General features: G+C 39.8%; 4 protein-coding genes and 1 long non-coding RNA gene across 6 annotated transcripts in view; 1 reads left to right on the forward strand and 4 right to left on the reverse strand.

Moving 5' to 3' along the window:
- Nucleotides 1–2,821: 2,821 nt before the first annotated feature.
- stap2a (signal transducing adaptor family member 2a) lies at nt 2,822–8,294 on the reverse strand. Its single transcript, XM_034703339.1, has 11 exons — nt 8,154–8,294; nt 7,279–7,350; nt 7,079–7,198; nt 6,938–6,994; nt 6,692–6,843; nt 6,471–6,602; nt 6,306–6,375; nt 5,744–5,846; nt 5,564–5,659; nt 5,343–5,471; nt 2,822–5,217 (listed from the first exon to the last, which is right to left on the reverse strand). The coding sequence occupies exons 1-11, from the start codon at nt 8,259–8,261 to the stop codon at nt 5,162–5,164; spliced, it is 1,095 nt and encodes a 364-aa protein (XP_034559230.1). The 5' UTR covers nt 8,262–8,294; the 3' UTR covers nt 2,822–5,161.
- Nucleotides 8,295–8,641: 347 nt separating this feature from the next.
- On the reverse strand, nt 8,642–22,627 carry LOC117827169 (endophilin-A2-like). Of its 2 annotated transcripts, XM_034703675.1 has the most exons (9): nt 22,125–22,393; nt 17,886–17,954; nt 17,487–17,703; nt 17,267–17,400; nt 16,952–17,110; nt 12,848–12,951; nt 12,323–12,456; nt 12,129–12,188; nt 8,642–11,409 (listed from the first exon to the last, which is right to left on the reverse strand). In XM_034703675.1, exons 1-9 carry the CDS (start codon nt 22,167–22,169, stop codon nt 11,225–11,227), a joined length of 1,107 nt encoding a protein of 368 aa, XP_034559566.1. In that variant the 5' UTR covers nt 22,170–22,393; the 3' UTR covers nt 8,642–11,224. The 2 variants fall into 2 exon arrangements, with proteins under 2 accessions (XP_034559566.1, XP_034559567.1); XM_034703676.1 differs by lacking the exon at nt 12,129–12,188 and having other exon boundaries at nt 22,125–22,627.
- Nucleotides 22,628–25,858: 3,231 nt separating this feature from the next.
- On the reverse strand, nt 25,859–39,890 carry LOC117827168 (nuclear receptor ROR-beta-like). Its single transcript, XM_034703673.1, has 10 exons — nt 39,441–39,890; nt 33,105–33,190; nt 32,849–32,990; nt 31,836–32,366; nt 31,118–31,239; nt 30,534–30,666; nt 29,891–29,998; nt 29,277–29,387; nt 28,563–28,675; nt 25,859–28,466 (listed from the first exon to the last, which is right to left on the reverse strand). Exons 1-10 carry the CDS (start codon nt 39,445–39,447, stop codon nt 28,305–28,307), a joined length of 1,515 nt encoding a protein of 504 aa, XP_034559564.1. The 5' UTR covers nt 39,448–39,890; the 3' UTR covers nt 25,859–28,304.
- A 14,855-nt stretch (nt 39,891–54,745) lies between these two features.
- On the forward strand, nt 54,746–57,638 carry LOC117827170. The gene is made up of 2 exons (XR_004634157.1): nt 54,746–55,208; nt 56,730–57,638. It is a non-coding gene; the product is annotated as an uncharacterized LOC117827170 (long non-coding RNA).
- Nucleotides 57,639–61,308: 3,670 nt separating this feature from the next.
- The window catches only part of LOC117826152 (semaphorin-6B-like), a 44,213-nt gene continuing 33,666 nt past the window's right edge, over nt 61,309–71,855 (reverse strand). The window contains exons 15-17 of the mRNA XM_034702023.1: nt 71,367–71,444; nt 67,668–67,729; nt 61,309–66,468 (exon numbers count right to left, since the gene is read on the reverse strand). Of these exons, the coding sequence (XP_034557914.1) occupies nt 65,489–66,468; nt 67,668–67,729; nt 71,367–71,444 (1,120 nt within the window). The 3' untranslated portion in view covers nt 61,309–65,488. The remainder of the gene's footprint in view (nt 66,469–67,667; nt 67,730–71,366; nt 71,445–71,855) is intronic.

Consider the following 71,855-nt stretch of genomic DNA (forward strand, 5'->3'; position numbering starts at 1 on the left):
TTTTTCTTTATAGTTTTGATGATATCCCTCATCGTTATGTTGCACCTGCTCAGCAAAATGTTTAAAACATAATGCCATTAGAAAAAAATTACATACATCCAGAAAGCCAAAAAAAAAGAAAAGTTAATTGATTATGTTAAAAAACAATCCAACACTGCAGTCCCAAAATCCATGTAGAAATGCAGATTCTTTCATTTTGTCTTAATATATGCCAACCTACCTTGATTTTATTTATTTCAAATTGAATAGCCTTGTTTGATTTAGAGCAGCTTTCATTATTATTATTATTATTATTATTATTATTATTATTATTACTATTTTTTTTAAATTATTTTATTTTTCTTTCATTTTTGTTTAGTTATTATTGTCTTGTTTGTCCATTTGTTAAACCTTGAGATACAGCCATGCAGCTTTGAAAGTGGAAAAAGATTAATGATAAAGCTGTATTTTTCTGGTTATAAACTTCAATAAAAACACTATGACAAAACAAAGATGTCAAAAGAGGAGAGACAGACTAACTTAACCTAGTGGTGTTTGGTGGGAGTTTCCTGTCCTGTCATATGAATGGACAGGGTGTTTTTTCTTTATAGTTTTGATGATATACCTCATCATTATGTTGCACCTGCTCAGCAAAATGTTTAAAACCCTAATGCCATTAGAAAAAATAACATATATCCAGAGAGCCAAAGAATATGTTTATGGAAAAAGTTAATTGATTATGTTAAAAAACAATCCAACACTGCAGTCCCAAAATCCATGTAGAAATGCAGATTCTTTCATTTTGTCTTAATATATGCCAACCTACCTTCATTTTATTTATTTCAAATTGAATAGCCTTGTTTGATTTAGAGCAGCTTTCATTATTCTATCTTTTATTATTATTATTATTATTATTATTATTATTATTATTATTATTATTATTATTATTATTACTATTTTTTTAATTATTTAAATTATTGTATTTTTCTTTCATTTTTGTTTAGTTATTATTGTCTTGTTTGTCCATTTGTTAAACCTTGAGATACAGCCATGCAGCTTTGAAAGTGGAAAAAGATTAATGATAAAGCTGTATTTTTCTGGTTATAAACTTCAATAAAAACATTATGGCAAAACAAAGATGTCAAAAGAGGAGAGACAGACTAACTTAACCTAGTGGTGTTCGGTGGGAGTTTCCTGTCCTGTCATATGAATGGACAGGGTGTTTTTTCTTTATAGTTTTGATGATATCCCTCATCGTTATGTTGCACCTGCTCAGCAAAATGTTTAAAACATAATGCCATTAGAAAAAATAACATACATCCAGAGAGCCAAAGAATATGTTTATGAAAAAGTTAATTGATTATGCTAAAAAACAATCCAACACTGCAGTCCCAAAATCCATGTAGAAATGCAGATTCTTTCATTTTGTCTTAATATATGCCAACCTACCTTGATTTTATTTATTTCAAATTGAATAGCCTTGTTTGATTTAGAGCAGCTTTCATTATTCTATCTTTTATTATTATTATTATTATTATTATTATTATTATTATTATTATTATTATTATTATTACTATTTTTTTAATTATTTAAATTATTGTATTTTTCTTTCATTTTTGTTTAGTTATTATTGTCTTGTTTGTCCATTTGTTAAACCTTGAGATACAGCCATGCAGCTGTGAAAGTGGAAAAAGATTAATGATAAAGCTGTATTTTTCTGGTTATAAACTTCAATAAAAACATTATGGCAAAACAAAGATGTCAAAAGAGGAGAGACAGACTAACTTAACCTAGTGGTGTTTGGTGGGAGTTTTCTGTCCTGTCATATGAATGGACAGGGTGTTTTTTCTTTATAGTTTTGATGATCCCTCATCATTCTATTGCACCTGCTCAGCAAAATATTTGAAACATATTGAAAAAAAAAACTAAAACAACTTCATTGTATCAAAATGATGATGAAAATATTCTCATGTATCCTCTTTACCAGGAACAAATTGTATTTTCAAAATGTGAGGTCGTGCATATTATTTAAAGCTCCTATATGGGAAGTTTTTGAGTGGTTGTCAATCGGATCCAAATTGATACTGATGTGTCTAAATGAATTTCAAGAGCAGCGACATGATGACAACTTCTATATGGTTATTTTTGATGCGTGAATCCACGGTTAGGGGGTAGGCATCAGTCTGCTGAAAAACAGCATCATATGACATTTTCAACAGTTACTATTCACAACGAGGGAAACATTTGACTGTTAAAAGAACGCAAGATGAGATTTTTGGTCAGAAAAATTATCTTAGTATGAACAAGACATGATCAGAAAAGCTACAAGATGTATAGGATTGCCCATAGGGGGCGATAAAGAAAATACATACTGAAAGTACATCACTGGAGCTTTAAACTGGTGCAAGAAAAAAAAAAAAAGTAGTTTTAAGATATTGACAATTTTCTCTTTTACACTATGTTTTTGTGGATGGCATTAACATCAAGACTTGATAATGGGTCTCCAAAAACTGGAAAAGATAGTCCATACTTCTTTCTAATCATTCACTCACTGTATTGATTTGATTCCAACATTGACCATGGGTTCAGAAACTTAAAGCCTGACACGTGACAAATAAACGTGTTGTTATTAGTGATGGACTGTGTTGAATAGCCTATATATTGTTTTAAATACTAGTATGTTTTTTATAATTTGTATTGTACATTCGTTTACATCTTCCAGCCCAGGGACCACAGATGAAAATTAGCTTATTGCTAACTCTGCCTTGACAGTTTTTTTATATAGACTAATAAATAAATGAAAAATAATTACGTTTTAAGAAATATTACAAGTACAAATTACACCCATGCAAAACCATTTAATGTCCCTGATATCTAACAAACACTGTTCTTTGTTTGTAATCAAGCACACGCTACCACACGACCTGTACAAACATAACAAAACTGTTCATTGTAAGAAGACATTTGATCAAAGATTGCCACAAGTACTCATATACTTTGCATGTGCAAAGACTGGCCAATTTACAGGGTGTAAAAAAAGCCACGTCGAAACATTGATTGATAATCAGATCTATGATGAATCAATAATTTTGTCATTAAAAGGTTGAGAGGTAGGGTTTGGTGTTATATTGTTATGAAGCCACAAGTCTTTGCCATGTTGTATGCAACATAAATGCCCTGTTCAAGGTGTTCTGTGTTTGTACTTGTCATAAAGTTTCTACCTCTTTAGTTGACCGCCATGCCACTAGAGGGCGCCCTTTCAATTTGATTTCAGTAGAATGATTTTGTTGAATAGAAACAGAAATCACCTGCAGCTTTCAGGCAAGTCTAATTATGGGTGAGCCATAGCAGCTTACAGTAGCACGTACACAGTTGCAGAGAATAAGAAACACTTACAAAATAAGCACCAACAGTACAGTCAAACGGTACAACTTCTTTGAATCAACAATACATTAATGGTTGCTTATTCATCACAGACAGCATGCCAGAGCAGCAGGTGGAGATTGTGCAGTTTACAGTTTCTGGCTAGTTCAACTGTTGTTATACACATTTCTTTTTTTCCCCCAGTCACAGTACATGAAATGATGTCAATGAAGAGGATTGCTGAGCCTAAACCTGATGAGGCTCATTTCAGGTTCAGAGCAGATAAAGTTTCTCAGGTGTCAGGTGTTGTTCTTGGCATCAGATATCAGGCTCAGTAGGTGGTGGTCAAGCATGTTTCAATGCTTCTCAGCTGCCAGTCATATTAATACAGTGTTTTTGTTGACTTTATTCTAAAGAAATATTAAAGGTGCAGTGTGTAGAATTGAGAGTATTTAGCCAAATCTGGTGGTCAGATTCTAGATTGAAGTGCTCCCTTGCTCACTCATCTCATTGGTAAAGTTCTAGTAGTGACAGTGGCCTTCAAGGACAACAAGCTTTTGTGATGCATGATGAGTACGATCCTTCATTTGTCAAGTTTTAACGATCGAAAACCTCTATCGACACAAAGACTGTTTTCGAAATGGCCTGCTACATACTACCTACTAATGTAGTAGACAGTAGGTACTGCCTACAACATACTGCATTTGAATTTAGTATGTAGTATGACTGTTCCTTTCGATCTGTGTTGCGGTGCGCTGGGACAGACGTCACTGAATTTCTGGTTTTGGAATGCGGAAGTAAACAACGGCCAAGCTGGAAGAGAAACTGCTTCTCTAGCATCACTTGTGATTTAAAAAGTTAGGAAGTGATTTATATGGAATTTAATCATTTTCACAGCATCTAAAAACTGAGATACCCCATCAAAAAAAGAAGAGAAAAGAAAAAGCGTAACGAGCACTGTGCATTGTGGGAAACAGTGCGTGAGGGAGACTGGTCCGATGCATACTGTGAAATTTTCCCGAATCAGAAGACCTCCAGGGAGTTTTGGCATACTGCAGAATTTGCTCTTGTTCGCATACTACTTACTGAATTTTGGCCAAATCAGTAGGTACTGCTAGTATAGTAGGCAGTTTCGAAAATAGCCAAATTCTTCACAATTCACAACCACTACTCTCTTCTTCTTGTCTTCTAACCAGTATATTACTAGTAAAGGCCACACAGAAAACGCGTATGGCCTGTACCAGTTTATCTGTGTTTCTATAAAAACATGGCTGCCTCCAAGTAAGGGGATTGTTCTGTAGTTTTAAAATGCTCATTCTAAGTTAAAAACAAAATATTTTTGTATTCAGTTGATTACAAAGTAATTTAGATTATATTATATTACATTTCTGCAGGTTGGTTCTGCTAAATGCCACCAAAAACTGCACACTGTACCTTTAATTTTTGTGGCACTCATTTTTCTTTTCCTAAGAGACAGTTTGTAAACACTGTAATGCATGAGGACAAAAGGCAAATGGATTGTTACTCCAACCAAGAGACAGGCAGCATTTTAAGAGGTTTTTCATGAACCTATCCAGTGTTTACCAGCCGGTCCTGCGATTAAAGAGCTCATCAAAGTCTGTTGAATCATCAAGTCCAAAAACCTTGTCTCAAGACCAGAAGGATGAAATCCAGAGCATTTTGCATCTCCCTTCAAGAAAGTGGTATTTATAGTCCTTTGTCTTCCACCTTGAAGGCACAGTATGAATACATAGCTGCGGTGAGAAGGTATTTGGCACTGAAGAGTGAAGATGTGGTGACAGGAGGATGATCCCTATGATCAGTCCTGACTGGCTCGTCTCTTCTCCAGCTTCATTTTGAGTTCTTCATTGAGTGCTGTGGAAAGATGCAAGAAACACACTTAGAAACCAGCACTGCAAATCTGAAAACATATATTTGACATGTAGCTGGTAATAAATTAGAATCTGCAGTCAAAGTTGAGCTCTGCCATGTCTACTCACTCTGTGCAAGAGGGGAAGGGGAGAGGATGAGGCGTCTCATGGGGTTGGTTGGCGAGGCTGGCACTGATGTAGTCAGGATTCGGCGGTCAGGGGCGGGGGACCTGGACAGTGGGCTGCTGCACCAACGATCTGCAGCAGAATACAGTAGTTATTATTATTATTATTATTATTATTGTCTGTGTAGGACTGTATACATATAGCTTATTATCACTGAGACAAGCCTTGTTTTGGAGGCAGGGCAGGAGCCTTTGGCAGAGGGCTGGTGGGAGCCGTATGGAGGATCTTCTCTCCATTCTCGTCATTGGCAGAAACGTACGCTAAAGACAAACAGATTTTCATTAAGTCTTATTGGTTTGTTATGATAAAGCTGCAGGAGGACAAATTAAAATCTTAAGTCTCACTGATATTCTCCTCATAAGGCTCCTCCAGTAAAAACGGCTGTAGAGTTCCTGCGGTCTTCTCTACTAGAGCGTCGATCACATCGTGAAGTGTAGCGCAGGGAATCTGGAGAAAAAAAAATGCTGGATCAACATGCAAAAAACTGCCGGTTCGTTGATAATGCTGTTAACATACAGTCCATAACATTGTTGACGCCAGCAGTCTCAAAGCATTACCCCTACTTGTTACTGTTGCCTTGTCATGCTTAGTTTCTTCATTATATATCATTTTGACTCTGCTGAGGTTCTGCCAAGTCACAAAAAATCCTGGCAGCACTTTTAGAATGGACAGGCTACGAATATATGTGAAAAGTAAAACAGTCTTTACTGCTGACTTCAGAAAGTGTGCAAAGACAAATTCTGTCTTTTTATATTATTAAATTCTGAACAGGGTGCAGCCTCTTAATGTGCCAGTGTTATATCAGTAAAACTTGGATTGACACAACCCTAACCTGAGCTGCTTTCAAAATAGAATCACAATTTCTCAAAATGTATAAGTCAAGTAAATGAAGACTTATGCACTTACAGGATTTTCTACATCAATAATATAACCGCCCTGGTCCCTCTGCGTCACACGGTAATGTCTGAACACTGACCTGGAGTGAAAGGAGAGATAAAAGGGTGTATGCAGTACGTAATGTCTGACTATCATTCTGTAGTTGTGGTGTACAGATGTTCAGCAGGTGTTTACCCGTTCAGGTCCTGACGTGTCGTGACAGCTAGCGAGCACCCATCTCTGCCTGGACGGAGCAGCATGTTTCCACAGTCTGGATGTCTCTCTAAGAGGACTTCAGCTTCTGTCCGAGACACTGGCCGAAAACACCTGCAGTCATACAAACAAACGTTATTTGTGACGATATTGTTATGCACACACTCTCACTGGAGGTTCTACAGGTACAGGAGAAAACTCACGGGGGAATTTCTCCCACTAAAGGCACAGAGAGGGGCGAGGGAGGAGCACGTGTTGGGGTGCGAGTTCTCCGTCTGGATCTTTCTTTGTCCACCACTTCCTTCAGCATTTGAAACTGGCCAGGCAGCAACGTGAGACAGGAGGGGACGTTCAGCTGTGATAGCACAAAAAGGAGAATATTGATAAGTCGACGCAAGAGCGAGTAAATGTAATAGAGATAATAGATGTGTGCAAAATGGAATACTTACGTCTATGACAGAGTACAGGAAACCTTTCCAAAGCTCTCTTGATTCCAAGTTAGGTGCCTGGGAAACACAAGAGCACTTTCACACCCCCATAAAAGGCTTGTATTTTAATGCACATGCATGTATGTGACAAATGGCATTTACTGTAAGCTTGGTCTCTCCATCCTTCATGCGCAGGATGAGTCTGGCTGCCTCCAGGTTCCTGTCTCGGCTGCAGTCGTCTCTCAGCGACACAAACCCACCGAGGTCCAGCTTCTCCACATACTTTAACACACACAACATAACTATATAGAAACTACAATGCACTAAAATATATAAATGTATATGTACAGTCTAAAACTTACATGAGCATCCTTGGCATTGTTGAAGAAATACAGAGAATTGCCGCACAGACAGGTCCACAGTCGCTTGGATGCCTGTCACACAGAGGAATAAGAAGACATGCAAATCAAGGGCTTTTACCCATGTGTGTAATGGATACTTCCTGTCCCAAGAGATGGAACCTCAGCTGCTGTCAATCTGTGGACATAGATCAGGGCAATTCCCTGCACCTGAGCCAGGCTCACATTACGTGTCTATAATGCATTAAAATGAGACTAATGAGAGAGGGTGGGTCCAGGGGGGAGGGTATACTATTCTATTACCTTATTTTTGTTTACTAAAATAAAAAGCACATTCAATGGAATTTTAAGTGGCATTGGCAGATTCACTTTATGTAACTTTGTATTTGAGATACAAATAGAAATGCAATCCAGGGACCAGGTCTGACAAAATATGACAACATGACTGTTAATATCTGAATAGGCAAAGAATTCAGCAATTTTCCTACATTTATTCTGCAGCAGAAAAATGTAATCAATGCATCGTTATTAATACAACAGATATAGCCACAACCGGTTCAGGTGATTTGATTTGACGTGCATGGTTTGACAGCAGTCGCGTTTCACACGTCGTAATTGTTGCATGCTCTCCCTGTCAGATTCTTGCAGAATCAAACTTTAAAGCACAAAAAAAATCTGTGATTTGCTATAAAGAAATCCCCAACAGCCCCAGGATTAAAGCTCGCCTCGCCCATTCTGCACAATAAGGAAGTTGACAGCTCATTGGTAATGGGGGATCAGCCGGTGTGGAGCATACTCTCTATGACACACTGACCACCGCTTTCCACAGCATACAACAGGAAACAACATGGCACTTGATCAACACCGGGCTAACCTACCTTTTCCTTCGGTCCTCGCTTCTCCAGGTAGCCTTCGTAGTAGCAAGGCGGGAGCTGCGCCCGGGGTCCCCCCGGCCCGGAGCGCTGCCTGACGGGTGCAGCCGCCATGAGTGTCGCTGGCTGGGCACCGACCGAGGACAAAGGGGGCGCAGAGTAATTCGGGGAGTGACACGCCTTCCCCGATGAGATAGTGCTGTGGCAGGATCCCAACAGCTGGCTGCTGGAGCCTGCTGTGTCTGGGGATCATGCAGATGGGTGGCAGTGCAGATTTAACATTTGATGGTTGGGGGATAAACATCCAGCACATAGAGATTTTTATTGACAGAACAAAATGTTAAATGGTAGATTTGGCAAAGATTCAGGTGAGCTGCATATCAAAGAGCTGTTTCTACACCTCTATATTTTGTGGCTCAATACTAAAACTTCATCCTATAAAATGTTCCTAATAAATCAGTTTCAGGGTTATGATTTAAAAGAGACACTAGGAGTCAAATTACGAAATATTTATTTGAAGAACAGCATCCAATTCCCTTTACACGGTAATAAAAAATATACAATATACTTAATACAAAGAAGAGTACATTTAGTGTAGAGGTAATCTATATATCCTAGTGATAATCCAGGATAATCCCACTTTTGGTCTGACCAACATATCACAGTTGCAAAAATATAGCATTGCTTAAGACACGAGAGGCTGTAATGAAGACACATGCAAAGCAAGTTACATTTTAACACAGACAATTTCATTAACATTAGGAATAATAAAATAAAGCTTTAAATTCTGATAATACTTCATTCATCAATATTGCAAAGTGGAGCCACTAGAAGGTGTACAAACAAAACGAGCCATCACAGAATGGAGTGCTGCTTTCAATGTCAGCCACAGCATTCAGACATCTATTCCACTGTGACAGCAGCACACAAAAATGTATCTTCGTTCTTTGTTTCACGCATTATTCATCGTCAATAACATACAGGCCACATAATAGCTCAACCTCAAACCCTACCCCCTCATCCTCCTTTCCCCTATCAAACTCTGTGCTTTTGGATTTGGTGTAATGAGGCATGTCAACGCACACCTGAACCACACCGTTATTACTCAGCACAGCTTCTGGCCATACACACAACATGAATAACATAGCAGGCATGCAAATATATCATTCAAGGGGCCCATACTATGACAACAATGAGGAGATTATTTCAGAGATGGACCAGGAGGCTGAGCTCCAGAGGCACCATGGGATTGGGATGGGGAGGATAATGAGAGAGGGGGCAGGGGTACAGGGGCAGGTGGTGAATAAAGACCAGTGGGGGGGAGGGAGGGTATAATCCACTGCTGTGTGCCCTTCCCAGCTGAAAAGACCTGTCTGTTCCGCTACGCGTTAAACCAGAGATGGGAGAGATGAGTGGGGCAGGGGGAGGTCCAACAAGGGGATCATGACAAGGGGAGAAAGTTGGCATTTTAGTGAACAGCACAAACATTCTCAGTCCACAGTCACCTTGTAATGGGCTTAATTGAAACTGAATCCACCTATTGTGTGCAGGCCTTCCTCATTATAAGTAAAATCTGTACACAATAGTTTGAAAATTGCATTTTCTGTCATATGTGGTCCACAGTTTCATCCTGAAAACTGAGACAGGTACAAAAACAGCCAAAGCACATCAGAGTAATTTCCATGCTCCAAATAAGAGGTTAGAGTAGAAAAGCCAAGCTTACCCCAGCACTGTGTGGAAAACAAATCACAGACTTCAAAGTCGATAACAAACAGTTGAGCACAAGCCCAAAAAGAATAGTGAATGACACCGCCAGCAGTATCGATAGAGACTGAGAAAACAGAGGAACTGTAGGATGTCTGCATATGGTTTTGTTGTGCTGGAAAATATTAGAGGAGGGGCTGAAACATGTTACATTGTTGAGTTTTGAGCAAAATGGGAACAAAGTCTGCTGTGCTTCCTTAAAATATGCATTAAATAAAAGGGAAATAATATTTTTTGCATTTACCACCATTGAATAAGCAGATTAACTTTGAACTTTAGCGGTGTAATCTTTGTTTCAGCCTCAGGGAACAGTGTAGTGAAAGAAGGAGCGATGTGTAAAATAAATGTGCATACTTGAGTTGGAGGCAGACTATAATAGTGATCTTTCCGGACGCCCATCCATATACACTATAAAACAACTTTTCTGTCATCAAGAAACTAAGCTAAGGTTTGTAAAACAGCCCTGGTTGTTTTGAACAGAACAAGTGTATGTTTAAAAAAGCACACCATACAGCGGTCTGTTGATATTACTTGCTGTCGTACTCTTGCTGTTTTTATATATCTTAAACATCAAGTTGAAAACAAAAGACAAGACCCCTAGTCTGGATTCATTAAGGGGTAATAGAGACCAGTACCCACCTTGAAGTCAAGTGGCTATGACTGATCTCTGGTGCCACTAGAGGGCAGTGGAGGACAATCAAAAACATTGAAAAAAGGCAGTTAGTCCTCCATGTTGACTCTAGCTGACTACAATGACAACAAGACACAAGCCTGAGCACACAAGTGAAAACTGGGAGTGTAGAAAACACTGCATGTAAATGCATGTGTGTAGTACCAATATGAAGCACTTCGATTCAAAAAACATCATCTTGTGTACACAATATAAAAGGCTAAGAGGATAAGGATAAAGCATTTGCACTTCTTAGTGTTAATGGATACTTCTGGACATGTTATTACTAATGTCATTCTCTCTTGATCTTTCTTCATCTGTCCCCATGATGGAGATGTAGTGTACAAAGTGCACAGGTGCATAAAGAATGAATGTCAAGAGTCATGTTATTGAAAATGCACCTTAACATTTAGCTGCTGTTTCTGATCAAACCGCACTTACAGCCTATAAAAAGTCCAATCATGCTTGATGTACTCTAACAGAATTTAAAAACTTTGCTTTACAGGTAGATTCTAAAATTAGGTCCCTATATGGAGATGTTTACCCCTTAACAAAAATAAAGAAAAGATATCTTTGGATTATTAATAATGCTTTGTCATTCCCCCCTTCATCCTGCTGTCCCCTTCTTGCCTGGCTGTTTTTATTAGGGCAGAGGCACCACAACTTCCACGTAGTTGTTTGGGAAGTATCCAGATTTGCCACGAATGCTTCCCTCGAACCAGTTCTCATCGATCCGGCTGACCAAGGTGATGATGTCGCCCTCATTGAAGCCAAGCTCACCCTCGTTCTCGGGATCAAAGTCGTACAGGGCTTTGCAGCACGGCTCAGCTGTACAAAGAGACACAGAGAGGGATGCAAGATTAAAGAAAGAAAACCTTTCATGACAGTTTCCCTTCAAGAAGATAAGGTAAATCGCCAGAAAAAAAATATCATTAGTGGTGACACCAGAACGTTTTGGAACAGGTCTCTGGAACAGATAACGAATCAAACTGTTAAAAAAAAGGACATGGTAAAGGTTAGTGGAATTCTTCTGAACCTCAAGATCAAAAACCATTCTTCTGACATGAAACAAAGAATATGAATAATATTAGAGTCAACCTCTGATCATATCTGTATGTTAATGATGTGGCATGTTGTGATTTCTCTTGAGCTTCAGAAGCTTCAGTTGATGAAAAGACTGTCAGATAAATAGAATTCAGCAGAGTAGCTTTTGATTTTTGGACCAAATGTAAGCTAAAGTTGAAAACCTTGATCAATTTAGCATGGTCAATGAGAATTGAAAACAAAGATGAAGCATGATTTGCTGATTCTACATATCTGCAGCCTTTAGTCAGACAGTCAGTTTTTACACTCTGACAAAGCCAGTCTTGTTTTGAGCTCTGACAGAGTGGGCACAGTTGAACCAACAAACACCATCCAGTAAGGTTAGTCAGATACTTAACCATCAGGGAGACATGCACACACCTCTGTCAGACAGAGGATGTGAACTCAGTGAAACACTCTTGTATTGTAGTAAGTGACGTGTTAACTTCATCCCTCTAACTCACGCGCTCTGTTCTTGATGGAGGTTCTTTGGAAGGATGGACCAGGAAATTGTGCTTGGGCTGCTTTTGGTCGCAAAAGGAAAGAAGCATCGTGCTTAAAAATGAGATTGGCTCACACATAGCCTTTCTTGGGAGTAGGCCTTTGAAAGACACAGACACTCACACAGCTGTGTAACTATAAATAAAAGGAAGCATACCTGAAGAGTAAGCTGGAGGGCTTGTTGCAGCTGGGGAGTATCCTCCGTTAGATTGTTCCACCTCTCCATAGTCATAGACTGGTCTTGGCTTGGGTGTGAATTGGCGCTTTGGCCGAGCCTGCGCATCACTCACCCTGTGACCAATCAGAATTTTAAAAATAAACATCATATCTATGAGCTGCCAAGTAGAAGATGCATGATTCCAGATACAGCCAGGGAAAACTTAAAGGTGTAAATACTTGTTTTGTAGGCTATAATCAACTTACAAGTAACATGTCAGAATAAACTGAATAAACTGACATTTTCTGTGCTTACAAACCAAATCTATCCGTCTTAATCTGTGTTGTTTAGTAAAAAAAGAAGAGATTTGTGCTTAGTATCAGACGCTCCTCGACATTCATCATTTTCAGTCAGATGGGTAAGAGGAAATATGGGCCTGCTGAATCATTCCTCGTCATAAGCCAGAGAGCACAGCCTCAATACTCAAAAGGAAAGCAATCTTCCACGAACAGTCATGGCACTGACCTTACTCTCAGTTTGTCTGAAAGATCTTGTAGGACCTCAGAGGCCTGTTGGTGGTAATGCAGCAGGGACTCCACTAAAGAAGACAGCTGACTCACCTGCTCCACCTACAAGTACATCAAACAAATATTTTAGAATGCAATGACACCGTTCAAAGTATTCTTCACAGGTTCACCGTCTGCATTCCTCCCATTTGTTTAAAGTGTGTCAGTGCTGCTGATTACATTGACTTCAGTCTAACAGGTCTAAACATCTCATGATGGCAGGTATGAGAACGGGAAACACACAAAAAAACAAAACAGGTTTGACAAGCTCACACTTATGACAATCACTGTGGAAAAAAACAAGACTTCAGCTCACACATTCTGTTCTTAACAGACGGAGTATCTTGCCAATTGACAAGAATTTTACTTTTTTTGTGGCAACCATTTTTCAGCAAGCTCTTATACAGTTTATCTAAGGCAAGAATTGTTCTCATTTCTCCCCTGTATTTAGTAAGACCACATATAACAGCAGTTATTTAATAATAATAATAATTGTTTTTACTATTATTATTATTACTATTATTATTATTATTATTATTATCATTATTATTATCATAATTATTATTATCATTACTATAATCATTATTATTATTATTATTATCTTGCTTGTTAGAACACTTGTTAAAACCAAGTTACATAGTGCTCATGTCAATGTAACCCTTTGATGAAACCCATTTGCATTAGACATAAAAACTATCATAACTGCATATGATTGCATTAAATATCTTCTCTGACATTGTACTGAAAATAAAAATTAGTTGACCTGCATCCCACTGCTCTGGCACAAAAGAGACGCCTTTGCAGCTCCAACTAAATCATTTTTGGCTCACCAGAGAAAGCTCGGCAGCATTTGTGAACTCTACTGATCTATCAACCGCTTGATAAACCGATTCCTTCTGGCACAGATGTGTATTCCTTGCAGCCTAATAGGAATGATTATGTTGTACATGTAAATGTTTTCCAACTTGAAATATGCTGACATCATTTTGCTTACTGTGCAAGCAACAGGGTTTGCTGGAAAAAAGGAGCCTACCAGATAAACTGGTTATTTAAAAAAAGCACTGCAGTTGTGACAACTTTAGGAGTGCTTTTGGAAGAAGCTTTGTTCATGGTAACAAAAACATGAGCATTCTGAATTAACAGTACATTTAGTCTCTTTAAGAATACGGCTCAATGTGTTCTCTGATGTTCTTTTTATACTTTGCCTTGTAGAGGAACAAGGACAGTCCTGGAAAATGGCACAAATCTACAATTCCAACAGTTTATGTGATAACACAGTTAAAGATGAATTTAAGAATTTTTAAAATCGTTGAAAATTAGGGATGCACCAGTGTATCAGTAGAACATCAGTATAAGACAATATTTGCACTATTGACAAACAATAACCATCTGCAACTAATATGCTATGAAGAAATGTTTAACTGTTGTGTTGCATCAATTTAATGCTGGAACACTAGTAAACTTAGCTGCTGACATGTTTTATAAATGGGCCATTCATTTTATATACATTTTCTGTTTGCTGTGTTCAACCAACAACCAAAAAAACAGTAATTACTTTACAATCAAATAAATTATTTAGGATATATGCACTGAATAAAAAAACTTCAGAAAAAGTCCTGACTGGCTTATATCCTTCAACATTATTTATCATGATGTGTCTATCACACATTTTTTGAAATTGTTTAAACAGCAGACTCGATAAGATCAGACATTCTCTGCGCGGATCCACAAATCAATTTTTTAAAGTATGGCGGCCTTTCTTTGACTTAGTAAAAACCCTGCAGTTCAAAGACACACCTAAATGAAGCTGGTTGTAGATTTTTTTTTTTTTTTTTTCCTTCTTCATAGACTGTTTCTTTATTTGATCCTTTGAGGCTTTCAGTCCCTTCGAGAGCATGACACATATATTCAATGAAGATCATGTTCTGTTGTTCTTGTTGTAGGTTTTCATATGTGGTGTTTTTTTTTTAATTTTACTTGTCAATGTGTTCTTGGTAATTTAATTCCTATTACTATTATTGTTTATCTATTTATTCATTTATTTCTTTTATTATTTTCATGTGTATGTATGTGCATGTATGTGCATGTATGTATGTATATGTATGTGAATACATGTATGGATATATATTTGTATTTTTATACTTATTGCTCTTTCACTTTTTCCATTTATTTATTTATTGATATTAACTTATTTATCGTATTATAGTTTCACTATTCTTTATTTTCCTGCTTAAGTATTTATCACACCCAACAGCACTGCCACACTCGTTCACACCCTGGTCACTTCACGCATTGATTACTGTAATTCCCTCCTCTTTGGTCTCCCTCTCAAATCCATCCATAAACTCCAACTGGTCCAGAACTCTGTTGGGCGTATTATCACCCGAACTCCGTCCATCAATCACATCACTCCCGTCCTTCAGCAGCTTCACTGGTTACCGGTCAAGACCAGCATCGATTACAAGATTCTGCTCCTCACCTTTAAGGCCCTCCATAACCTCGCTCCTCCATACCTCTCTGAACTTCTCCACATCAACCCACCCAGCCGCACTCTCAGGTCTTCTTCTTCCATTCACCTCACTACACCACCCGCCCGTTTAACCACCATGGGGTCCAGAGCCTTCAGCCGGTCTGCCCCCCGCCTCTGGAACTCCCTCCCACCAGACATCCGAAACATTGACTCTCTTTCCATTTTCAAATCACATCTCAAACACATCTTTTTAAACTGTCATATTCACTCTGATTACACCTCTTCACTGCACTGTATTTGATCATGTTCATTTTGTTTGTATTTTAATTGCACTGTATCATGCCTTGTTGATTTTATCAGCTTAATTTTTATGTTGTTTTTTTAAACTATTACTTATTACTTATTATTATTATCAATCTTTTATTTTAGATTATTATCACATATTATTATTGGCTTGTTTTTTCTTAAACAAAAACATCACTTATTTGAATTGTTTACATTGATCTTTTGTTTGTAATGTGTACAAATTTAAATAAAAAGATCTTTGAATTTGCCACCGGGCTTTAAGAGGCTATTTCTTAATCATGCACAGCTGCAAGCCATAAGATATTTTAACAAGTGAGGCATACTACCAGTGGACCGCCACAAGGTTGTTATGGATGTGAAAAGCTATAAAATGTCAAAACTATGTTTACTTGTAGGCTGTTCTCCTGTTTATTTCTGTGAAGTTGGGCTTTTTGATATGGGGCTCCTAAGTGAGGTACATAATGCAAGATAATCGAGCCAATTTTGGGCCTGATTCCCCCCTTTGAACAAAAGTCAGCAAAGGCTTTGTTTTCTGACGGTTATAAAGGTTATCAGATTTTCCTGTGGTGTAAGGTGTTCAAGGAATGATTTAACGCCTCCCATCTGCTAGGAAGAAGATTGAGGCTCCGCCGATTTGCAATTGTAAATATCAATCATGCATTCTGTGTTGTCACAAGCAACACAACGATAGCAAATCCGGAAGTAAGCTGACTGAAAAAGGAAGTAACACAAACACAGCAACAGTAACAATAGCATGAAGTTCAAACAATGGAGGATCAACTTGCTGTTTATCATCATTTATACAACTTATCGTTGATACAACTTATCGTTTCTATGTCTAAAATATACCACAATTGACCTCACAGGGAGAGGACTTAAACAGAAGTTGATATCGCAATGGATGTACCAGGTAGCAACACTTAGCTTTACAACTTTTCAGTTGTTTACCATGTTAATTGACTCTAAAGTCACATTTGACCTCATTGTTGCGTGCACTCCGCACACTGTAGGAAGAAAACTGTCATTATTTGTCGTCATGTGTGGGGGCTCAAACATTGGCTAAGATTCTAAAAATCTTTAAGTGTGTGCCTCACTTTTGGCAATTCAACCACTTTTTGAGCCAATCTCGAGTGGCCAACTAAGGAACTGCAGTTTTTGGCACAAGATGGGTACATTTTTCAGCCCTGGAGGTAGTTGCTTGCACTCAACACACTTTAAAGCAGAGGACTGACCAGGGTTGCCGTCTGCGATGCAAAACAAAGTAGGTTAAGTGTACAGCCTACTCACATCTGTTTCCAGCAGGTTGTGCATGGAGCATTCAGCCGCCTCTTTGGACTCGTGGAACTTCTCCAGGGCCTGCCTGAGCTCTTCATCTGGGATTTTGCCTTGGCGTTTCTTTTTATAATCGTAGTCCAGACGGCGTCCCTCCAGCTTCTTGAGGTGGTGCTGTTGGGAAATGTGCATAGTCAAAAATAGGCATCGGGATCAACTCTGATATATTATGCTATCACACGTATTTAGCTGGTAAGCTGAAGAACAGCAGATGAAATTAGTCACAGCCTTGCCTGTACGTGCAAAAGCACACTATCTCTTTGATTTTACCTGAATGTCCTTCACATCTTTCTCAGCGACTGCCTGCAGTGGGTCGATAAAGTTCTGCTTCACATCAATATCTAAGGAGTCCTTGACCTCTGCCAACCTCTTCATTGACTCCCCAATGTCTACTAAAGCTCCACCTGCAAACACACAAAGAAAATAGCATGAGGCATGTTTATAGTACTTTTTATATACCATCCTTTATATCTTCTGGAAACTGCCTTACCAAAGTTAGTATCCTTGCCCATATCCCATCCATACTTGGTCATGCACTCCCCCAGGAGGCCCTCAGGCTGAGGGTAGCCTGGACTATTCACCTGCCCGCGGATTTTGGAAACTGTGTTGAGCATGGAAAGCTTAGCTCTCGTGGCTGGGTTTGGCTGGAGGTACTCTGATGTTTTATTAATTACTTCCACCACTGCTCTGCTGGTCACATCTGCTTTCTGGTGGGAACAGAGAAAGAGAGACAATAATTACCAGTACTACCTGTAAGCAAGTGCTGGGTTGTTTGTCTCCTGAGATAATTACATGACTAAAGGAAACTTTGCTGTTATCACTTCTCTTTTAGAAAGAGAATAACATACTATTTTCTGAGTTATTTTTTTCTGTTCTGTAATAAGTTTACCCTCTCGAGGTCTTTGAAGTCGTCATCCAGTTTGGTTCCCTCTGCACCGCCAACCTTCTCACTGACCATCTATAAACACAGATAAATCAGAGCACATTCACTGGTCTCTCCTTAGTGATTACTGACATGATTACACATGTTTTTGTTGGAAATGTACCCAAACAATCAACACATACTCATAAGACAAAGTAAGATTGACCTTCACATTGATTATTATTGTGTATAGATAATGGGAATATATTGCTTCACTTTTCAGTCATGCACTTCTACTGTAGAAGGAAGTGAACTACAGGACATATTTTCTGAATCTGCATGTTCACCGTGATTCAGCAGGATGTTGTCAAAGGCGCTTAAACCTGAACTCCAAAACAACCCTGTTTATCTCTTTTAAATGTGAATGGACATGAAACATCTTCCACTGTTTTCTTTTATCCCTGGACAAATTTGAGATATGTCCTAGTTTACCACATAGACTGTATAAAATATGGACGTAGTATCCGTGACGTCCCCCATCTGTTCCTGAGCGCTGTTTTGAAGCCAATCGACGGCGGGAGCCATATTGGAAATGCGGAACTCAACCAGGCAGAGTGTGACGTAAAGAGGCGGGTTTTGAGCCTCCTAGCCAACAGCTATGTGTTCCCGTCCGGGAGTCAAGTCAGTCATGTCCTATTTGGGCAAAAACTCGTAATCTTAATATCTTCTGAACCGTCGCGTTAAAAAAAATTCACCCCCCGTACAGTGTGTGCCGATAGTTAAATTAGCTACGTAGAGCCAAACCATTTTTTGAACCAGGCAGTACACACGTTTATTAATGCTGCAAAGATCGTCTTTTTTGAATTGGTGTGTATGTGGTTTCTGGTGTTTCTGCAGCCAGCCTCAAGCGGATTCTCAATGAATTGCAGTTTATAACACTTCCGCATGGGCTTCATAGTTTGAGACCAGAGGTTGCTGCTTGGTTTTCCATCACAGGAGAAAACTCCTCAACTCTTCAATGGGAGGGAATTCTGAAAACATTTACTGTCCTCTGTACTGAGAGCTTTTGTTCCATAAAGACTTGCTCTGAAGGTTTCCCTTGTTTCTGTCAGGTCAGCAGCACACACACTGCAGTTTCCTACTCCAGAGTCATATCCATGGATACTTTTACTAAACACACATGATAACTCCGACTTTCTCTCCCTCAAGTATCCATACCCTCATTCACATATTGCACATACGTTTTTCAAGGCCTCTTTTGGAGTAACAAACTCCTGCGCAGTTGGCTGGCAGGCTGAACAGAGACTCATTGTGTGTGTGTGTGTGTATGTGTGTGTGTGTGTGTGTGTGTGTGTGTGTGTGTGTTTCTCATTTGGTTCAACTCAATGCAGCTGTCATATCCACTCCACACATGAAACTGCAATCCTCCATCTTGTACAATGCTAAGGCATATAATTAGGTAATATTAAAGATGGTATTTTAACCCAAGTAAATATATCTTCCAGATGTTGTTGCAGTTTTATGAAATCATAACACAAACACATTATCAATGCCCCATCTACCTTAATAACTGTGAACACAAGACCTTTGTCCTCTGTGACTAGAATAGGATGTAATAGGAAATTTATCTGGAGGACAGACACCTAATAATAACACCAAAGTGTCAAAACGAATAGTGTGTTGACTGAGTGCACAGTGTTTGCTCAACCTAGCTTATTATGACTCTGTTTATTCATTTAATCAAGTATATTTTTATGGCGTTCTGGACCTTGTTAGGTAACTTAGATAACTGGCTTACTGACTCCACCCTGTTCCGTCTTCTCAGAGCCTGACTGGCAACATAAACCATTTGTTAGCCAGGCGTGTTCTCTCATAAGGCCGGATGGTCAGTTTATGACCTTTATGTTCACATGCTGTATGTAGTTTTTTGCAGTGGTGACACCATTTGTGATTTGTTACAATGGTGTCAACTTAATGAATAAAGCTGCTGCTACTGCATTACTTAAGAACCAAAAGCTGGTTTGTTCAGAGTATTCACATAATTAGGATTCCAAGGCACACCCACTGAGCTAGGAGCCGTCATTAGCACAACACATTGTGTTAGGCCGATATGAAAGTGTGTGAAATGCAGGTGTCCCCAATCTTTGTTTCTGTTTCCATGTCTTCATAAGGTCCACACTTAGGGTTTGAGTTCAACACTAAACTGCATCAAAGGCCAGATCCATACTTTGGTTCTCAGAGTAAAGAGTGCTTCTTGAAAATTTGAAAGGAGGAGACTCAATAAATGCAATGGGCTGTGATATTGATTCAAAGATTACTGTGTGTGTGTGTAATTATTTGAATGACATGGGATCAAGTCACTCTATTTGCTCAAATATTTGATTTGCTTTCTTAGCTCCGGGATCCATCTGGTGTCAGCGAGAACTTGTGATATCTTATCTCTATAAGTCTAATAATAGATGTTGTCATAAATTCAACAATAAAAGTCAAAGTGAGTAAGCAACACAATGATATGACTTACATAACATGCCATATGTATGTCATCACACAACTAGAAAGGTGGAAATGCTTTGTTTGATTCGATAAATGTGAGAATTGAGAAGCTTTCTGTATATGACGGCTCCTTTACAGACTCACTTAAATAGAAACTTTAGGTATCTAAACTTTACTGGAGTAATTATTTTTCAGCCGACTTCTTACTTCTATTCCTTACATTTTCACACAATTATCTGTACTTTCTGCTCCTTACATTTTAAAAACAGACTCATTACTCCTGTTTCACTTCGGCTTGTTTTCATTCCGGCTTAATGTACGTTTACATTCCAATAAAGACTGTTGATAACATGCATGTGAAGTTTGACTTCTTGCACCATTACAATACTTATAGGCAACGAGTCATCATATCTTCTGCTCCATGAAACACGTTAATGCTCAGTAGTACACATATATGGTTCTTTAATGTTTTTGCATTGTACTAAAATGCGTTCATTTTCAATGGGAATGAACGCGGCTGAAACAGGTGCAACCCAAATATTTCAACATATTAATATAACATTGTAGTCATCATGACCTTTAGAAACATGTTTTTCTGGGAGGTGGGGTTGTGCACTATAGGCCCCTGTGGCGCAGCCTAAGCTTTTGTCCTTAATGGAATTTTGTTCCCCCTCACATTACTTTTACTTTTAATAATAATAATAACAATGAATTTTATTTATCACACACTTTACATTTGGAGCAAATCTCAAAGTGCTACAGGGCATCATAAAAGGGCAGTAAGAATAAAAACAGGGTTAAAAACAAACAGTAAAATGCAGACACTTGTTAAAAGCTGGTCAGATAAAAACTATGGATAAAAACTAGGGAAAAGCCCTCTGAAATAAGAGCATTTTTAGTCCCTTTTATACTTAAAGTAGTTTTTAAACCAGTACTTTTACACTTTTACTTGAGTAAAAACCTCGAGTTGATACTTCAACTTCTACAGAAGTCTTTTTAAACCCTAGTATCTATACTTCTACTTAAGTAATGAATACTTTTGACACCTCTGCTCCTTTATGTATCGCTCTAACACGTGTTGTACAGTATCACCAAAACACATTGCTCAATATGTAAGGAGCCCTTATTTAGTCGAGTATGTTAGAGGTAACAGAACAACATGGACACCAGTATTGCTCAAACCAGTTTACATACCAAACTGGAAGAAAAAAAAACGACAATACCAAACAACACCCTATCTAGAAATAGTATCTCAAAGCCTCACGGTCAGTCTACTTTCCCACATATAGGTGTTGAAATTGCCCTTTAATGTTAAATTAGGGTAAATTCAGGCACACCACTTTCGTTGCGAGATAAACAAAAACTTGGCTGGAAGTTTAACGACTAGCATACCGACGACTTTCTCAGTAAACCCAAATAAAAGTAAGTATTCCACTGCATGAAATCAGAACAAATACAAACAATCAAAGTAAAATGTGATAAAGGAAATTAAACTTGCTTTGCCTTTAGATTAGAGTAAGCTAGTTTGACATTACAGGCTAACGCTGACTTAGTGAGCTACATTTGACAGATGTTGAAGAGTTGATTAACAATCGAGCTAAGTGGTTCTTTATCCCACATGATGAAGAGTTAAATAGAGTAAAGCTTAAAGGTGTAACCTAAAGGTTTCTCACACCTGAAGTTAATGCAAACTCTCAGTAAAATAGCGACCATAGTGTTAGCTCGAGAGGCTAGCTAAGCTAAGGGTTGGTGTTTTTAGAGTCGCTCGTTTACCTGACTCGCTTTGTAAAACTGCTTCTTGAATCCTGCGACCGACATGTTGAACCGTCAGTGTTGCCACCTGGACCACGACGAGGAAAATGTGTGTTTTTTTTCTTCACAGGTTGAGTTTGGGATCTGGAGCAGAAGAAGACAGCAAGCCGAGGAGCAACACGTCTTCAAACTTTGCACCGTAGATGTGAAACTTGCTAGGCAACCACAATTTCCTGGCTCCAACTTCATGAGGGAGGAGGAGGAGGAACCATCCCGGTGGATAAAGTGGGTCAAACTCACACACACACACACACACACACTCGCATTTACACTCAGTTCATGCATCCAAACATCTTTCTTTCTCTGCAAAATATAAATATGGGTAAATAGCAAGCTTAAAGTTGTCTCATTGCTGCTGCAGTGTTAATTGATGCTTTTTCCAACTTCAGGTGTAAAGCCCTGCAAACCACTAGCCAAATGCCATTTAGGCAGCGGTAGACAAAATACACAGCTTCATTACTTAAGTCAAAGTATAGATACCACAGGTCAATTATTACTCCAATACAAGTGAAAGTTGTTCAGTCAGATTATTGCTTGAGTTAAAGTACTGGAGTACTTGCTTTTAAAAATACTTAAGTATTCAAAGTACTTCTTAAAATATCTCAAAATGTTGTATTTTTACCAAGCATTAGTGCAGTCAAGAATACAAAGGAGTACATTCAGTTACATTATGTTTATTTTGAAAACTTTACTTGAAATCTAAAAATTATACCATGGAGTAAAAACAGAAACTAAGTTACTCCAAGCACAGACAACTTAGTTTGAAATGTTCATCTGGAATGTAATAAATGTTACGTAGCTCAACACGCTTTCTCAGGTTGGACAGTACATTTGTGTATATTTGTGCAGAGTGAGAAACAGGGAGAACATTTCAAATGATACGTATCATTCTTCATTTCAAAAACCTCTAACACGGGCTGAAGATATGGACATGGGTGCTCAGGTGGAGAATTATAGCCATCATTACCACCTCTAAATGAACTGCCTGATCTGAGTGAAATGTTTTCTGTGTTTGCTCCACATTCAACCGTGGAGACGCATAATATACAGGTATGACTAAACCCCTGAGACAAACAGAACTACACAAACACATTTTACTGTCTTAGGGATCAGATTTCAGAAAAGAGAAGGAACTTCATGAACTGACTTCAAAGCAAAAGTAGTGAGTAACTAGAGCATTGATAGAAATGTAGTGGAGTAAGAAGTACAATAATTGTCTTCTGAATGTAGTGCAGTAAAAGTAACAAGTATCCCAAAAAATAATACTCAAGTAAATTACAGATACTCAAAAAAATTAACTTAAGTACAGTACTCAAGTAAATTTACTCTGTTACTGTCCACCACTGTAGCTAGTTTAAAGTTATGGGGCGTGGTTTGTAAAGTTGTGCACACTGAAAATAACAGCAACGATTCTCCACATTTAGCTCCAAAACGTCATAACAATGTAGAGTGAACTTTTAAAAGTCACTTTTTTTTTATCACATTTAGAGGAATATTTGTGATCTTCTTCACATTTAATTTTGTTGTGAAAAATATATGAAGTTAAAATTTTGTTAAATCCAAATGCTAAATATAAACCTAAATGTTAAATGTAAATCTAAATGATCCACGATAAATTTAAATGTTAAATCTAAATCTAAATGTTCAACGATAAATATAAATATTAAATATAAATATACAATGAAGAGCAAAAGTCTACACACCCCTGTTAAAATGCCAGGTTTTGTGATTTAAAAAAAGATAAATCATGACAGAACTTTTTCCACCTTTAATGTGACCTATAACATGAACAATTCAATTGAATTATTTTTATTAAATCTTTCAGGGGGAAGAAAAAAATAAAAAAAATAAATGATGTGGTTGCATAAGAGTACACACCCTTTAACTAATAATTATTTGAAGCACCTTGATTTTATTACAGCAATCTGTTTTTTTGTAGGAGTCTATTAGCATGGCACAGCTTGACGTGGTAATATTTGCCCATTCTTCTTTACAAAAAAGGTCAAAATCCATCAGATAGTGAGGGCATCTCCTGTGCACAGCCCTCTTCAGACCACCCCACAGATATTCAACTGGATTCAGGTCTGGACTCTGGCTGGGCCATTCCAAAACTTTAATCTTCTTCTGGTGAAGCCATGCTTTTGTTGATTTGGATGTATGCGTATTGAAAGGTGAAATTCCTCTTCATCTTCAGCTCTCTAATGGAGTCCTGGAGGTTTTGTGTTAAACTGACTGGTGTTTGTAACTGTTCATACTTCCCTCCACCTTGACTAAGGCCCTGGTTCCAGCTGAAGAAAAACAGGCCCAAATCATGATGCTGCCCCCACCATGCTTCTCTGTGGGTCTGGTGTTCTTTATGTGATGTGCGGTGTTGTTTTTATGACAAACATACCTTTTGGAGCTATGGCCAAAAAGTTCAACCTTGGTTTCATCAGACCATAAAACATTTGATGCTTTTGGGAGACTTCATGTATGTTTTTGAAACATTTTGCTGGGCTCGGATGTTTTTATTGATTAGAAATGGCTTCCGTCTTGCCACCCTACCCATAGCAGAAACGTATGAAGAATAAAAGAGATGTTGTCTCATGTAGTAAACAGCCAGTAATCCCTGCAGCTCCTTTAATGTTGCTGTAGGCCTCTTGGAAGCCTCCCTGAACAGTTTTCTTCTCGTCTTGTCATCAGTTTTGGAGGGATGTCCAGTTCTTGGTAATGTCACTGTTATACCATATTTTCTCCACTTGATGATGACTGTCTTCACTGTGGTCCATGGTATATGTAATGCCTTGGAACATTTTTTGTACCCTTCTCCTGACCATTCAACAATGAGATCCCTCTGCTGCTTTGGAAGCTCTCTGTGGACCATGGCTTTTGCTGTGAGATGTAACTGAGGAAATGTCAGGAAAATCCTTCTAGAACAGCTGATCTTTATTGGGATTAATCAGAGTCACTATGACAGGTGAACTGACTACTATTTGTCATGAGTTTGAATGTGATTGGTTAATTCTGAACACAACCACATCCCCAGTTATAAGAGAGTGTGTACACTTATGCAACCACATTATTTTAGATTTTTATTTTTTATTATTCCCCCTAAAATACTTTCATTTTTTAAATTGAATTCTGCACTTTATAGGTCACATTAAAGGTGGAAAAAGTTCTGACATGATTTATCTTGGTCTAATTTTTTTACATCACAAAACCTGGCATTTTAACAGGGGTGTGTAGACTTTTGCTATCCACTGTAGGTATGTTTTGTTTTTTTTAATCTTTTTGTGAGAATCAATAATATATCTTCTAGTATACTAAAAGTGTGTTTTTTATTGGGTTTTATCTTAGCCTTATTGCTATGTTTTCATCCATTTCACATTTATTTTTGTCTGTTTTCTTTATCAGTCATGAAATGTCAGAAACTTGTAAAACTCAAGGTACTCCATCTCAAAAAACGAATTGAGACTTGGGTGAAAGCTCAAAAATACTCTATCAGACTACGCTGCTTGTTGCAGTTCTTGTTTGCATTAGCAAGAAAGTCAGCATTCAGACAACACAAACGTGAGTCTGTGGTCAAACTTTAGAGTAAAGTTCATTTGTTGTCTAATCATGTCAGACTGGTGATTTAAAGGCTGATTTGATTTTGAACAATCAAAAACATGAAGAGACACGTGACACATGTACTTCAAGTTAAACGGGACTCAGGAAACATTTTAAAAGAAAAGGAAACCATTTATTACATTCTTAAAACCACATATAATGTATCCCATTGGACAACAATATATATCGCGCTGTGTGACTCAGTTACTCTTGGACTAGTAATATACCTCTTGTACATTTTGTCATACAGGGAAAGAGAAGGGAAACAAACTATCCTTTTTCGTTTGTACTTGTCCTAATCTTTCTGCACTTAAAAAAAATAGATCACTGACTTTACAAGACAAAAGTGGAGACACTTAAAGAAAAAGGTGGATAAAAGACTGACAAATAAATGTAAATCACAGCAAAAGAAACATTTAACCCGAATAATAAAGTTCATCTTTAATGCTAACTGATTTATTCATGGTCTTTTAAGTCCTATGTCTCAAAAAATGTAATGTTACAATATTAGGACCAACAGGAAGGGCTTTGACACTTTGTGAGTAACATTCACAAAAATAGAACTTACGTCCACAGTGATTATGGTTATGGGTCTCATCTTAGGTGCAAAGGTGTGAGGAGCACAAGGCTAAAAGACGACACTGGTAATAAAGGGACAAGAAGAGATCACAGCTAGCTCCCTGAGCGGCAGGCAGCAGGTCCGCAGACTCTGCTCAAGAACTTCACAGCACCCCGAGTAAGACATTATTACCATCATATTAATGTTAGAACGACCTGCAGGAAGTGTGTTTATTTATGAACATGATAAATGTATACAGTTATGGATGGTTTTGTGTGACAAATATGGAATTAAAAACAAATACAACAGAAAAGACTGACTAAAACCCATAAGTCTTACTGGCTTTGAGGCCCAACTCAGGGGGCAGCTGGTAGCTCTATCTGGCCTTAGACTGGTGTCCAGGGAGAAAGAGGAAAAGTATATGTGCTTGGTATTTGGATAGGCATTGGGTTTGGGACTAAAGGGAGGAACAGCAAATGTACAAAATAATACAGATGCTCCAACCAGTGAGGAGGGTTTATGATACATATGGACCATCATCATCCAAGTTTTTAACCAAAATGAACATTATGAATGAAAGACAAATATACTACACCTACGGTACTGATTAATGGTTAGAAACAGGTGGGGAAACCCTGTGTATCCCCGTTCATCATATAGTTCATGAAGTCATCTTCTGCAGTGCGTGCTCTCCTCCTTAGGGTCCTGTTTATCCTCTTGTCTCTTTAGGCAGGGGGGCGGGCAGCAATAGTGCAAACTGATATCTCTCAGTTGAAATGCACCAACAAAGGCTGTGTCATTTTGGCCTTCTTTTTTTTGAGTATGCTGCCTCCCCCTGCTGCGTCGCATTTGCAACAAATGTCCATCCCCTCGCTTGACCGCACTTTACCCAGATGGGGTTTTGCCGTCGTGGGCAAGAAGGGGGCTGTTGCCAAGGAAACCTGAGAGTACTGTTAAAAGAGGGAATAGTCCAGAGTCCAAAAAAAACAAAAACAAAAAAAACACTGCCTCCGTACGTCATCCATCTCCTCCTCCCTCTAACATCTCACCCTCCACTTTTCTTGCTGAAGTGAACTCACACATTCTAACACTCTCCATACACTTATATAGTCATCTATTTACATTCTTATTTAAAATATTTGTTTATAAATGTGTATATAAATTAAAGATAATTTCATCTTTTCCTGTCTCTAAGTGGCATTTACAAGGAAAGGGGTGTGTGGGACTGAGGTTTGTCATTGCATTACAAGAGCCTACAAAGAGGCAGCACCGAACACTGTCTAAATGTTTGTGAGACTGGTTCTATGCTTATTACGGAAGTAAGCCGAAGCTGTGAGTCATGTCATATCTGTGAGTTTTTATTTTTAGATTTGGGAAAATGACTCATGATCTTGGTCCCTAAGCAATGGTCGGTACAAGGATATTGTCTGTATGGATACACAAGTGTACCATACTGAGAAGTATTATTATAAAAAGATTTATTGACTGAGAGTTGCATCAATTGTGAGAACTTTTGATCAACATGACTTCATTCTGGTACTACGTGTGAAACTCTGTCTCAGAGTGGCAGGGTTGTACATTCACTGCAGATAGGTTCTTACTGGTGCACTGGTGCTGATCGATGAGGTACATTCATAAATGTTTGGGTGATCCACCGTGGATCTGATGTTCAAAAGTGTTTTAGCTTGGAGCTGTCTCATGCTAAGTGGGCTGCTGTGTTAATACTACAGTGCCCATTCTGCTTTTATTTAATGCTACAATACGCAGAGGACCATGAGCATGTGTGGTCTGTAGTGTAAGGTGCTTTAGCCTGCTGGGAAAGTGGAGGACTACTTTGGGATCATGGGAGACGGAGTATTTAAAGTCCTGGATTGTCTCGATACTGCTGGTTGTTGTTAGGCTTCAACATTTCTATCCTACTCTGTCTCTCCTTTTGCTTCCCTACCTCTGAAAATAAACTCTCTCCATCTTGTCTGGTTTGACTTTTTGTCTCTCTAGCTGTTGGTGGAGTCGGGCAGAGACATCTCGCTGCCAAACACTTCTCGGTACAGTGGTGGGAAACTGTAGGCGGTCTCCGGATGGACCAAACGGAAAAACTCCAGTTTGTCAATGTGGAGGTTGCAGATTGACTTCATTATGGGCAGCTTGGACACCATCTGTGGAGGAAGAGGATTCCAGAGGTAAGTTGATGTATGTGCTCCTTTATGTGAATACATTTGTTGTTGTATTTGTTCTTTATGAAGAGTGTTTACCTTGTCCAGTTTCTCATCAGAAGCTCCGCTCTTATGGAGACTGTGCTGCAGAGCCAGGTAGACTTTCTCCTGAAGTTTCTGAACTTTTTGGCCTTCTGTTAGCCAGGGTCGATCTATAGAAAAGAAAATATTAAAACCATTAATACAATGTCATCCTTCTTCTTTACAATGTCATGTGTCAATGTGTTGTTCCGATTTTCCAAAAGTCTGCTTAAAACATTTTGAAGTTGGAAAACTTTAGGAGCTCTGCTAAAATGTTCTCTTGAGTTCTGTAATGTGTTCTGTTTTAGATGTAAGGCTTATGTTTCAAAAGATGTTGAGCATCAACAAGGTGAGGAAGTTCTGCGCCAAGACCTTTCCTATGTCCAGTATTAAAACTGTTTTTAAAAGTTGATTTTCGAAAAAAAAAGGCGGAAAAATTATATATTTTATTTCTAAAAGTCTATGTGATAGAAGCTGTAATAATAAATTGAACACCTATATAAGTGAGACATCACTGACTAATGTTTACAGCGTCAAATGTTTGTGTTAGAGAGGAAACTCGAGTGTCACAGCTCTTGGGCAAGAGTGACCCCTTGCTCTTGAGTGTAAGTGTGGCATTCAACAACAACAAGGACAATCCATAAATACACTTCTGCAGTACAAAGTGTCTTCTACTTAACCATAATAATGTTTATGTGTGTGTGTGTGAGTGCAAAAGAAGAAAACAATTACCAGGAGACAAAAGGACGGCAGCACTGAAAAGAGCCATTTCCTCATCTGACAGCTGCAGACGGCAGAGTCCTTTCCCCAAGTCAAACACTGCGCTCACTAAGTCGTCACAACCTGCAGAACAAAAAGGAAACAGATATAGGTTATCTTAATTCATAAGAATGAGGAATAAGAGTTCAGCTTGACAAGTGACTCAGGAGTGATTGAGACCTATATGTTCTAACCCAGTTATTTTTAATTTGGTCGTATTCGCTATAATGGGAAACTCTGCTACTTAGCAATGAGGACATTTGCAATTTATAATGTACTGTGTTTACCATTATAACAAATAGCAACAATCAGCTGGAGGCTTTCAAATATTTCTGTGTAGAGCCATTTCTGGTTTAAAAGCATCCAAATGAAATCTTAAATTAGTTTCTAATAGCCATTTCCAGAACAATGAACGCATTGAGGTTGCTTAAAACAATGAATAGTGTCAGTCAATACAGAAGTTTCACTGTCAGTTGTCACTAATAGTAAGTGCAGAATTTTTTTCTGGGTATTTATGTCATTTTTTCTCAGTGCCTGTCATCAGGGTATTACATTTTCTAATAGCTTCTCCTTTATTGAAGACTTACCAAGTGCTTTGAAGAGGTGAGCCGGGGCAAACTTCCCATTAAAGAAAATGGTGCTGTTGGTGAAATTGAAAGCTCGGCACATACGTATCAGCAGGACCTCCAGACAGCCTGAAATAGTACCCAAAGACAGAGCCAAAGAGATGGAGAGATGGAGAGATGGATAGAGAAGAGGTAGGGGAAGGGGGACCAAGATACTCCAACATGCACAAAACAACACAACAAAATGTAAATAATTTTGATCCAAATTGGTGCGCAGCATATATATAAGACATTTTTGAACCATTTAAAACCAATAAAAGGTATCCAAAGAGATTTTTTTTAAAGAGTTCAAAAGATTCACAGAGGGTGAAAGGATGTTGAGTGAAATACATGCAATTTATTTTCAAAATATGTAGTTATATATGTGTTGAACAGATATGAAAAGTAATTGTAAATTTTGTTTCAAGAATATTGTTTCCCCAAAATATGGGAAATGTGTGAAATTTATTCAAGTAAAATAATAAATAAGGTGAAGGTAGAAGGTTGGAGACAAAAAAAACAGGAAGGAACTACAGTTAGCAAGTTTTAGACTCAGTTTACGTTGACAGGATTAACTTGTTCAATGAGAATACAGGAAGTGAAGCTTTTTAGGCAGTACACTGACCTGCTTTTAGCAAAATGATCTGATCGTTCTGGCACAGGTCCATGAAGCCGGCGATGCGTTTGGCAAACTCCACCACATACTGGATGGCATTGGTGATGTGGTGAGCACACTGCTGCCACATCCACTCAGCTGACTGAAGAGGTGACACAAACAGAGATGTGAGTGTTTCAGAAGTACATGACATTGACAGTGAGTCAGTACTTTAAAGCTCCTGTGTAGAGATTGTATCTGGTTATGAAAAAAGAGTGAATTTAATACTGATCCCCTCTTCATGAGCTACAAAAGCAAACAGGACCACCAGCAAGAATATTGACTCTTTCTATGTAGTCATTTTTAATGTCTGCAACCACTGTCGCAGGGTAGGTGTCAGACAAACATGATATCAAAACAGCCTTTTTAAAGATTTTCCATGGTAAAGATTCTTGCTGAGTGATACATTTGACTGTTTGAAGTCAGCAGGATGAGGTTTTTTGCTAAATGTGATAATGGGTACTAGAATCAGCACAAACCAAAAATCCCTTACAGGAGCTTTAAATGCATACACAAATACTCTTAACATGAGTCGCAGGTTTTAAATTATGTACCCTGTTTTGAAAAGCCCGTGTTTCCTCAGGTGTGTATTGTGCCCAGGTAAATCTCTTCATGTCTTCAGCGCTGTACTGACACGTCTCCAAGTGCGACTTAACGATACTCTGTGTGATACGCTCTGTGGAAGAAAAAAAAAAGAGGCATAAATGTTTGTGCTTTTTCATTCAGGTTGTTTGTGATTGTAGCAGGTTGGTGTTTTGAGGAGTGCAGCAGTGTAGAGAGTGCTTTTGTTTACACATATACATCTCAAGGCAGTGACCTTGAATAAGTAGATTCCTTTCACCGCTCTGCTGGAGTGTTTGCCATAGGAAAGAAGCTAACGGCTCATCTAATCATCTAATCTCTGCGACTTTTAGTATCTCCTTCACCTCCTGCACTAATAATACCCACCAGTCATAATATTTACTAATTGCTTCTTTTTATAGTCCCATGAGCTCCATACAAAGCCTCCCTGCAGTCTGTTGATGCCAGTAACCATAAAGATGTAAAAGAAAATTATGATTTATTCTTCCCCATGGTCTCCGGAGACACCTCTATAAAAATTGCCTTTGCTTCCTTACAGCTATAAATACCACGGCACCATCATCCTGTCATCTGTCCCCATTATTAAGTTCTGTTGTGTTTTCTAGCTTTGTAACATGTTTTTTCCTGCTTGTTTTGAAATAAGTACCCAAAAGAAGAAATCATTGGTTATTTATCACTAATAATACTCACCAAGGTCTGTTATTGAGCAGTCATCAGGCAGCTGGTCCAGCAGTGCATGTACGTGTCCCAGCAACTGGTGTGTATGAGTGTGTGAATGCAGGAGCTGGAGCTCATTGCTGTCCCCTCCATCCATCATAGTTTGCTGTGGAGAATTCTGATTGGACAAAGATGAGGAAGAAGAAGAGGACGATGAGTTGGAGGTGTTGCCTGTACTGGCTCCTCCGCCCAGCAGCTCCAGGCTGCAGTACTCGCTGGCCTCCTCGGGGGTCAGTGGCAGGTCAAACAGGTCAGGCAGCGCTGCAATGTCGTCCAGGTCGCTGAGAGTTGAGCTGGAGCCCCCGCTGCTGTAGGACCGACTCAGACCTTCTTCGCCTTCCTCCCCGCTGCCGCTGCCACTGCAGGCATTGTCGTCCTTGGGCAAGGACAGAGTAGTAGGTCCCCCGCCTCCAGAGCTCAAACACTCCTGGGACTTCTGGTGTTTTTGCACCTCAGCATAGAGGCTGTCGCGCTGCTTCTTGGACATACGACCAAATTTGACCGCTGCAGAAAGAAAATACATTTTTAGAGAGAAAAACAGATGAAACAATTCAAACACATCTTATAAATAACTGCAAATACTAAAATGTATATTTATAGCAACTAATTTAATAGTTCTACTTTTTTTATTTTACATTTTACTTAATTGTTTTCTTTCATTTGATGACATATTGAAACTTCCTGAAGTTGTATTTCCTCCTTCTTTCTCAGCATCTAATGGAGGAAGAAGGTAACAAGTGGCAATCCCTCTAACAACTGTGGTGTGAAACATTAACACTGAGGGCTCCTCCTGCATTTAACTTTAAAGATTCATGGACACTGGAATTCAACGGCCAAACACCTCCAGTAAACAACCCTGCTGTAAGTCAAGGTCCTAGTTTAATAAACTTGGCTGTGCTACATTTTTCTAGTTTACACTTAATGTAGTGTAACATTTCTGAGTATGATCAGAAGATACAGATTCCTCTTTGTGTTTGTATGTTTACCATCTCTGCTCATGCCCAAAGCCAGACACTTCTGAAGGCGGCAGTGCTGGCAGCGGTTACGATTAGTTCGGTCGATCAGGCAGTTCCTCTGACGGGAACAAGAGTACATGGCATTGTTCTGCTGGCTGCGGCGGAAGAATCCCTGAAAGAGACACAAATACAAACACCATTAACAATGACAGGCACATTTGGAACAGTTTGGTTGCAGTTTAAATCTGATAACCTGGTTTGCTCTGTGTTTGTGTTTCCTCCTCACCTTGCAGCCTTCGCAGGTGATGACTCCATAGTGGATTCCTGAGGACTTGTCCCCGCAGATCTTGCAGGGGATGACCTCGATTTGAGCTGCAGGAAAAAAAACAAGTAAGGTCAGAACACTGAAACCTTATGTGTCCTCAAGATCCATTTGTACAATACAACTCTTACATCTTTGTCCTTATTTGACACAATTGAGTCACACTATGGACTGCTGCCAAAAATAGTCTAAACACTGACGAGACCTTCATTTCTACATAAAACACACCCAGAGGTCCATGTGTGGCATAGATTCAACATCAGCCAGGGAAAAATGCTGTTTTGACAAAACTTGGCCACAATTCTGTAAATGATCCTCTGCCTTGATAATATCCAAAACATCTGTGCTCCACACAGCACCACATCTCTCTTCAGTAAGATCAGTGGGTTACTTATCATTAGAGAAGGAGATTTGTTCTCAGAGGTTAAAGCCGGTTAACGTCTTTAGGTTGTATTTGCAAGTTTCCCTTTCCTCTTGGCGGTGCTACCCAGTATATATTTGTGGCCTATTTAGCATATTGTTAATGATATACTATGCATTGCCAACAATATGCAAATAACACACAGCTGTTAAGTTACAGTAGATCCACTTAAAGCTGACAAGGAGGCAAATGTATCCCGTTTTCATGATTCTGCTCTTTTTAAGAGGAAAACCTGACAGATTTTTCCCCATGTGATTATACTGAATATGATAACCCTACATTTTAATTCCTTGAAGCATCTGTGTCACTGTAGTGTAGGCTGCCTGTTTTTCAGCCACTCTTTTTGTGCCACTCTTTTTGTGCACCTGTGATAATCCTTTCTGTGATGTAATCATGATTTCTCCAGCTATACACCTTGGCTATAATGAGCTCCTTTGTGTCTTTTGTTGGCCTGGAAAAGGTTGCCTGTCCTTTTTATCTTGTCACAGTAAGACTCCTGTCACTCTGTGTGCCCTATCAGAAGGCCATCTCCTTCCTCCTGCTGATACAAAAGGCACGGAGCAATTTTCATTTAATTGAGATATGACATCTGTCTTTGACTCCCTTTTTTGGGAGACCTTGGGTTTCACCTCACAACTTTGCTGTGGTGCAAGTTGTTCCACAAAATGCATTGAATAACACTAAAATTCTTATTATGAGGAAATCATTAACACATTTTAGGAACAAAGATAATCCAGTGCTCTACACCAGACTGAAGTAATCAAAGAAACCAGCCTGTTCTGGGTCAGAGGAATGAGCAACAACATAAAACCACAAACTATGAGTTAATTACTTTTTGTACATATGGCAACAACCCAACCAACACACTATTCCATTATGAGCGAATAGAGGAAAAGAGCAGATAACTAGCTGTGAACTTGGTTTCTCTGCTCCCTGCATGTGGCCCCCATGTGGAGACAGAGTACACAAACAGATATGGAATCACATGACTCCTGCACAGATGACACGCACACAAAGACTCCTTCTTTCTTCACCAAGGGCAAAAACAACAGCAGCTGTATCATTTAACAACTGTTGCTATGCTTTGGTGTTTGTGTAATCTCACAAAAAAAAATCCTGTTTGTCCCACTTTTTGTGGAAAACTACTTCAGTCTGTGTGATTGAGGAGGAATTGTTGCACTCTTAGGTACTGGAAAACACCAACTTTCCGCGTCTTTCCACATTTTAATGACACGGTCGTCCGTCTCTTTTCTTAAACTGTTGACTAAAATACTCCAACTGATCAGGGCAGCTGCAGGCATGCAATGGAAAAATATCTCCCCTCCTCCTCCCTCCCCTCCCTTCCTCTCTTTCTCTCAGGTTCCCCCTCCACCCCTCCCTGATCTCGCAGTTATATAACTCTCGTCTGCGAGCATTCCTCACAACACTCATTCAGCCAGGCTCACTCTAGCAACACCGACAAACCCGCCCTCTTCTGAGGATCTCTTTCCCACTGGCTGAGCACTGCTCACAGCCTTCTTGGTATAGGCTGAGTCATCCGTCAGTCAGGCGCTGTAGCCTGTCAGCCCATGTGGACACTCTGTCCTACTGACACACTTTCTCACTGCAGGGGGAGGAGGGAGGAGGGAGGCAGGCTCGCTCCCGCTGTACGTAGATCAGTTTTAAGGTGGAACTAAACAATGCTCAGACTTCCTCATTAGAAAAAGCATTTCCCTGAGGGCCCCTTGCTTGCATCAGAAAACTTGCTGGTTACATAACAGCAGACTCAACGAAGAGAAAAAGTGATAACAAGCCTCAAAAACTAAAATAATCAGCTTGTTTTTCACCAGGTATTGATCCTCACTGAATTCCCTCTAGCCTATCTCTGCTTGACCTTATTTTTTTTTCTCCAATTTGCTGTATCCTTGCCCAGAAACCACATTTGATTCGACTATAAAAGTGCATACTGTACCTGGCTGCCATCCACCCAAGGCAGACAAACTCTCAAATTGAATGTCAGCTATTCAGCCCCCACCCCTCTTTGACATTGAGCCTCTGCTTCAACCCGTTCTATTCTCGTCCTGCGCTGAGAGCCAGAATTACACAGATGCCCAGCCACCCACTCTTGCTGCTACAACCACATATACATGCTTTCACACTCCTCCCTGACTCTCTGTGGATACGCAGCCACAACATAATCCAAGCAAAATGTCTCCTTTATGTTCTGGTATGTAACCTGTCCTGTCCATAAGCTGGTATTTTAAAAGTAATCTTGTGATATCTCAATACAAAAAAATACAAGGGGCAGAAACTTTAGGAGGCCTTGATGATTTCAGGCACATACAACAAAAACTAGAGACTGTTATAATTTTGGATTACTCTATTTTTGAATAGTTTTATCCAATTATTTATTGATTAGTCATTTAAATATATTAAAACATTAGTGAAGAGTCAAGGCTTACACATGTTAAGTTTTGGAGCTGAACTTTTCCCATTATGAGGCGTACACCCTGTGAAAATAAACCAACCTGAAGGACTACATAAATTCAGTCAAGTAAAAATGCTGAAAGAGACACGCAACTTTATTAGTTCCACCTGTGTTAAAGCAACATGTATCTTCTACCCTGAATATCAATGTTGACCTATGCTACAGCACCAGTCTTTGGCATATGACCTTTAGCTCCCTGGAGAGAGTATGCATTCCAGGAAGATCGATACAAATCCTGCTTTTTCGCTAACATGATGCATGAATCTTGCATGCAGAGCTTCCATGTTTCGCCCACTGACACATTAACCAATTGTGAATACTGACGTTAAAATGCATTCATGGGGTGTGATTACGCAAACAGTAAACAAAGAGTGGCATTTGAGAGCGGCTGTTGTTTGATTAGTATAGCATCTAATTTACGAGGCACACCCAAAGCCTTCATGCATAACAAACTGGCAACTGATACTTTTAACAGTCCTGATACAAACAATGTTGGCCCCAAGAGTGTTTATCAGCCAGTTAAATGTGTAACTGTGTTATCTGCGCTGGAGGATAATTCAGTTGGGTGGGGTCGAGTGAGGCAGAGGAAAATCACTGACTTTGTGCAGCCAACTCTTCTTACTATCTAATGTGAAACAAACTGCCAGTAGTTGTCGAACAGATGCCCCTTGGAGCTTGTAGTCAGTGTGTCAGTGTGTCAGCATGACGGGAGATGAAGTTTGACCCTCCACGCGTTCAATGTTCAAACATGAACACTCAAATCCACTTATCTGTTTTATAATCACAGAGTCTGCTTTTTATAAGTACAGGTTCTTCGTGTTTACTTATTATGCAAGTCCCAACAATGGCCACGCAGCCAAATGGCCCCGAGCAACAGACTGACATAAGACTCAGTTCGCTGGTGATCTTCTTGGTTTTTTCATTACCTCGCTGATGAGATTCAAATGACTGACAGGAGGAGAAAACACATTTATCAGGAGGTGAGAGGCCTTGTGCTTGAGCTCTATACAAATAAGTCATGCTGAGGCACTTGTTGTGTCCTGCCTCACATTTGGGTGTAGTCTTACAGTGCAGCACAAAGCTGAATCATAATACAATCAAATAAGCTCATCCTCATTGCTTTTGTCTTCTTTTGAAATCATGTCAGAGTAAGGGAGTGTTTTCAGGATGGTTGTGTTTATGTAAGACGAGTAGCGCGCTAAGTCTTTCTGGAAAATGAGAGGATATATTCTCACATATGAAACTAAACCCTGTTTGTTTTCACACCTTCTGCTTGAAGTAGCCATTCTCATTTTCACTTGACGCCACTTGAGCGTCACTTGAGCACACACACCCAATCTTTTAACATACAGCACTGGTGCATTTTGTATTTTTACCCTCGCATGAAAAACAAGACAGATGAGAGTGAACTCAGTCACTCTGAATGCATAGAAACCATCTTGCTCTCTGCAGCCCGTGCATTCAAATCAAGGGGCTCTATTTTAAAAGATTCAAATACCAGAAGAGGCCAAGCTGAGGCCCACAGAGGGGGGGATTACAACAGAGCTAAGAATTCCATAGCCGTCCTCTACCGGCTGTTAGTGTGTGGAATGAGTCTCATGATCTCCCACCATATCTAGAACAAAACGCTAAGTCCTCACTTCTATCAAGTAAAGTCAAAAAAAGAGTAAGTGTTGGAGGACCATACATCACATTGAGCTTCTATACATCTGTCAGCATACCTAAGCTGCTAGAATGACTCATCAATTTGGACTTGGCAATCACTTATTTGCATTCAGAGTGGGATAAAAAAAAATGCTGACAGGCTTTTCTTACAGGGAAACGACAGGTTGAGCGAGTAACCTACATTTTGAATGCAGAGAGGAAGAACAGAATAGGCCTAGGTTTGTTTACATTTGGATATCCTGCCAGAAATGGAACCTCCCACCCCCAGAGGCCCCCTCTGCTTCTTCTTCCTCCCCCCTCCCTCCCTCTTCCCTTTTTAGTTCAAAAAATTCATCTCTTTCCTCTCCTGCTGAAAAAAAAACAAAGCCCTTGCATCTTATCTCCGGTCCTGTACGACAAAGGATTGTAACATTCAGCAAAGCTCAGAGGAGAAAAAACACAGAAATACAACATAAAAGGAACCAAATCATAGTCAACATTAAGTCAAGAGGGATTAAAAGTATATAACATATAAGTTGTCCTCTTGTTATCTACCAAAAATGGTGCCTAAGATGCGATTTGATGCAAATGTTGAGAGGTTATGTAATAAGCTTGTAACAGAAAATATAAATAAACATGACCTACATGCTGCAAACAATACATGTGGGGCCTATTTTCAATACTTAAAAAACACTTTTTGATCACTCCAATAAAGTTGTACCAAGACAAGCCTCTCTGTTAATCATTATTTGTTGCCTCTCTGCCCAAGTTCAAGTTCAGTCTGTGCCAGTGAGCGCGCATGAAACCGCACATGGTGCTGCACGTCCAGCGGCACGGCGCTTCCCTGAGCTGCTCTTCCTCCCTCCGCTGCATATGCTGCTGTATAATGTTTGGTGACATAACTAGGTCAGTGGAACAGCCAGATCCCTCTCCCTCCACGCACTCACATTGTCAGCCATGCTGGCACAGCCATCGCATCACAGCAACGTCACAACTACACACACACTGCCTGGATTTTATATTAGTAAAGAAAATGGTACAAAAGGAAAACGTTTGTGTCAAAAACACACGGATTGTTGCGTCAAAGGATATGACATATTTCAAACTTTGATGTTTTTTTATGAAATCATTTCTGTAAAAACAACTTAATGTTTAATTATGTTGAACTATCTTAGCAAATTTGAGCTATTTCAATTTCGAATTCACCTTATTCGAAACCAGGTTGCCTCAAATAACATGTTGGTTACATAATTCTAGTTTGGGTTAACAACAACCTCCTCATGCCCCTCCCTCTCCCCTATTGCATAACTCTTAACATGGATCCTCTGACAAATTTTATAGAGGAACTCACAGGTGAGATGTGACTCATATTTCACTTGAAACAAGATACATTTGGCAACACCATGAAACAGAAAACCAAATTACGCGTGTGCCTAACTGTAGTTTTTAGCTGGCTTCACCACAAACCTGAGAGATGGTTTTAGAAGCAACTTAATTGATCTGGTAGAGCGATTTGTAATGATTGAACAACATGCCTCCAGCTCTGGTATAACTGCAAGCTGAACTCCACCGTGGAGCATGCAGGCTCGGGCTCAGTGCAGCCATAATCCAGTCATGAGGGATTAATGCGCACTGGGAGGAAAACAGGCGCACTGAAGTCCTTGTGCGCACACATGTGGCAGCTGAAGCCCGTACAAAACCACGCCAAGATCTTTACCAAGTTCAACCAAACATGCACAGATTAAGTGTGGCATAGAAATGTTCTTACCTCTCATCTTTGACGTTTTCTTGTTTAGTTGAGGACGATAAAAACTCGGCTACATGTGGTTAATGTAGGTGACAGAAAAAAAGCAGGATAAAAAACACAGGTGCCAGGGTGATCTGGCTCTGTAAATATTAACTTCGTCCCGGCTGCAGACAGCTCTCGTATAGCACGACCCAAAAAAATGCAAAATAACTACCCGAAACTCCTCTATCGCTCCGTCAAGTCCGAGCGAAATAAAAGAGTGAAGAAAGTCGCTTTGGATCGCATCGTAATCGTCTCGGCGAACAGATTTGGCTGAACTTTTCTGACAGAATAGTCCCACACGGTTTGACGAGTTGTGATCGGCACCCCCCCCTCTGCGCTCTGACTCTTCGCTTGCTTTCCTCTCAGTCTACCCTGCTAACCTACTTTCTCCAAGCATGGACTCTCCCATGATCTCACTGCCGACAGCTTCTCTCGCAGCTCTCGCGGGGGCGCGCACACGAGAGCGAGTTTAAGGTGGCTAAGCAAATGATTGACTAGTGTTGAGCTTTTATGCTCTACATTGTCGTGAGGAATCACTATTATCATTGCCAGGAGATTAAAGGAAGATAATTAGACCCAAAGAACTTCTGCTTTAACAGACTTTGATGTTTGCTGTTCCACAAACTTCCCTGGTTTTATGTAATTTGAAGCAGTTATTGTAACAGTGCAAAATGTCGCCTGAATAGCCATACTATTGAGTATCTTATCAGTCAAATCAGGTGATGCAGAAGTTAAACACAAACAGGAAGAAGCTATCAAACAGGTTCTTTTTTGTTTACCTAAATACCGGCGTCCTATTCTCAGAGTTTTAACTATATTTGCCTTAGTGGTGTTGAACTTGGATGGCTTTCTTTAAACACTTGGCTTCAGAGAGCTTCCAACAAATGAAAGCTTAAAAAGTGACTGTGTTGTTGAATTTTAAGAAGAACAGATATATTAAAGCTGTTAATGAAGATACATTTTTCTCTCTTTTTTTCTTCTTTTCAAAAGCAGGCTTCAACAACCTCTAAATATTTAAGAGTCATTTTCAAAATATTTTTTGCACTTTTTTTCAAACAAGACATTTACACACTTCCCCTTACACTTTACAGTACAAATGATTAATCACAGTTACATAATAGTAAATCCATGACAAAAGTATTTTATGAAGCGTCAGCCTGAGCAGAATCTCCGCACCTTAAAACATTTCACAGTGGATGTAATTTCGGGTGGCTGTGGCTCAGTGGTACGATTGAAGTTAAATTTACATGGTGAGGTATCCTTAAGCAAGACTCTGAAACCCAAATTGCTCCTGAAAGAATGGGAATTTGTGTATATGTAAATAGTTCTGACAGGCAGTTGGACACTGTATTTTCCTCTGTCATTAGTGTGTGATTATGTGTGTGAAACAGTGGCGGTTTTAGACCAATTTTACTCGGGGGGGGGGGCAGGCTGGGGCCAAGGGTGTTGTCAGAGGGACACATTCAACCCTGACAAAAGACACTGAGAAGGGCGAGGACCGGCTGAGAACAAACTGGCAAAACATCAGTGCATCCCTATATACTAGACATAAACACTACTGTGTACTATATCAAAATGCAGACTGACAGCAGCTGTATGGCTGTTTACATTCAACATGAGTCCCTTAGCACTCTAAGGGACTGGAACCAAGTGCCACACGCATGTGTTCCGCCTGTAACATCAGCGTGATACCAAAGCTTTTTTTATTGTCTAACATTTGTTTGGTGTGGAGGGGGGGGGGGGGGGGGGGGGGGGGGGGGGGGGGGGGGGCACAGAGGGGTCCAGTTTCAGTTTTACAGGAGCACTGGCCCCTGTATGCCTCTCCCCAGAACCGCCACTGGTGTGAAAGGGGGAATGGGGCATATAGTGTTAAAGCATTTTGTGCAGTCAGAAGACTGCAAAAGCACTAGGTGTAGCATATTTACCATTTACCTATATACCTATCAACAAATATACAGAACAATATTTAAAAAAAAAAAACTCTTAGTTGAGGCTGCATGTTTTAACATTGCTACATGAACATATGACAGTAACCCCCCCTGCCTAGTAAAATAAAAATAAACAAAAGATTATAAAGAAATAAGAATTCAATGTAGAGTAGCTGCAGTAACTTAGAAACCCATTTTGTGCACTTGTAAAATATTTGATCAGTCTATTTAAATGGACTTTGTTCCTCTGAGGTGTCCTTAGTCAAGGAGCATTAGAAAATGTCCTTGGCTGCACTCCCAAAGATAGCTCACTAACATTCAAACCAGCTCAGAGTGGAGTCACAGAGTTTGATCACAGCAGTCTGGTTCCTATGTCAGGTTCAGATTTCTGCACTGGACATGCAAGAACATATCACACCATTACTACTGAGTCATTTGTATCTCATTTATGTAACACAGTCACATCTCAACCTAAGCCTTCTGTCTACAGTGGAAAGCAGTCTTGCAGCATATTTGTAATTTTCCGCTGGTATGAATGATCTCTTTCTTTAAACGGTTTCTGCTCTCTGAAATACAAATTTACATCTCATACTCTCTGGTTAAATGTATGCATTAACAGTATTCAGATTATGATGTAAGTGTGAGCTGGTGCCTATAAGGGGGTGTGTGGGTATGGTGGAGAGGGGAGGGTGTTGCTGTAGCGGGTGGATTTATGATGCAATGTTCTGGCAGTAGTGTTATGAAACAGCACGAAGGCAGAGATTACTCAAACTAGGTTAGTAGAGCAGCCGAGCGCAGAGCACCTACAGTCACGGATTCTTTTTCTTTTTCTGTAACACACACACACACACACACACACACACACACACACACACACACACACACACACACACACACACACACACACACACACACACACATTTACTCACGCAGTAAAAAACAGGGATTCACTTTCTTTGTTTTTGCCACCCTAAACCCCTTTCCTCTGCTGTGTCTTGTTTTCTCGTAATGCTTATCTTTTTTTGTATTTATACACTTCCTCTTCTCCCTTGACACAGCCCAAATCGAATCTACTCTACATTTTACTAATGCAAACATGTTCAAAACTTTATTATCTTTGTCTATTCTGCACATTTTTTCGATATGTGTGAGCTATTTTTCCTTGTAACCCCCCCCCACCCCCACCTTTTGCACATCTCCTCCAAAGCCCCTCTGTTCTATGTCTCCCTTGACAACAGCAGTGACACTTTGACCTTAGCTCTTATGTAACCGCTGCAGCTCGCTCAGACAGCAGAGGAAGGAGAGAGCGTGGGGGCGGGAGGAGGAGGAGGAGGAGCAAGGCCTCGGTGTAGCTCGTCTGTGGCAGACATTTTGTTGCCGAATGGTAAAGTAAGATGTAAAAAAAGGGAAAAGAAGGAGCGCTCAGAGGACTTTGGGAGGTTTCCAGCAGCACAACAGGATGAGGGAGCGGTACAGGGGAGTTTGACAGGCAGAGGTGATACATAAATGAAAGGATATTCACATTATGGTGTTTGAGAGTGTGTGTTAGCAAGCACTGTGCACACAAACATACACTCACAAAGGTGAAATAGCCCATTTTGCTGTCAGTCTTTTCATTCAGAGAAAACCGTTTCCAAAGCAACAAAGTCATTTTAAGTGGCAGCCCTGTGGAGCCAGCAATGGACAGAAAATGATCCCCCTGCAGAGAAGCTTGGAGATACTTTTCAAGCACCCACTCTAACATGGCCTATAAATAAATCCCATGTTATGAGGACTCCCTTTAGTTATGTAAGGAAGCATTAACTACATGTATTGACTTACTCGATCATTCTTGACAGCCATAGACATGCTATATCTAGTGATACACAAGGCCTGGTGTATATATGATATATAGGATTTTAGGACAGCACTGACCTTGATTTCAAATATTTAATATATTTTCCGCTCATGTTTTTTTCTGTTTTTTTTTTTTCTTTTGCTGTACCAGTTGTTGTTTCCTGCTTTTTGGGCTGTTTTTTTTTCAACTTCTGTCTTTGTTATATTGAATTCATATTTTTGACGTTACACCTTTTGTTATATCTTGTTGTGTTGTATGGCCGAGCAATGGTTATTCTGCTGTCTTGCAGAAAGAAAATTCCTGGTTCAAATCAATGGCTGTTTTTGAAACCGCCAACTTTACTAGTAGTACGTACTGATTTGGCCAAAATTCAGTATGTAGTAAGCAGTATGTGAACAAGAGTAAAATCTGCAGTATGCCAAAACTCCCCGGATGTTTACTGATTCCGGAAAATTTCTCAGTATGCATCTGACCAGTCTGCCTCGCGTACTGTTTCCCATAATGCACAGCGCTCTTTACGCTTTTTCTTTTCTCTTCTTTTTTTGACAACAATTTTTGACAGTCAAACAATGATCAAGACAAAAGATCCATTTCCAATCCCCAGCTCCCAAGATTGACGTAGTCTTCGCTCATTTAAAGCTCCTGTGAGGACCTTTAAATGCTATGTGTTGATTTTGGCGACCCCTGTGGACAAAGCAGTCATTGATAATCTTGTCCTCCTACATATGATAGTAATTTTTTTTTTTATATATATATAGTGCTTTTTTTTATTTTCTTACAGTCAAAGTACATAATTTGTGCTCAGTTATTATTATATATATATATATTTTACATTTTTTGCAAATAAAGGAAATAAAGACACAAAAAGTAATATAAATTATAATGGAATTGGAATTAACAGTTTGAAAATAAATAAGCCAAAAATCTAATAATAATAGTTATAATAAGAATATTAAATAAAGAGGATAAGAGCGAAAAAAAAAATGTGTAGTCTAACTTCACAGTGAAAATTAAAGAGAAAGCAAACAACTATAACAACAATAAAATACAAAACAAAAGAAAAATTAGAAAACAGAAACAACTACATATACCCCGTACCCTAACCCTTGGTTTGGTTTGGTTTTCATTACATACATTTCATACACAGTTCTTTTGTTGTCAAAAAGTACAATATGATTGACAGAACAGTATGATACAAAATAACATAATGTTCAAGTCCAGAATTTAAATTAGTAGTATTTCTAAGCAAAAAAATGTATTGGTCTGTTTCACAACCAGCAAAGACTCCTTGCAAGAGCTTTAAATGTACTCCAAAAGAGTATCATATTTATAAGACACTCACAGGGTTGATTGATAAAATCTCTCTGACTCTGCTCATAATAAAACACAGAATGATCAGTTCAGCTTTAGTACAGTAGCTCTGCTCCTTCTGGGACTAGTTGACATCTTCAGGATGTAGAGAACCAAAAAAGAACAGTATTTGTTTATTATGCTGATTTTCAGATTTTCCTCCCACCCATGAACACCTTGCCAGCTCTTCCAATGTCAGGCAGGCATTTTGTGGTTGTGCAGAAGGTCTTGTTGTCAGTAACGGCAGAAGGTTTTCTCCTGACTCAGATCAAAGTCAGCGCAGCCTTGTGACTCCCAGGGGTTGAATTTAAAGGCCTCGCTCACATCAAAGAGTCTTTGTAGGGATGAGGGACCAACTGTAACTGATTGGCTGCACATGGTTTCAGTGGGGCCCCATAGCAGATCTCTCCCTGAGCAGCATCGACTCCTCGCATTCCAGTCTATCTTTTCACATGCTGCAATGTAAATCGTTGTGTATGCATTCATATAAAAACATGGTTATTTTAAGCTGCATGTATAATTCACAGCTGCGAGTCCTCCATTTCCTAATTTGTCCTTGTTTGTACATCACAGCTTTGTAAACACACACATGCGCATACACAAGCACTGTACTGTGCTAGTTGGTTTGCTGGGATTACTTCAGGCTCTTGCCATCCACAGAGCTGTAATCCCTTTCCCCTCATTCGGTAATCTCCCTGTTTTCTCCTCTCTCCCTGCACTGTTAATCCCTCTCTTCCCTTCCTCCCTCCCTGCAGCTCTTTAATCTGAAGCTGTGAGCTTTGCTGCGTCACTAGGTCACTGTGTCAGATTGAGTGCAAGCACTGTTCCCTCTCATCCCAATCCACTCCTCGTCTTACCTCTGCTTTACATCCTCGTCCCGTCTCCATGTATTCGTTTTTGTCCTCCCAGCTCCGGTCTCTAAACCACACTCAAGCACATCTGTTTTGATTCTTTTTTGCTCTTGCTCTTCTTATCTGTTTCATATTTTACACACTGCACAACTGAAGAGTTTGACTGCAGAATACGCAACACAAGTTCAATCACAGGCCACTGTCAGGTCAGGTATAGATTCATCTTACTGAGTACTCATACTCCCACCACTTTCAGGCATTACCGTATGAAATTGAATGGAGAAAAGTATTAACACCTCATAAAACTGAACTTAAATGCAAATTATGAAGGAAGATATTCAGAAACAAAACCTAGGAATCTTCATTTTATAACACGATTATGATATCTTTATGTCTATTTTTAAACTCAGCTGCAACCTTAACCACTACAAGGCAATTAAAATAGGATTTTCTGAGCATTAAAGGGCCCCAAAACTGTTTTTGCTAATCAGATTTTCAATGAGTAATTGGATCCTACAAGAACACAGATGCAAATCCACTTATTAAATAGTCTGGTTTATGTGACTTCAGAAATGTCTCTGTCTTTTTTCTGGACTTGTAGAGTGTATAAAATATGGATGAACTATCCGTGACGTCACCCATCTGTTCCTGAGCGCTTTTTTGAAGCCAATCAACGGCGGCAGCCATATTGGAAATGCGGAACTCAACCAGGCAGAGTGTGACGTAAAGAGGCGGAGTTTGAGCCTCCTAGCCAACAGCTATGTGTTCTCGACCTGGAGTCAAGAAAGTCATGTCCTTATTTGGGCAAAAACTCGTAATCTTAATATCTTCTGAACGTTGCGTTAGAAAAAAATTCACCCCCCATACAGTGTGTGCTGATAGAGAGATTAGCTGCATAGAGCCGAGACGTTTTTTGAACCAGGCTCTAAACATGTTTATTAATGCTGCAAAGATCGTCTTTTTTGAATTAGTGTCTATGTGGTTTCCGGTGTTTCTGCAGCCAGCCTCAAGCAGATTCTCAATGAATTGCAGTTTATAACACTTCCGCATGGGCTTCATAGTTTGAGACTGGAGGTTGCAGCTTGACCCGTACCAAAAGAGAACAGTTATAGGTGTTCAGTTCATACGAAACAATGTGCATATGTGAATCAGTCCCTCCAGGATTTCGTGGGATTTTTTTGTGATTGTTGCGGCCCAAAAAGCCTGAATTTGCGACAGCTTTTTGAAAAAAATGCGGTGAAAGTTGCAATTTTTTTTTTTTGCTTTTTCCCCCAATAACATCTCAGGGGCAAGTAAATATGCTAAATTACAGTAGTTTTTAGAAAACATTCTTGATGTGACCACTGACTGTATTTTGATTCTCTTGAATCACAGTAAAATGCCATGGAAGGACTGTCTTTCACATTTACGACGGTCCCTGAATGCACCTCGCAGCGACAGAGGCACAGTCAGTTCACGGCACTCTGAAACGAATCTGCATCTTTGATCACTATGAGTTGATCAAAACTTACTGAATGTGTCTGATGTTTCACCAAACTGGATTAAATCAAGCTGTAGACGCGGAGCTTTTTACGGTAATGGCGGCAACAACGTCAAACCTCAAATAGTAAACAGACGTCCCCCGGTTGTGTCTGTGTCACTAACACACACCGGGGGTAAAAATCATCAATGAAGACGAGACAGATGCATGGAGGTGAGGAGAGCTGGTTCACAAAGCACACCTGCTGCAGGTAGGTGACCAAGCTAACACTGAGCCCCTCAATCTATAAAAAAACAATGTTGTCATCGTCACTTGTCCTGCCTGCTGTTCTCTCTTTTCACCCGTTCTCTGTGCGTATTTTGTTGTTGAAAAGTGCCGATGAAGTGAGGACTTACGTTTATGTTCCAAGGAAGTGAAATTGATGACAAATCCGATGACATGCAGGGGCTGAGGTTAAGGTAATTGGTCAAAGTTGCAGGAAAGTTGCGGTGATTGTATGAAACTGCAAGGCCGCGAAAAAATCGCGCTGATTGGTTGAATTTGCGTTGATAGTTGCGATGGCGAAATCGCAACTTCCTGGAGGGATTACAATTCTGAATTGTAATGATTTAGTTGTATTGTCTGTATGCACTCATAATGAAAGTTTTACATTCAATACCGATATTTGTCCTGGGGATGTTTTCAATTGATTAATTATTTTAAGTTTGTCTCTAAATTCAAATTCACACTGCAAGAAACATCAGCTTCACTTCAATGGATCTGTCTTTTAATCCAGAATATGCTGCTTAGTGCAAACACAACCATCGACATTGCCCCTTTGTATTTGCTTAGTGTAACCACAGCATTTTACTATCAGTGCACCTTGAACATTCAGTGCCTGTTCAAGGGCTCTCTACAGTGAGAGCTGAACAGAGGAAGATTGCTTCTTCTCTATTATTCTCTTCTCAAATAGTCACATGAATCAAACAAGCAAACCCTATTCATCCACCCACTTCCCTACATTTAAAAAACACACAAGCATGACATCTAGTCAGTACGGATCCTTATGACACGTTGCCAAACTCAGGCAGCATGCACGCACACACACACGCACACGCACACACACACACACACACACGCACACACACACACACACACACACACACGCAGAGTTAAACATATGATTGAGGTTTTACATTATGTCAAGGCTTGTCTTGACAAACAATTAGAAGCAAATCTCTGTCTCCTTTTCATTGCCCTTGGTCACCTCTCCATTTCTCTTCTCCTTTGTTCCTGGTAAAGCAGGTTCAACATCCACACCCACAGACGCTTGAATAGAGGGAGGACTTAGACGTGTTGACATAGTCACAATGCTGCACCTCTAATTTAGCCAATACATTCTGAAGACAGTCGAGATTTATTGAACCTGCGGTCATTATCCCAAATGATAACACTGGGCTTTAAATATATGTGTGGAAATACTCTCCCGCTTTTGTCAACTACAACTTTATCACATAATTCTGATGCAAATGCAAATATGGATGTGGTAACAGGACAAGGCGGTTTCCGTGGCAACTGGCCAGTGTTTATCTGTAGTGTGACTCAACGTGCTCTGCCATGTGAGTCTGACCCAGTTACACCCAGGCGAGTGTGATTGCACCCACACATGGATGCACATAGGCACCACATGGGACCACATATGTGATGCCACATAGACTCCGACAAGGTTGTGATTTGTTATTCTGTCTACAGTAAACAAAGCCAGTGAGCACAGCTGGGTGGAAAAAAAAAATTATTCCAATTTCCTGCACAATCGCCCCCACTGTGACTGTTCTCGCTTCCGCCTCATATCATCCCGCTTCCTCCATGTTTAGCCCAATGACATGCATCTGGTATGTACCATGCACAGGGCACTGCTGGAGACTCTTACACGCCTTATCTTGCTGCTTTTTCAACCCCTTTGTTTGCTTTTATCCTCCCATACTCCATTCCCTTTCATTTCTTATTTTTATGCTCAGTCCCCCGAAACTGCCTCAAATGATCTCATCAGGGGAGAGTGGAAAAAGTGCATAATTCATTGTAGATACATAAGCTTGTATTCATGTTTCTTCTCAAGCTTTTACTTTTTGTCTTGTTTCTAACCAGGTTTTTCATCATCACCCACCCACTGTAAAACCATCTCTTTAGCACATATAATACACCATGCATATACACCGTATATATCTCACCTCAGATGCTTTTTTTCTTACAGAGATAATCGCTGCATTTTTCAGATCAGGCATGAGTGAGATGTGATAATTCAGTTCATACACTGTAAAACCGCCCAGATGACTCATCGCACAGCAGTCAGCAGGAGCAGAGACATCTAGCGACGGGATTGTGGTACAACACGCTGGTCTTATGTAATACTTGGAGTTTGCTCTTTAGCATGCATATTTGATGATTTTCAGTCCATACTGTCAACAGAGCATGCAGACACATGATAAGTCACAAGTTGAGTATTGTATTGGATTCGAAAACAGTTGATGAATGCAGCGATTGTTGTCTATCATCTCTCACACAAACAAATAAGGAGGAGAGTTTATACGAGTGTGTGTCCTCCGATCAAATGCTTCGCAACAGCGACACATTTTCTGATGTGCTTGATCCCAGATTGACGAACACTTTGAACATTATGCAATGACACAGCCTTATGTAATCTGTCATCCCAACATAAAGTAGGGCCAAATCTTTGAGGCTCTGGCACACAAACGGTCTCATATGGTGTGGCTGATTCATCAAACTTGCCTAGCAGTTTGTCAAAAGTGCAAGATGTCTCTGTTTTTCGCTGATATGTGTTTGCTGGATGCTGATTTCGAAGGTGTCAACATGTCATCGGTGAAGTGGGAGACTGTGGTGTTTTGTGTAGTAGGAGAGAATCAGACAGACTATGCAGAAAGTCTGCATTGCGTCACAGTAGGGAGCAGAGGAAAAAGAAAGGAGATGGAGGGAGACAGGAGGAGGGGGGGCACGGCCAGGGGAGAGAGGGGTGTGTCTTCACTGACCTAGTTAGAGCGATGGAAACCCCCTCCTCCCCAACAACCATCCGCCACCCGCCTTACAACTGATGTGTTAAGGGCACTTTCAAACAGTACCAGACGGACAGGAATGAAGGCAGGGATGCATGTAAAAAAAAAGAGAGACACCAAAGCAGTGAGGTAGAGAGAGACAGGCTCTCAACTAAGACTAGCAGACAAAACATATCCATGATTTTATACCCGATCATGGTCAATCTGGGAAATATCTCTGCAAAAACAGGATAAGCCCTGAGGGATCTAAAAGAAATTAATGATAACAACAGAGCACATCTGAAATATGGAGCCCCTTCATATCCTGTGCAATATTAGATTTCTGCCTTTATTTTCAGAGAATAACATCAATGCAGAAGCTTTTAATAAAATCAGAGTGCCGCCACAAAATGCAATAACTGTAAAAACTACAAGCCGTAATTCCTAATAAACAGGATGCAATCTTACATTTCCTGCACCCTCAGTCTTCTTTTGTAAACATCTGAAATTTCAAGGACATTTTAACAGATGATGTGTCAATTGTATAGGTAAACATTCAGCACATTGACAGCCTTTATACTTAATGGGGCAACTGCATCTCCAGACGACTTTCAAAAAAAAAGGTCTTATTTAAAAAGCAACTACACACTTAACCTTCTGTCTTGGATGAGGATGATTCCTCCCCCCTCTCTGGTGGTGGATTGTCTGCATTTCATTTTAGAGGCCGCAGTCTAATAAACCAAGTGGACTCTTTCACCTCAAAAGGGTATGCCAAACCTTTCCTGAAACCAACCTCTTTCAACTTAAAATAGATTTAAATACATGAAACACTCAGTTAAAGGGCAACTTTGTACTCAAAACATTTCTGCTCTGTCATCTGTTTTTGTGTCTTGTGTTCTCAACTGTTCCACTAAGCCTGTCCAAAGCTTTTTCCAAATCGCATTTTCAGATTTCCATTCTCCCTTCTTGTTTTTAAAGGCCTTCAGTCAATCACCCTGGTGGTGGTGGTTTCTTTTTCCTCAATCTTTTCCTTCCCTTGTAGAAGGAAATTTCAGCTGTGTGTTTTGCGGGTGAAGTCATCGTCTTCAGTGAAACAGCAAAGGCAGAGAGGAGTAGTCTTATCTTGGCACTTTGTTCACCTGGGTAGCCACCCTATAAAAGACTGGAGGGATGTAGTTGAAATGGTGAATTTAGTGGTCACTTGATGCTGGCATGGTATGCTTTAAATTGTATTGAAAGCTACTGTGAGAAGTGTTTAGCTGCTAATGAAACAAACAGAAATTGGTTCTGACCTTTACCTTTTTATGATGTACAAAAGCAAACATGACCTTCAGTGACAAGATTTACTATTTATTTATGAAGACAGTTTCTTTCCTACAGCTATCAGCACACTGAACAAACAAAAAACAAACCAGGTCTATCGCTGCTAGTATACACTCCGCACTGTGCAGCACATAGACACTTTCATGTTTAATTATTACACTGCAACACTTTACTTTTAAAATGATTTTATGGAATGTCCTGTCGGTATTGAATGTCTGATTTGAGTGTAAACATTAATTTCGTTAGATCCCTCCACTGGCTTCCTGTCTGTCAGAGAATAGACTTTAGAATCCTGCTGATGGTTTATAAAGCACTGAATGGTTTAGGCCCAAAATACATTGCTGATCTGCTGCTACTTCATGAACCATCTCGACCTCTGAGGTCATCAGGTACTAGCCTGCTTTCAGTCCCGAGAGTCAGAACGAAACATGGTGAAGCAGCGTTTAGTCATTATGCACCACAGATCTGAACACAGTCCCTGAAAGCCACAGGTCCGCTCTAACTCTCACTTCTTTTAAATCAAATACTAAGACTTTTTTTTTTGCCACTGCCTTCCTATCTTAGCTTATTTTAACTCACTTTAAATGCAAATCTTAATGTAATTTTTAATATTTTCTAATTTTTCCTTTTCTTTCCTGTTTTATTATATTTGTCATTAAATTGTGTTCTTTTATGCTTGTCTGAATGTTTCCAATGCTTTTAATGTTTTAATGTAAAGCACATTGAGTTGCCCTCGTGTATGAAATGCTCTATACAAATAAAGTTGCCTTGCCTTGCTACAATGACAATAAAGGCTTCTTATCTGAAGATTTACTATTTATCTGCAGTTACTTGTAATGCCTGTAACCACTGCCACAGGGTAGGTGTCAGACAAGCGCTCTGAAGGAAAAGCCATTTTTTTATGTTTTTCACAAAAAAATATCCACCAAAAGTACATATTCATGTGAACGATGAAAAATAGAAAGATAACTGGCTGAGATGTACAGTATGTCAAAAAACACTATCTACATAAAGGGGCATGTCCAGAGCCCCTCTCCCTGAAATCTGATTGGCTACCCAATGTGCCAACCCAAATCCTAAACTATGATAGGCTATTTGCCTTGACAGAAAAGTTAAAATCAACCATTTCTGGATCTGTTACCAGGCTGACAGTACACTTCTTTGTAATAATTGTAGCACATTTTCTATTGCTAATGTCTCTAATTGTCACATTTGACAAACTCTCTGTTAGTCCTTAAGAATGAAATTAGAAAATGTATGTCATCACTCTGTTGGGTTTCTTTTTTAGGTCAAATAATTCCTCACACAGGAGTCTAGATTGTCAAGACAAAGACGGTAAATGTTATTAATGATCCCAACCCTAACCACCCATGTCCATGTCAGCTCCCTAATTTGGCCACCCCAGTCAAAAAATAATCTGGACATGCCCCTGCATATACAAAATAAGAACAGTATTTAGTTAAGAGTTTCTGTTGTCTACCTAGGAGGGCTCAACAATCAACACAAAACAACATTTCCTCCGCAGGAGCTTTAAACCTTAACGCCCCGTTTCCACTTAGATATTCAGTATGTACGAATGTGAGTCAGCCAGAAGTCCATTCATTCCTATGAGAATATCCGTGATATCCAGTGTGCCTGCAAAACTCCTCCCCGCCATAATAGTTTGGCCCAAATTTACTAAAAGTACATTAAGAAATATGAAACTTCTGCAATGTATTTCTTGTAGACTGCATGACAGCATGCTAGCTTATCTAACAGGCTGTAGCTAACATGCTATTTCTTTTAGTTCTGTTTATTGCCAACTGAGTTTCTATGTTTAAAAATGCCTTCTTTAACTATTTTAAACACATTGGGAATCTGAATATTGTTCTTATGCTAAGATATGGTTACACATTATATAAAGTCAGATTGTCTTCATCATTTTGAAGGAAACAGTTTACAAGCACATACTGAAAACTACTGGATGGCGAAAAATTGTCAAACTTATTCTCTCTCCCATGCCTACACGTAGTTTTAATTGCGTTTCTATCCATCTGGAAAGAAAGGCATTTCATTGCGTTGGACACGAGGCATCATCCATATATCTATGGAATATACAGACACCAGTTACATCTGGAGACGAACAAGGCGTGCTTTCTAAAGAACAATTAAATAACATCTCAACTTGTTACTGAAGCTGTCCTTTGTGTATTATCATTACTCCTGTTATTGTACATAATATTCCTGTTATTGTACACATTCAATTAGTAGTTTTATATCTTTCTTTAAGCTTGTCAACAACTCTAATTTTCCTTTTTAAAACCATGACCTTACATACCCAGTCTAAAGACCTGTGTCCTTCAAACCAGCTCTCATTTGCCTGTCATTGTCTGTATTCAAATACATGAATTCAATCTGGAACTATGAAAGGTTATGAAGGGGATGATTCATCCAGTGCAATCTGGTAAAATGTGGACAGAGTCCTTGATTACTGAAGACAAGCAATTTCGGTAAATATTCAGCTTTCATAAGTCCAATATTCAAATGATCACAAAAAGTGCATATGATACAAATATTATATATTCTGGACTTAGATCAGACGTATGTTCAATTAATGTTCAGTATTTGTGTTATGAAACTCTCATCATCTTAGTCATTCCGGTGCATACACGCCTTCAGCCACAAACAAATGAATCAGTGGCCACAAGACAAACAAGCAGTTGATGTTGGTCATGGTTACTGTACGCAAAAACAAAGCAAAACATGAGCGACGCACGCACCCACACAAGACAGGGTCAGTCTCACACACACACACACACACACACACACACACACACACACACACACACACACACACACACACACACACACACACAGACACACACACCCTCATTGAGGAGAGTATTTTGTGGCTCTGTTTCTAAGTACGCGCCCAATCAAAGGCCATATTTGTGTGTATTCAATGAGGACACAATGAAGGTTAAAATGTAAAGAAAGTCTTAGGATGTCAAAGAGTTCAGAGTCTTGTTCCATGATCTGTGTCGTATTTAACCTAGAAACTTATTTTCAAAGGATCCTTTATACCTAAACTTTCAAACATGCGGCATGTGAATGTTAGTTGTTATCAATCTAAGGGGGATTTACAGTCTATTTTTGCAGCTCAAGTGATGATCGTTGAAAAATATGTGTGAGACAAACATTCCCCCCATCAAGGCTAACACAAGTACAATGACATACTTTTTCCAAGCCTTTCATTTCAAGAAGTTTTTTTGTATTTGTAGAAACTGTTATTTTCCCTCCTTCAGGCAACAGAACATGGTACTGAGCCATTTCTCATCACAGTCTAGCCGTTGAAGAGTGGAGGGGTTATGTTCGAAGTCGTGCCTGTTGCACAAGGACAAGATTTATTCTGCAATTTCCTTTCCCAGTCAGGCTTTGTCAGTGCAGCTCTTGACCTGTGCTCTCACCTCTGTTTCAGTGTGCAGCTTGTTTTTTCCTTTTCACTGCTGTTGTTGCTGGATGTTTAAATCACACAAATCGCCCTTTTTTGATTCAGAAATGAAGAGGCAGCAGTGCTGGCAAATAATCATTCGCTACCTTGTAAGATTTAAATTTTGATATAGTTTAGTGGGACCACCGGTCGCCTACTTTAAAGCCACACTTTAAGCTCACTAAAGTCAGTATCAGTTTTCTGTGCTTCCATTTCTTCACCTCTGGTTCACTTGATTATCAAACAGGAACAAACAAATGTCACTTTTAAGCTACGTGATAAACTCTGTGTGTGGTTGACTGACACTGCGAAGCGGCTGTTGTTACCTCTTTTGGTTTCTGCTTTACATTCTTAGCGACAGAGTCTAACTCTATAACAGAGGAAAAAAAACAGAGGTGAAACTGTCACGGGGGTTCTGTGCAGAGAACTTTGTGCTGATGCAGACAGCTTCACATCCGTGTAACAAAGGAGAAATCTGATTTGGTAAGTTTGTTTTTATAATTCTGATCAACACTAACAAGTATGTTTTTCAGTCCTCCACTTATTTGACTGTAAACTCTTGTACGTGATCAACAAGTGAGACCAGTTACATTCTTTCTGTTTCTGTTTTTGGTTTTTACTCACATGTGACTGGCTCATGTCCCTTTGTTGCAACTCTGATTCTCCTCTTGAGAGACCAAAATGCTGATGCTTGCGTTACCTAATTAACAGTAATGTGATAACAAAGCAGACCACAACAACCAGTTTTCCTTTTAAAACAAAGTAATCATCAAATTTCATTATACAGTTTGAAAGGATAACATTATCCCGAGTCATTTTAGAAACTATTAACATATTGGTTGCTCTAATTGTTCGTCTTGTCCTTACAACAGAGATGGAGAGCGATTCCTAAAGGGTTTTAGTCTGAGAAATAGGGGACTAGGTCCAGAACCTCCTTTATGCAGAACTGCTTCTTTTTTTTCTTAATAAGATTTTGTTTTTTCGAATTTGAACATTTTGACAGACAGAAACTGTAGCCATGTCAGGGAAAATACATGACATAAATGTATAAAAAAAAATAGGGAAGCATGATATCCCCGTAGCATCAGTATTGGCCAATAAACACTTTAAAGTTAATTATTGATTAATTGCAACAAAAAAAAAAAATGATTCTAAAAGTTTGGAACAAGGGGGGACCGCCCTACTTTGAGGTCTGGCTTACAGAGTTCTCCAGTACCTTATCTATAAAGAGAATCAGATATGAGCTGTTGGGCAAAACAACCAGATTCAAACAGATATGGCAGCCCTTCCTTGACTACATCACGGCTCTTAGAAGACCCACATGACACCTCAATGCCTTTGCCTTTTAATCACATCATATAATTGCACAAAAGGATGGCCATAGCAATATGTAATTTAGAGTTCTACACAGATGATGTGTGCGTTTTTTGTTTTTGTTTGTTCAAATGTGATACAGACAGCACAGCCTCACTACAGTTCTGCATGGTGAAACAGTCAAGCAAAAATGCGCTCTTAACTCCTGTGAGGGGCTTTAAGCTGGTTATGAGATAAAATTAATTAAATAAATAAATGTTACTTTTTTTTTTTTTTTGTTATATTTTTTGCCTTTTTTAAAAAAAAATTATAGGACAACTGTAGAGAGAGAGGAAATGTGGGGAGTAGAGAGTGGGGGAAGACATGCAGGAAATGGTCGACTGGCCGGGAATCGAGCCGACGACCCCTGCAGCGAGGGCTGTAGCCTCTGTATGTGGGGCGCTAGGCCACCAGCGCCCCAATAAATGCTACTTTATGACCTATAAGCAAACTATACAATCAGCATACAGAGCTACAAAAAAAGTGATTATTTCATTGCAGTTGTTTTGAATGTAAACCACTTTACTGAATACAAAATCTAGAAGAAATGTTTTTGTGTGTTTATTATACTAAGCTGTTTTTTGCATCTCACTTACTTATTTTTCTTAACTAACATTCACTAATCATTTCTCACATGGCCACTTTTTACAGAAAACTACAGTATGTGCACTAACATCACCAACAACACTGACACGACCTGCACAGTGGATACTCTTCAGGGTTTGGCTTACTGTCCATTGTTTTTGCTTGGTTTTCTTGTCAATTTTATGGCTCTGCGGGCCTGCATTGCCCAGCGATCATCCTGGACAGATACCCACATCTACATGTTGAACTTGGCTGCAGCTGACTCCACCCTCCTCCTCTTTCTTCCCTTCAGGATCTACGATGCCTTCTTCTGCCTGCCCAAGACTTCCCTCTGTACATTCCTTTTCAGCATACATTACATCAATGTGTACGCCAGCATTTTCACCTCAGCAGCCATCAGTGTGCATCGATACCTGGCTATAAGGTTCCCAATGCGTGCCAGATCATGGAGGAAGAAGAAAGAGGTTGCCTTTGCTGTTTGTGTGGCTATTTGGGTGTTTGTGGTGACAATATGTGCTATATTCAAAGAGAATAACTCCCCTGAAAAACTCTTGACTTGTTATGAAAGATGCAGGGAACACCGTCTTGAATTACTGTTTGTTGTCATCCTGGTATCTGCAGGCTTCCTTGTCCCACTCTTGATAATTGTTTTCTGTTCCAGTCAGATCATTCATATTCTGTTAAAGGGGGACGCCAAGTCAGAGGAGAGGAAAAATTCAATTGGCATTGTTACAGCAAACATGATTGTATTTATCATCTGCTACACACCCATCCACCTAAGGTTAGCCGTCAAAGTGTTTGTTAAACTGCCCCCACACTACTGGTCCGAACAGATATTTTTAGCTGTGTCTCAATGGATTGCTTCTACAAACTGCTGCTTTGATTCCATCAGCTACTACTTTTTATTGAAACGTTTTTATTCATAACTTTGAGATTCTAAATAATAATATAAATAAAATAATCTTTTGAGGTTTTTTTGAATGTGTATTTTTTAAACAGCACTTGTATATATATGTTGGTGACTTAAAGCAACACATTGACTGTTAGAGTATCAAAGTACTTTCAACGCAGCTAATAGTCTTCAGGGGGCGACGTCCTTGTTTGTAATAATATCCAGATTGAATACAATCTGATTTGAGAATGATCATAATTCTTAGTTAATTAATTTCCTCAGTAAACTTAAAAAACAAGCAAACAAACTAATAAGTCGAATTTCTAGTGTTTCATACAACATGATGTTAAATATGCAAATGATGGTCTCGATAAAAATTGGAAGCCTTGATTTTCAGAATCTGGGGGCAGAACACCCATTGGACCAGCCATAGTAAGTAAGTAAGTAAGTAAGTAAATTTTATTTAGTATAGCACCTTTCACAGAATAAAATCACAAAGTGCTTCACAGGAAAATATCCAACACATTAAAAGAAACAGACAATAGCATAAATTGAACATTAGTCTGAACACAGTGAGTCGAAGGCCTGTTTAAATAAATGTGTCTTCACAAGTTTTTTAAAGGCGACAACAGATATAGCAGAACGGACATTTACAGGAAGAGCGTTCCACAATGTCGGTGCCACAACTTCAAAAGCACGGTCACCTTTTGTTCTTAAGCGCGCTCGAGGGACAACCAGCAAGCCCTGGTCAGAAGACCTGAGTGGCCTACTGGTAAGGTAGGGGTGGAGCAGGTCGACGATGTATTCAGGAGCCTGACCATGCAGAGCTCTATACACGAAAACGAGAACTTTAAAATGAATCCTAAATTTAACTGGAAGCCAATGTAGGGAAGCTAGAATCGTATAGTAGGGATAACAGTACATTTGATAACAGTTTATATATTGAGCATCTTTATGTGAAGTACCTAAAACGGTCTACTCAGACTATAAACTCATTGGAAATGTTTACTGAGGTAACAAATCAAGTGAGAAGTTTGTAATTTCCTCATAGACTACTGCCTCCTAGGTAACGGCTCTTTCTGCGACAAATGTTGTGCTTGTAAAGTGTACTTCGGTCCTCTGTGTGTCTATGTCTGTAACTTGTGTTTTTTTTGTTTGTTTTTTGCTGCTGACTGTCTTGGCCAGGTCTCCCTTGGAAAATAGATATTTGATCTCAATGGGACCAACCCTGTTAAATAAAGGTTAAATGAAAAATAAATTAAAAAAAGTACAATCTGAATGTTTCCAACCAGTGGCGTCGCCTCCAGCTGGCTATAACAACGACCGCAGGTTAAATGCATGCTTCTCTTAATAGACGATAGTGCTAAGTGTCTCTTTAAGTCTGTTTAAAACCTAAAATTGAATAACAGCACTAGAAGAGATTGTAACTTGACTGGTTCCTCTGGCCTCAATAAACAGACTGCTAAGTTGTCTCAGCTCCTTCAGGGTGTTTGTGTGTGTGAGAGTGAGTGATATAAACAAACTGTCAAAGTCAGTTTCTTATCAGTTTACTGCTGTGTGTGTGATTATTAAGGCCTTGTAGTTAATCAGAAGGAACACAGGGTATTCTTATGTCAGCACCATACTTGTAAACAAATCTTTCAGGGCTTAGAAAAACTATTCTGTTGCAACTTAATACAGTGAAAACAAGTACTCACTTCATCATGAAAATAGGTCATGTTGAAAGAAAGCACATTTCTACACAAGTTTGTATCTTAAATTAGTATGCTAATTATTATTCTTGTTTTTCCACTGAGAATGATGTAAATTGACCTTCTGTAGCAATTGCAGCCTTTGTTTGGATTTTTGCGTGGCTAAAGTAGAATTTAATGCTTCCCCTACTTGGTTACGTTCACATTACTTCATGAGTCACAACCCTTTACATGTTCACTAATTCTTAATTGGGTTGAGATCAGGACTCCGACCAGGCCACTCGAGGACAGTCTGATAGTTGTGCATAGCTGTTTCTTTCTGGAGGGTCAAATCCCTTTGCCAACATCATGCTTCCTGAAATGGTGAGTTATGGAATGACTTATTTGTTGGCTTACAAGCAACAAATAATTTGTAAGCCTAAAATGAAATTACAGTGTCATCCTACCATTATATGTTCTCTGGTTGTCAGAGATGTGACCTCTGACATAGTAGACAAGCTTTCAGAGTGGTAGTAGTTCAGTTTGGTGGCAGAAGATAAGTCTGATGGACACTTGTTTTGTAAACCAGAGAGTCATCAGTTCAAGCCCAGGTCTGAAGTGGACATCAGTACTGCTTGGGTGCCCTTGAGTTGAGCATGGCAATGAACCCGAAACTTCTCTGGGTACCCTTCTGTGTGCAGCCCACTCACTCTGACATCTTTTCATTACTGCATGCCCATAGGATCCAGTTGGTACATGTATGTGTATATCCAGCCCTACATGTTTGATTACAGAGTGTGAGAAATGAATTCTCTCCTGGGTATTAATGATGAAGTATGATCTCTTCTTAAGTCAGTACATTGGCGGCACTCTTGTAGAGTTGTGACTCTTTAAACCAGGGGTGTTAAACTCATTTCAGTACAGCGGCCACATACAGCCTAAGTTGATCTGAAGTGGGCCTGACCTGCAAAATCAGAACATAATAACCTATAAATAATGACAACTCTAAATGTTTCCCTTTGTTTTAGTGCAAAGAGTACAAGTACATTGTGAAAATGTTCACATTTAATTAACAATCTTTCAACAAATACAGCTGTTGTATTTTTCACCATGATGAGTCTCATAGTGGGGCCGAATACTTCACTCTTTAAGCCCTGAAACCTGCTGCAAACACACAAAACACACAGGTTACCCATTCACCTGACACAGAGTGAAATTTTTACTGCAAAATAGATAGATTATAATAATGAAGAAGGTAAAGTTGATTATTTTGGACCCCTCAGCTTCAGCAGGAACAGTTTTCTTGCTGGTCAGTGTTGTATGCAGGGGTGTAGTGCTAGTGTTAGTAGTTAGTGGGTCATAGTCTTTATGAATCTCAACCAGATTATGCAAACAGCAAGTCATCTATTTTCTCACTTTGAGAAAAAAACTCCCGGAAAAAAAGTGCTGTTCAGATGCGCTCAGTCAGCACTATGATTTTATGCAACCCCCAGAGGACAAATTTGAAATAGTAGTTACTTTTGTTGAAAAATTGCAGTTAATGTCTTCTTTCATTTTTTCACTTTGCAAAGTCGTTCTGCGGGCCGGATTGGAACCTCTGGCTGGCCGGTTTTGGTCCATGGGCCGCATGTTTGACACCCCTGCTTTAAAGTATTTTGTGTTAAAACAAGAACTACTCTTGTACATATCGCAGTCACTGTACAGTCTGCATTGAGCTCAGCAGCACAGAGCATTTCCTGTGAATGCTCAGACACCCATGGGAGTTAAACCTTTCCACTCCTTGAGAGGCTTGACGACTGACAGCCAGTGTCCAGCTCCCTCTTGTGGTCAGAAACGTGAATGCTTCTTGGATTTTCCACTGCTGCTTTTTCTCTGGAGCTACCTCATGTGAACATTTTAACTGCCATAAAGATGAAAAATGTGTCTCATTTACCAAAAATAAACTGCAGTAATGATACACACATAACTCATTGTGAAACAGAGTTGTAAATGTGTTTATCTGTGTGTTGGCGTCAGCAGTGGTGTAATAATATACATTTATTTCAATGAGTGCATTCAGAAGCAAATGCGACAACATTAGCAGTCAGTTATATAATGCCGTTTAATAGCAGTACTCCAAAGATTGATGGTTATTATAACAGCAGTATCTTAGCAACTGCAAAAACTGGGCAGGCATCAGTCAAATGAGAAGGCTCAGTTCTGCCTGTGTCTCTACTCTAATAACAGGGAAACTGCTGAACTCAGCAGTCAGCCAAAATCACGTAAATACTGTACATACATCTTATTCACAGCATCGTCACCGAGAGAAAGGAAAGGAAAAACAAACAAAAAGTCACACTTCAAACACAGCCCAGTCTCAGAAGACCCTCCTGAAAAAACAGCCGTATACACTTTAACTTCAGCATGATTATTTACACTATTCACAAATGGTACAGAAAAACAGTTCCTTTTCAAAAAGAAGAAAAAAAGAGAGAAAAAAAAGTCATTGTGCTTGTCTGTATTACTGCACAGTAAAATGACTACAAACAGAAAAGAGATGAGTACATTCATTCTCCCAGGATGCTGATAAGTATATTCAAGATCCTCCAGTATGGCAGTTGGTTGGCATGAATTACAGACTATCACCTAAAAACAGAATAGGGCTGCAACAAATGATTATTTATGTGATTGTTTTTTGTGTGAATAATTTAACATTTAATCCTAAAGTCTTTATGTCAGAAAGTTGTAAAAAATGTTGACTGAAATCTCACACAATCTTTAATTTGTTTGCTGTCTGACCAACAGTCTAATCCCTCAAAACTTTCCAAACAAGTTGACCAAAGGCAGCAAATCCTTACATTCAAGAAGCTAGAATCAGCAAATTACATTTTTAATTAAAAAAAAACAAACAAAAAAAACTTAACAGGGATGAGTCCAGAGGGTTTGCTTGGGGTGGCATGTGCCTAAGAAATCTGACGGGCCACCCCTTGTGCTACCCCAAAATCCTAAACTATGGTTGGCTGTTTGCCTTTATAGAGGCTGGACTTGCTACAATCAGCTTTTTGAGGGACTGAGATACAAGAGGCTATCAGTAGATTTATTTCCCTTTATTTTATATTTTAATTGTTATTCTGGACCAACATCTTCTTATAAGTCCTGACAGTATTCCACGTCAAGAAGATTGAACTTTATTTAACTGTAAAGAATTACAAACAAGCATGTAACAGCTGTTTGAAGCAGAAATGTTGGTATATTAAGTAGACGTGGTTATTTCAGACAGAAAAGGTCATGAGGTTGTGTTTGTGTGTGTATACTGTGTACACCAAGCGGCAACCTCCGGTCTCAAACTATGAAGCCCATACAGAAGTGGCATAAACTGCGAGAATCCACTTGAGGCTGGATGCAGAAACACCGGAAGCCACATAGACACCAATTTAAAGAAGACGATCTTTACAGCATTAATAAACATGTTTACAGCCTGGTTGAGAAAAAAAAGCCTTGGCTCTCCAAGCTAATTTCTCTATCGGCACATGACTGACTTGACTCACGGACGGGAACACATAGCTGTTGGCTAGGAGGCTCAAACTCCGCCTCTTTACCTCACTATGGTTGAGTTCTGCATTTTCAATATGGCTGCCGCCGTCGATTGGCTTCAAAACAGTGTTCAGGAACAGATGGGGGACGTCACGGATACTATGTCCATATTTTATACAGTCTATGGTGTACACACATACTTCATGCCACCCCCTGCATTAGTATATGCCCCAGTTGCCCCCCCAGTCAAGTATTACTAGACGCACCCCTACTAAATGATACATTTACTAAAAATGAATTGACAATATCATTACTTTTCAATCTGTGAATGAACTCGTTGTTGCAGCTCTTAAAATCAAAAGCAAGACAAAAAAACATGAGAAACAGAAAATGAGTTACACAGTGTTCCTTTCAACATTTCAGGCTGTTTGAAGGTTTGCCTTTGAACTACTTCTACATCATTGTACTTACATACTGGCTGTCCTGGAATCAACACAGTTTGTGTCATGGCATCAGTGAAAACATTACAGTATAATCATAAAGGGCATGACAAGGTGTAGGTATTCATCTTTACATATTTACAGTATATACGAGTGGCATCATGGTGTTTCTGAGTAATTCATCAACAGACCTTCAAACACTGAAACATTCATCAGGAGTGAAGGAGCTAGAAAAGGAGTTTCACATTCAAACTCACATTAAAACATTAAAATAAGAAAACATTCAGCATGAATGGTCAAAGGCAAAAATATCACAAATATACTGCAATAATCAGATCTCTAACACCGTTGACTTCAACGATGTTCATGGCACTTAAAAACAAGTTTCTGCTCATGTTTTTGCTTCAGTAACCAGACATCAGTTGATCATTCATAACTTGGCATTTAGATGTTATGAAAGAAGACACTATTTTAACTAAAGTCGTTTGCCAATTTGAATCTGGAGCAGGCCGACAGGACACTTACAGGAAAACACATTTCCACTCATTTATAGATTTAATGGCGTGAAAGATGTTTATTCTTGTTTGCAAGCTTAGCACCTGATGTTTTTTTTGTTTCTTTTGTTGGAGTTACTGTGTGTCTTACATTTTCATTTTATCTAAAGTAAAGTTCACTATGTACAGATAAACCATATATTGCTGCAAGGTCAGCATTAACTTCATTCATTTGTCGACTTCTGACAGGGTCAAGTGAAAATTGAGCCAAATATATCAAACTCTCACTCCTTGTTATTGGGGCACCTAATTTCATCGACTTGTACAAGCTTTCACTTCTTTATCTTGTCTCTTTTTTTATGACCTTTATCTCCTCGCTTACACACTCGTACCATGTTGTGTTGATCTATACGTGTCCGGTGCCATGACACTTTGATGGGCTGAATATACAGTCCCATTTGCTTGCTGGGAACATTTCCATTACCCCCATTGGCTCTGAGTTAAGCCTGCTGTTTCAATCATCACCACTGTAACTGTCACTTTGTTCTTTGTCATGTCTGCAGGACCTTGACCCACTCTGGGCTTACAGGGATATCTTGCCCAATAAAACCAGACTGCATTCTATAATGGAGCATTAATGGATACGTGTGTACGTGCTGAAAGCCCTCAGGTGACAGTGAAGGACAGTGTTCATATATTGCAGAGTGTTTACTTTAAAACCTCTAAAACACCTCTCTCTGTCTTTCTCTCTTTCTCCCACTTTCTGCTGCAATCTCCCCAGACGTCCACACAAAATTATTGATCATTAAACAGTACATGGCGTGTAAGAAGGCAAACGAACAGAGAGCATGCGGTTGGCAGAAATAGTGCTGACATTTCAGTCCTGCACTCTGCTCCAGAAAGACGTGAGTTATGGTCCCATATCCCTGTGAGACAAGGTTAGAGGCATTTTAGCACACACGTCTTCCTTCTCATGTACACAGAATACTAAATACCCTCTGCCACCTGTACAAGAACACATTAGCATCTACTGTGTGTGCTGCAAAGAGGAAGAAGAAGAAAAAGACACAAAGAGAAGGACTTTGTGTTTCCTTATCATCCATTAGAGTTGTTTTTACAGTCGGTTTATTTGTCTGATGAGTCACCTCCAGCTTCAAGTACTTTCATGATGTTTAGATTTTGCAGTTTTACCTAAAGTACCTTGTTGGCAAACAGACCAACAGGTAATGTAGACGGGGAACAGATGGGTGGCAGTCTTGTTAATGTGATCCAAGAGGGAGAAAGCATTCCACTCCTGCAGCCACAGTTAATCTGCACAGAGAAGGCAGCCTTTAAGTGCTATGTCCATCTTTGTCTCTGTCCACATCCTCTAAGGGCCCCCTGCTCTGCTGTCCTTCTTTTCTTTTTTCTTCCTTTCTCTCTTTCTTTCTTCTTTCTTCCTCCTCATCCTCCCTCCCTCTTCCTGCTGCCGCCGCTCGGTTGCAGGAGAGAGAAAGGCAACTCTGCAATGCAGACACAGCAACAACCTCAGCCCACCGAACCAATTAGCGTGAGCTGGGATATGAGTGGCAGACCCAGCAACCAGTCATAAAGAGAGACTCATCATGGGAGGAAAGGGGTAATGGGGGGAGGGGGGGAGTGGGGTTGCCTGAGAGACTGACAGAGGAGAGCAGAGGGGCTGAATGACAATAAAGATGTCAGGAAAAGAGAACTAGGAGAAAGAGAGAGGAAGAGGAGGCGGACAGAATGAGGAGGAAAAGAGAGATCTGTGTAAACAAAAACAGAGTTCTGGACGTTTTCTTCATTTTGGCAACAGTCACTGGCCAGTCTGAGTCCTGTCACTGCAGTTCTTCTTGCTCATGAGCTGGCTCAAATCAACCAGCTCGCCCAGCTCCCCTCTCTCCAGAGCCCCCCTCAGCAAAGCCCGGCTCAGCCCGGGGGTGTGCTGCTGGGACATGTAGGCCTGGCTGCTGGGAGGGGGCATGGAGGGTGGAGGCATAGGGACAGGGACCATGCCGTGGCTGCTGAGGATGTATCCTTCAGGGGCAGGCCAGCGCAAAGGCAGCGGTTCACTGTACTCCATTGGGGCGCTGGGTGCTGAGACCACCCTCCTGCGCTCAGGCGAGTCCTGTGGGGTCATGGGGTACACATACTCCCCAGCAGACTTCCTAAGAGGGGCTTTGGGCGTCCCCTTCCCTTTTTCTTGTTTGCTGAGGCAGACATAGTGCTGGCGTGGCGTGTCATTCCCTCTTCCTTCACTGACATGTCTCATGCCTCCCCCTTGCTGGAAGAGTCTGGTGGTCAGGTAGACAGAGGGGGGGATGCGGCAGGGGGAGCCCAATCCCACGGAGCCTCCCCCCAGGTATGTCTGGCTGGTGTCCCACCCTCCAGAGTTGGAGTCAGACAGACGTAAGCCTCTGCGTTTCTGCTGGGGTGTGTGCTCTGGTGTTGGTAGGAAACCCGGGTCCAGCTCCCCTGACTTTACCCAGCCGTTGGGCATGACAAATAGGGTTTCCCCGGTCTGAGTGCAGGGGCGTTCTCCACCTCCTTGTCTTGTCACGCTAAGAACAGAGCCTCCCATCCCACCGCCATTACTAAGCAAGCCTCTTTCACGTCGCTGGATTGCGGACTGAGAGTTGGTGTGGCGGCGGTTCCTGGGCTTGTGGGCCATGATCCAACAAACAGCAAGGCCGGAGAGCGCCGCCCCAATGGTGAACGCAGAGACTGCGGATGCCACCAGCAGGTTGAGCGAGACCAGGCTTTCTGGTTCTATTAGCAAACTCTGCTGCAGGATTCCTAAAGATAAAGACAGAATCATAAAGATGACATTTAAGAGAACAGAACAATGGGCTTCCTTTTGCAATGTCTGTCCACAGGGTGCACTTTAACCTATTATCATTATCATTATATATGGTGTTTCGTCTACTTTGAACTTTTTGCTTCATATTAAATCAATAACTACAACAACACTCATAATAGGCAATCTTATTGTTCAGTCCCTCTCCAGTCTGGCCTTGAGGCTCCACAGGCTCCAGGTTCAGAGAGGCCTGCACTTGTCATCAGCACAGCGCAGACCACAGCAGCTGACTCTCTTTTTCTCCCCACACTTTCCACCCTGGTAAGAGAGTCTCTCTTCTCTCTCCTCTCAGCACATACCATTACCTCAGTGTTTCCACCCAGCTCTAATCACTCCCATCTGCAGACACAGCAGCACACGCCGGCCCCTGGCTCGGCCTCTGCTGTGCTTTTCACCGCTTTAAGTCCGTCAGGTCTGCAGCCTGGCACCTCTGACTTCTACCACGATCAGTTTCTTAGAGGAGGAAGAAAACAACACTCTCTCCAAATTGACTTTTTTTTTTTTTTTTTAAGGTTTCAGATCAAGGTTCAAAGAATCTCCACCCGGTGCTGCTGCAGTGACATCTGAGCCTCTCATAAAAAAAAATAAAAAAAATGACATCAGTATTTCATCAGTATTGTATGCTTTTTCTCGCTTGCTCTCCAGCAACCCTTGGTCATTCCTCTCCCTGATGTTGAGACAGATTTGAGAGAACAAAGCCTCATAACCAGGAGGATGTATCATTTCCCGTTGTGCAGGAATGTATTATCTACCTCTCACATCCTCTCTAATTAAACTGTCTCACACTGGGAGCGTCTCTGACCCGCAGAAAGTGAAACTAGAATCCCAGTTTCACTCCCACCTGATTCAGCACTGATAAAAGCACCAAAACACTCAGTTTCTAAAATCAACATTGAATGAATCTCTCTAAGCTGGGGGAAGGAAATCACATTACACTTCGGACAATTACAATGAGCTTAAATTTTAGTCACCAATGTTCTCTGACTTGGAGTTACATGAGTCTGTTTTTTATTTTTTCTCAGAACAAAATGTTCAGTGACTAGCAGACAGATGTAATGAAGGATTCAGCCACTAGGGGGAGCCTGCTCTCAGTCCACCACACAGACTGAAGCATCCATGTCATAGTGCTGCAACCTACCATCGCAGTCTCCTAGATGGGAGGAGGTGTTTCCATATTCCACATCTTGTTGAAAAGGCAGCCTGCAGTCACAAAGAGATCACAGATCAGCATATCAGAGATCTTTCTTCATATGAAGCAATCACACAGCACCAAACGTAGTATCACACTCTTTATTTACCTTATTTATAGGATCCCTCTAATGTGTGTTTACGGTCTGATATTAAACCTGATTGAGATCAACTCCAAAATAAAATAGGAATTGATTTTCTATAATAGAAACATGCTCCTATAGCTGCAAAGTAAACTGTACATGTAAGTGGACATTGATTGATAATAACCCCTCAAAAATATCTGACATTTATTGATGTGTCATTTCAGTGTAATAGGATACATTATTGATTTCCTCTTTTTCTTCCCCTGTGTCAGAGAGGTCAGAGGTCAGGGTCAGTCGACAGGTGGTGATGGGAGCACAGAGAAGGGATTGCAACATTAGATTCAGTGTTTGACACTAAGCCTTATAAAATAAAGATAACAAAAAGGATCTTCAAATAACTTAAAACAGATTGTATTCATCTTTGGTGAAATGTAGAGACGCAAAATTACTAGAAACACACAATACCTCTGAAATGGTCTTATTTTTTAAAGACCAAGCACTGTAGCATCCATGATGAGTGACAGGGGTCATGGCATGCCCCTTGATTTGCTTACCATTCATTCAGCCATCAACTTTGACCAATGACATGACTGTAGCATTACAGACTACAGAGATGACAGAGTGCGAGAGTGTGCAGAGAAGTTAGTAATTTTGGAAATTGCAGGTATTAGCATGAAGGAGGTGGATTATTTACTTTCTCCTCAGTTTTTCTTCTATTTATTTGGAAGAAAACTTGGAAGGATGAGAAATAGCTTCCAAGGAAGGAATTGTGGATTTGAAACATTTTTCTGGCAAAATTAGAAAGCATGAATGCAGCACAGCTCACATTCGAATAAAAACAGCAAGCTATCTATGCGGGGCAAAGTTAACATCGTGTGTCAACTTGATGAGGGTCACCCTGTTGCTACAAGGGCGGCTTTGTCTCAGTAGTAGAGTCGTCCGTCTCTCAATGGGATGGTTGGCGGTTCTATCCCAGCTCCTGCAGTCACCTGCCAAAGTATCCTTGGGCAAGACACTGAACCTTAAATTATTCCCAGTGACACGGTCTGCAGTGTGTGAATGTGTATGAATGAGATTAGCTATGCTGATGAGTTGTCAGAAAGACCAGAAAAGCGCTATATAAGTACAAGTCTATTTACGGTTACCACATAGAGACACAATAAGCTGGTAAAGAAAAACAGGCAAACTCATGAAGGGGAGGGAAAGACAGGTAGAGACAGTTGTCTGGTATCAGCCTCTATCTATACGTGGTGTTGTAAGCTGCTGTAACAAATAATTTCCCCCAATGGGGGATCAAATAAAGTATATCTTATCTTATCTTATATCTTGTAGCAGGGGCAATTCTAGGATTGGATGCTTAGGGGTGCTGAGCACCCAGAGAGCTGCCTGGCTGGGCAAGTTACATTTCACAGTTTTGTACATTTTAATGCAATTTCATTCCCACATTTGTGAAAGAAAAGTATAACACTTGTTGGGAAAGTCTGTGACTAAAGCATCAAATCTGATAAAGGTTATTTAAATGCTGGATTGGAATCATAAAAGAAACATATGGTAACCCTAATCTCTGGGGATAGACATCTCATTTTGATACAGCAGCTCCTCAACATATACATAAAAAGTATGTATGTTTCTGGAGTAAACCAGCCCCCTATAGTGAGTACCAAATATACCAGACATTGACATTGGAGTTATTTTTGGACTTTCATTTGAAATGCAATGCACAACATTTAAACACATTAATAGAAATTTACTTTTCAATGATTTTTTCTGCCTTTTTCCTTCTTGTCTGTATTACATAATTTGATAAGTTTTGCGTACCACTATTCTCTGTTTGTTTTCTTACCTGGTCTTCCTGATCTTGGTGCTGTTGGAGCTGCTGTATTTTTGTTGTTAAATTATTAAGTTTGGTTTCAACCAAGTACTGTATGGTTTTGAAACTTTTCTAGCTTGTTAAAAGGGACATACAGTAAAAAAAAAAAAATCTCAAATTTTAGGGGTGCTGGGATTAAATGCCCCCAAAAATGGTCTAGAAACGCCTATGTCTTGTGGTGTCATGCTGTAACTTGATACTCTCAACATGTAATGCTGATTTAGCAGCAGCGTTATCTATTAATTTGTTTGCCCACTCACCACGCCATAATGACCAACAGCCACCACTGCTGATAGACATGCTGCCTGTAACATCACTGATATCACTGCTGCATACTGTTAACTGGAGTATACATGAATGAAGGATAATGACAGCTTCTCTTCCATTTATATTGCTATTCAGTGATTAATGTATATGCATTTGGTACACTTAATCATCAAATACTAAACACCCAATGGCTTACATAATATTAATATAAGTTAATATTGGCTTGCATGGGAAATATATAAATGAGTTTCTCCTTTTTTCAAACTTCATAACAAAAACAATTATATAACACAGAAAGACGGAGGGATGTTACTTGAATCATCCGATTATTTTCCTTTGGATGAACATTAAATGTTTCAGTGAAGAAGGGCCAAAATAACGTTTTGTAACAATGAGAGCAGCAAACACATTAATTTGACAAAAAGGAGACAGCTCAGTTGGTTTTGATTTAGTATGCTGCCCAGATACAAGAAGAATATTTAACACTGACAAATATCAGCCTTGAAACCAGCGTTGCTGAGTTTTTCAAGTTATAATGGTCTATTTAAAGTAACACAATACTGTATAAGCTGGAGTGTGCTTGTGTTTGTTTACTTATTTATGAATCACATTCTCATGTATTTTATTAGCCTAGAATTTGATTTTAATCCAAACAACAAGGGTCAAATTCGCTGTCCCCTTGTTCCTTTTTTTGTCCTGTGAAATGTTGTTAAACTTTTCTATAAGGAATTGGGGATTTGTGAAAGAAATAACAGTAAAAGATTTGCCTGGAGTTGAGAGGAATTCATCTACACATCTATAACCACTGTGACTTCCAATTTTAAAGTAATGCACCTCCTTTAGGGGATTGAAATGCATAGAAATACCTAGTGGACTGTACTTATATGGCACTTTTCTAGTCTTTTGACCACTTAAAAGCACTTTAACAGTACATTTCACATTTACCCATTGACATCACATTCATTCTCTTATGGCAGAGGATGCTATGTAAGGTGCTACATTCACAAGCATTCACAGGTTACTAGTTATGCCACAGTAGAAACTAGGGGTTCAGTGCCTTGCCCAAGGACACTTTGGCATGTGACTGTGGGAAGTGGGATCAAACTGCCAACCTTCTGATTGACATACCATTGACTCCACCACTGAGACACAGCCGCCCCTAATGTGATGGACAAGCATTCCAAATACAACACACAGGAAGGTTTTGCTCAATAAAACTCTCTCCACACAGCAAATTATTCAGGGTTTACAGACATCAAGCCTGCAGAGGAAGGACACCGTTATGGGGAAGGCAGGTGTGTTTGTGAGTGTGTGTGTGTGTGTGTGTGTGTGTGTGTGTGCCTGCGTGCGTGCGTGCGTGCGTGCGTGCGTTTGTGCGTGCGTGCATTAGTGTGTGTGTGTGTGTGTGTGTGTGTACTGTCCTCACCGTGTGCCTGGTCTCAGGAAGGAGCAGGTGCTGCCTCTGGTCCAGCCACAGTACGGGTCCCTGGAGGCTAAACAACTCCTACACACACACGTAGGAAAAGAAAAAGTTGAGAAAATGACCTAATTCTTTTCTTACAGCAGCCATTTTGTCGCTTTTAGCAGTAAAACTCTCCCTGGGAAACTTAGAGAAGTACAATCTTGTAAAAACCTGTGAACCGGCGGTATGACTCTGAATACAGGGGTCACGTTAGGTTACTCACTGGTTGTTTAAGCTAGCTAACATCCTTGTGGTGAACTCTGAATATAGGAGTTAGCTAGCTTACTGGTGCATGTGGTAGCTCTTCTGGTTAAGTGTAGTGGGCCATTATAACTCTAAAAATGATAACTACTTTGTGTCCTAATTGACTTTTGAGATAAAATTGTGATTTGTTTTGAATAGTAGTGCATCTTAACAAACAGCAGTCACATGTACTGTATTCAGTTGATGGTT

Source organism: Notolabrus celidotus, chromosome 15 (assembly GCF_009762535.1).
Source record: "Notolabrus celidotus isolate fNotCel1 chromosome 15, fNotCel1.pri, whole genome shotgun sequence".
Taxonomy (NCBI): domain Eukaryota; kingdom Metazoa; phylum Chordata; class Actinopteri; order Labriformes; family Labridae; genus Notolabrus; species Notolabrus celidotus.

Bases quoted from the DNA above. Each gene is read 5' to 3' on its own strand.
- LOC117827168 (XM_034703673.1), bottom strand. The intron at 32,991-33,104 runs GTGAGGAGGAAA...TGTCTCTTTCAG, and splicing joins TCACCTGCGAAGGCTGCAAG to GGATTCTTCCGCCGCAGCCA. The intron at 28,676-29,276 runs GTAATTGTTTTC...TCTTTTCTATAG, and splicing joins TGCCGTCCTTTTGTCTCCTG to ATCGACCCTGGCTAACAGAA.
- stap2a (XM_034703339.1), bottom strand. From the start codon at position 8,261: ATGGCGGCTGCACCCGTCAGGCAGCGCTCCGGGCCGGGGGGACCCCGG. The intron at 6,603-6,691 runs GTGAGTTTTCTC...GTATGACTGCAG, and splicing joins TTAGTGGGAGAAATTCCCCC to GTGTTTTCGGCCAGTGTCTC. The intron at 5,660-5,743 runs GTGAGACTTAAG...GTTTGTCTTTAG, and splicing joins GCCTTATGAGGAGAATATCA to CGTACGTTTCTGCCAATGAC.
- LOC117827169 (XM_034703675.1), bottom strand. From the start codon at position 22,169: ATGTCGGTCGCAGGATTCAAGAAGCAGTTTTACAAAGCGAGTCAG. The intron at 17,111-17,266 runs GTAAAATCAAAG...ATTTCCCAACAG, and splicing joins AAGATGTGAAGGACATTCAG to CACCACCTCAAGAAGCTGGA. The intron at 11,410-12,128 runs GTGAGTTAGAGG...CTCTTTGTACAG, and splicing joins CTCCATCAAGAACAGAGCGC to CTGAGCCGTGCTGCAAAGCC.